The sequence below is a fragment of the Lycium ferocissimum genome, chromosome 9 (assembly GCF_029784015.1).
Source record: "Lycium ferocissimum isolate CSIRO_LF1 chromosome 9, AGI_CSIRO_Lferr_CH_V1, whole genome shotgun sequence".
NCBI classification, from domain to species: Eukaryota; Viridiplantae; Streptophyta; class Magnoliopsida; order Solanales; family Solanaceae; genus Lycium; species Lycium ferocissimum.
Genome location: NC_081350.1, coordinates 61,269,321 through 61,341,409, shown reverse-complemented (window position 1 = coordinate 61,341,409; position 72,089 = coordinate 61,269,321). Strand labels below are relative to the sequence as shown.

The window sequence follows — 72,089 nt, the reverse complement described above, 5'->3', positions numbered from 1 at the left end:
GATATTCGAAGATAACTTTTGGGCAAGATATTGTACATTATGAGTTTCGGTGATGTCATTGGTCACTCAATGCTCCGTACTGCATTCATGACTTTGATGAATGGCATCTTTAGGCCATTCCTTGACTCCTTTGTGATTGTGTTTATCGATGATATCTTGGTGTATTCCAAGAGTGGTAGAAAAGATGCAGAGCTATCTTCTAGCATCTGCTCAAGTCGTTGTTAAGAATCATCGTTGTGAAGTTTTTCAAGTGCTAGTTTTGGTTGGAGTTTGTGGCATTCTTGGGGCCACGTTGTTTAAGGACGGGATCATGGCTGATCCTAAAAGATTGAGGCTGCGAGGGATTGGGCGAGGTCCATTACCGTGATCAAGAGACCGTAGCTCACGGGTTCGCCGCTAGACATGTACTCAAATTGTGAAGGTTTCACTTTTATTGCTTCGTCGTTGACCGTACTGACTGTAAGGATGTTCCTTCCCGTGTTGGTCCGATGGATCAGAGGAGAGCATTCAAAAGCTCAAGACTTTTAACTTCAAATTTTCGATTCTAGCATAACCTCGTGGATGTGAAGCAGCCTCAAAATTTATTCCACGCATCCCGCACAAATTGGGTGTCACGGATGCGAGGGTGATGTTATACCCCGTATTTTATACGCCGAGTTTCGCCCCTTAAGATAATGCATGAAGTTAGTAAGTGAGGTTGTTATCAAGGTTAAAGAGATTCTATATGATTATTCCAATGGGCTGAGTTTAAGTATGTACAAATGGGCATCGGGAAGATTGGGGAGGCGAATAAACTAGAAAATTGTAAAACCGAGTGTGACAGTTTCGAAGCAACTCGACGGCAAGTGTTGATGGACCGTCCACCCGTCCGTTGAAACTCGCAATCAGTGGCTTTCCATAGTTCGACGGTCGCGGAAGCCACGAACCATCGGAACTCACGGCCAACGCATGCATATCAACATGAATACTGAGAGTAACAGCGCAAGCCGATTAGGCCGCTATATATACTGTACAACAAAACAAGCCCCGACGAGGCTGCGTAACATCACAACTACATATCACTGTCTACAGACCTCTATGGAATACAGACTGTAGGAAGGGCAGGACAAGGCCCTACCATACCCATATATGTACATATCAAAATAGCATACCAAAGGGTTGTAGCTCCGGTCCAAATGGAGCTTGCTGGCTGGAACTAGGAAGAGGCTCTACTGGTCTGGCTCACTCGGCTGGCTATCAGAACCTGCGGGCATGAACGCAGCGTCCACAAGAAGGGACTTCAATACGAACAAAGTACAGAGTATGTAAGGCATGAGTAGTAACATGGTAAGAGATACCGAACATGGAAAATAACATAATGAAAAATATGGAGCATAACATGAGATAAGGGAATAACCTGTACATCTGATTGCCTCTTAAGGCGGATACCATGCATGCTTAGCTTTTCATGAAATCTTTCTCATACATATGTGTCATAATAGTGCTGTGGAACGTGCAGCCCGATCCATATATACATATATATAATATTGTTGCTAAACGTGTAGCCCGATCTATATATATATTATACATATAATAGTGCCGAGGAACGAACGACCCGATCCATTTAACCATATATCCAGAGTCCGGGCATCCCGCGTCTGGGACGATGTCATAATATACCAACTGATCAGGTGGCTATGCGTCTATAGCTCCTCACCTTTCCCTATATCCCCTATATACATATACATATATCATATAAGTAGCATGCATGAGAGCCCAAAGAAAGCTATAACTCTATCGGAGTGACGTAAGGTCAGTAACCTCCGATTATATTATGGAATAATCATCATCGCTCTATCTCACCTGGAAGGAACAATTATTATAAGGTGAGACCAACAACAATGAATAAACTTGAGAAAGTCAAGAAGATAGCTCAATATTCTCACATCATCATTGATCTCATAACTTGAGACTTTTAACCATTAAATCACCATCATCATAATCATCATAGAAAGTGTTCTCATCTTTGAGGTCATCATTATCATCGTAAAAACATATTCATCGCTGTTATCATAAGAGCTTACAGAATCGTACATCTCCGTTTCGGAACATACAGACATTTTGGAAAACATTTATGGATCATAAGGAAAGGAATCATGCCTTGGGATCATAAACTTCTAACTTTTGAAAACAAGAAGTTATGGAAACGTTTATGAAATCATGACATAGGAATCATGCCTTTGAAAAAAAGGGGCGAGCCTTAACTTACATGTTCAGCCTTCACTACCTACGCTTATCCGTCCGATCCCGCAAGTCTACCTATAAGACCATTCATGCTATGATTAGGCCCGTCGTTATGTACTTATCCTAAGCCTTCAAATAAATCTTTTTAAAATCTGCCAAAATTTTGGCAGCATCACCTTTGTTTATATGCCTAGCCCGGGATTCCAACTCAGCAACCAACAATAACAACAACAACAACAATACGAACATTAACCATAATATTTCCAATACCAAAATGCTTTATAAACATCCCATATGGTGTTTGTCTCATATTTCCACCACAGAATTATTTTATAACTATTTAATAGCTCCATCTCCATAAATAAACCAAGATTAACGTTAATAACAAGAGATTCATACCTTTCTCTCGATAATATCCCAATATCTTCACTTCTCCACCTTGAGCTTGAGCCACAACGCGCCGCTATATGATTTTGTAGTCGCAACTATACGCCGTCTGGACCAAAATTTGGGAATTATACCTGATTTTGGCTTAAAAGTTGGTGTTGGGGAAATTTCCAGAAGATTGGAGGCAGCTTTGGGGTGTTTGGTTGAAGAAATAAGGGGGGTCTCCCCTTTTTATAAGAACCTAGATCGACTTAAAATTTGCTCAGCGCGATCGCGCTACCACGTGGTGCGTTCGTGCCGAGTCACAGGGTCTTGCCCTGAGCGTTTGCGCCACCTTCTGGCGCGTTCGCACAGGGTTAATTTCCTGCCCTGACAGCCTATCTTAAAACGCGCATACCGTTTGATTTTGATATCGTATGAGAGCCCACGACCTATAGTTAGAAAGCTATTTCAATTATCTATAACTTTAATATTTGGTGTTTTTCCAAATTCCAAACTTATAGTGGCACTTTGGCCTCTTCAAGTAAGATCGCCCGAAAACATCTCCTTAAATCATCCCTTTAAAGGGCTTATGCCCATATTTGGCTTAAGGGTCCTTCTTAAGACTCGCTCAACTTCTCATGTACTACTCATATAATTTTTCATATGTTCTTTATAAAACCCCGACGTGTGGGCCCCACTTAACTTACAATAACGAGGGCTTTTCATCAAGTAACATATGAACCGATTCACCCCATATGGTCTCCAAATGTCATACATATATACATTCTTATACTCATATCATATAATCTTCATCCCTAATCCATATGACTTTACTCTTCTTTGAGCTCATACTAAGCCGTCTACAGTCTTGGTAGCGCGAAATTTTCCGGGGTGTAACATCCTTCCCCTCTTAAAGCATTCATCCTCGAATGTTGCAGTATTGCCAACCCACGACATTATCTTTGATTCCTTAGAACGGTCATTCTTCCTTGAGGGTCTGATTATCATGTACTTGGGTTATACATTGGATTGGTCCCTCCTCGTTCTCTCTCAACTTTTCCATTGGACTTATCTAGGCGTTCCATCACCCCTTTGTTTTTATGTACATTATCGAAATTAACTAGTATCTCGCTCTCGTTTTATTCCTATTATCGTAGTTTTTCTTGACTTGCCACCGCCATAACTATTCATTTTGCAAGTACTCCCTTTTTATCGCCTCTTGTTTCCCTATTTATTGGAAGCTACCTTTTTCAAATACGGCCCTCTTCGAACTCACTCCTTCGATGCCATCTAGGGCTATCCTTTTTGTACCCGTTGATCTTAAATATACACTGTACTGACTCTTTGTCACAATCTCTCTTACCCTTACATTCCAAATATTTATCCAACATTACTTTGTCGCTAGTAGCATAATGGTTATGTTCCCTAAACTATTCTCCCCATTTCCTTTCCGAGACCAGTCATATCAATATCCCAAAATACGTATATATACCATTTACTATCCTTCCACACCTTATGGCAACTCATAATCCGAGTTCAAACTAATTTCATAGTTCACAACATCGTTGAGCTCCTGCCACAACTTTTTCTTTAACTTTCTTCCCTCACATCTCGCGATACAATCCCAGAAGCATAGGATTACGACAATTCTTACTCCATTATGACTCTTTTGCAATGTAGGTATATTTATCTTCAGTTTCCTTGTACCGGCGATCACTTCGACAGTTGTTATTCTTTGTTGGCTTTTTGGTGTGGCCTTCTTGCCATGGTAGTTAGACATAACTTTACGTTGATGGTTCATATAATTCCATAGTATATGCTCTCATGTCCAGTATAATTAGTGATCCGTGAGATGTCTTCCTAATATCCGGTGGTACAACTCTCTTTCCATTCATAAGAGCAGCGTTCTTCCTTTCTTCGAAAATTGCCAAACTACCAATCGTTGTTCATTTTTGCTACAATTCTCATCCCTTCCGGCGCGAAAATTCCCTTTTGTTGTCATCCTAAGTATCCTTTGGGTTCGTCATCCTCTCCATCATCCTTTGTGAATTGGAGACCTTTCTTGCTCTCTTTATCACCCTTTAGGACATGTCGCTGCATACTTAGGTACGGCGAAAATCTTTTCCCGATACGAGGGATTCAAACCATGGTTTAGAAATATCGTAGCTCATGTCGGCGTGAAGTACTCTCTTGAGTTGTTTTCCATACTTTCTTCCTACACCTGCCTCTTGGCACACTTATTTTCAATTTTTTTTTGCTCCTTTCTGGTACCTTCTCGATATGTTAATATGCCTCGAGCTGATAAATTTCTTCTTTTTCTGGAGCTTGAGAACGTCATAACTCCTTTCAAATCTCATATGATCTTCCCCCATTTTTAAGGGTGCTCTTATACAGTAGTAACTCCCAAATATCAGCAACTCTATCTCTTTTGGTCTCTTATAGTACCGGAGTTATCTCATTGTATAGTTTGACTTATTTTCCTTTCTGCTAATCGGGGCTTTGCATTTAAACGTAGCGCTTATACATTACAGATCCATTCTCATTGCCTTCCTTAAGGCCCTTCTACTCCTACCTTTTGTGACTGAACCTTTTTCTCGAATCAATAGATTAATGAGGGCATTGGAATCCATCAAAACATTCTATAGAGACACTTCGTTCTTTTTATCCCTCGTCTTCCTCCACAATTATTATTACTGAAATCCTTCTTATTCTGACTTTTCGATTTCTCTTTACGTCGACAATATATCATTGAATGTTAATATGTTACACTCTTCCACTTCCGCTATCAGTCTTTTTATTCACTTAGCTCACTTATTCGAAATTTTCCTTGTCTATTTAGTTGCATCCCATCTATGCATTGTAGTTCTTCCAGTGTTCTGCCATTTCTTGTTCATGTCATGAAATCCTTACAAATATACTCTTTTCTTCCTTCTCTTTCCCGCCGCCAAGACTAGTCCATACTCATGAATGTTTTCCATATATCCTTCTATGTCCTTTATAATCAAATCTCGCTATTCCTTACCTTCATTCCACGTCATTGATGTACTACCTCCCGGTTAGCTTTGTTAATTCATTATCCTCTCGCTTGTCCTTGGTGATTTGCTCGATTTTCCTTTTCTTCCCTACTCTATTTATAACACCTCTAAAATTCTTGTTACCCCAAGTTCTCCTTCCATTTATGTCTATACTGTACCATCCCGTTACTATTCCATACCCTTCCATCCACTACTAGTCCTTCCACCCGTTTAGCTCATTTACTCATAATTCTTCCTATCTATGCATTTGTGTTGCTGCTGTACATCAAGTTTTCCTAGTGTCCTACTACTTCTTGCTCTTAGCACAAAATTCTTACAACTTACACTCTCTCCATGCTTCATTCATCGAGCCTTTATCCGTCTTTCTGATGCTACGGCCGAGTTGTCTTCCATACACGTTCCTTACATTTCATTCTATTTCCTTTATGACCGAATCTCTCGGTCTTTACAAGAATGCTTGTCCCATGTCATTAATTTTCTAATCATTTGCATCGCCCCATCATCCTCGTTCTTATCTCGATGATTGATCGGTTTCCTACAGCCAAATCGTTAAAGTATCCTGTGTACCCTCGGGGTTAAAGATTTCCTGTTACTTTACTCCTAAATGCTCTCCTCTTCCTTTGATCCGCCCATTAGTATACCTGTCCTACTTCCATCCCTAGCCTTCCTTGGGTTCCTTTCTCGGGTTCCTTCCTCCTCGAACGCCCTTCTCCTCTTTTTATTTTTTTTAACAGTATTGACCCTGAAGTTCGTAAAATATCCCTTTACACGTGCAATCTGTTCTATTCTTAAGTCATCTTTTAGGAAGGCTTCTCCATTTTCGAGGCATCAGTGTCAGTATAACTACACATTTATCCCTTTATATACCTCTCGAGAGCTGAAAATCTCTTAGTTTCGTTGCAAGGCCTAGATCATTCTCTCTCTTACTTCACATCCCTATTTGTGGTTACTTCCCTTCAGTCCCATTTACCAATATTTGTTCTCCTAATCCTTTTTTCTTGTCCGACCATACCCTATTCCTTTCACATACCTACTTTCAAATATCCAAATAGTCCCTTTCTTTCATCTCTCTTGGAAGCTTCACTCACCCTCATTTCTTATAGACATTCTAACTCTTTCTTCCTATATACTCACTTTCTTCCTTTCCCGTGTTATTGCATTAAAAAAAAAAATAACATCAACTTACCTTGTAACATCACCTTTGTCACCTGAACTTCGTTACCCTGTTCGATTAATGCCTTCAGTATATAGCAATATTGGTTGCTGGAACACACATATCGGTTGGCACAGCACAATATGGAATGTCATATATATATATATATATATATATATATATACACATATATATATATACACACACTAACGCCTCGCTTACAAAGTATTTCCTAATACTATTCGAACTTATCGCAATTCTAGAGCTGTGATGCGCCTTCCTTCTCCTTGCCGGTCTAGTCCGCCTCCTTCTTCGCGACCTTTTAGGGTTTCTAACCACTCCGCATACTCCAATTTTCCCTTAAGCTACTCCAGCTTCTCATCTGTCTCTTATGTCCGCATTCGTGGGACTCTTAGTACACTTCCCAGGGGGTCACCCATCCTAATATTTCTCTCACCCCTGCACGCTTAACCTTGAAACTCTGATGAGATCTGGTGCTTTAATGCTGGTATGATCGCATCCACCTCACCACATGACTTTCACTACACAACCTAGAGTAAGTTAAAGTTTTTGACAGATTCTAAAACATTCTCGTAATGCATCTCCCTCTGAATTGGAAAAGATCTCTTATTCTTCCGACTACACAAATACTATTTTGCCTTTTTTTAATCCGCAATATTCACCTGTCACCTGTATGTATGACTACTTTTCATCCCAAATTTCCAAATTTCCCAATGGTGGCAAAAACACCTTGATCGCCGTTACTTATAAATACTTGGTTATCGGTCCCTTTAGGATTTTCGCTCGCCGCTATTAAGTAATAATCTACAGCAAATGCACATACATAGGAAATTCTAATAAAGTCTCATATACCTGTAGTCAATCGGTCCTTGGTTTGATCTGGGGAACTATCAAGTGAAGTGTGCTCTCCGTCATTGTCTACCCACCATCTGCTCGTCTGGCCTTCATCATCTCTCTCATCTGAGTCCGAGGGATATGGATAATCGGGCAACTCCTGGTTTACCGACGGCCAGGATAGAGGGCTAGAGTAATCCGTAACACTCACCGGGGTAGCTGGTCTGACGTAGTGCTCTGCCATAGGAGCAGCTGGTACGGCCTCGGGGATCTCCTCCTCCGGTGTCCCAGACGAATCCTCAGACGGATCCGTGTCATAACTATCCCCTGAGGGGTCCTCCTCCCTGGAAGTCAAAAACTCTAGAGGAATCGTCGCTGGGTCCTCCGAGGGATCAGTCTCAATGGAATAACTGAGGCTCCTCCCCGCTCGGTCCTTTCCTTAGCTTAGCGATAGGGGTCTGGATCTACTCTGGGGGCCTTCTTAGCACCCCTATTGTCCGAGGCTGATCTCTTCATCTTTCGTCAGTCTGTGCTTGCCTGCAGCAAAAGAGGGTCAGAAATAATCTTTCCTAGACTCCGGCTCTATCGCACGATCTAAGACATAACGAAACGTCAATGATTCCTAAATGCCCTGCAGCCTCCTATTTATAAGTGTGGCCAGCTTCACACCCATAAACAGGACTCTACCGGACACGGTCTGTAGACAATCCCTAGGACGAACTACTCTGATACCACTTTTGTCACGACCCAAATCGATGAGCCGCAACGAGTGCCTGACCACTACTGGCCAAGCGCTCCTATGCTTGCAGTTACTGCGCACTGACTATTCTAGGCCCATACACCATTCGTACTGAGCCATACTGTCTCCCGAACAATCAACACAAGAGACACTGTATCGGGAACTCATGGACAACACATACATATAAACATAAATACTGAGAGTAACAGCGCAAGCCGATTAGGCCGCTACATATATTGTACAACAAAATAAGCGCAAACGAGGCTGGATAACATCATGGCTACATATCACTGTCTACAGACCTCTATAAGATACAGACTGTAGAAGAGACAGGACAAGGCCCTACCATACCCAAATATGTACATATCAAAATAGCATACCAAAGGGCTGTAGCTCCAGTCCAAATGGAGCTTGCTGGCTGGAACTGGAAAGAGGCCCTGCTGGTCTGGCTCACTCGGCTGGCTATCTGAACCTGCGGGCATGAACGCAGCGTCCACAAGAAGGGACGTCAGTACGAACAGAGTACTGAGTATGTAAGGCATGAATAGTAACATAGTAAGAGATACGAACATGAAAATAAATATAATGAAAAATATGAGCATGTCATGAGATAAAAGAGTAACTTTTGTACATCCGATTGCCTTTAAGGCGGATACTCATGCATGCTTAGCTTTTCATAAAATCTTTCTTATATATATGTATCATAATAGTCTTGGAACGTGTGGATCCATATATACATATATATATATATATATATATAAATATATATACCCGATCTATATATATATTATACATATAATAGTGCCAAGGAACGAACGACCCGATCCATTTAACCATATATCCAGAGTCCGGGCATCCCGCGTCTGGGACGATGTCATAATATACCAACCGATCGGTATATATTCCACATAGCACCACACACCTTTCCCTATATCATATATATATATATATATATATATACATATACATATATTATATAAGTAGCACGCATGAGAGCCCAAGGAAAGCTATAACTCTATCCGAGTGACGTAAGGTCGGTAACCTCCGATTATATTATGGAATAATCGTCACCGCTCTATCTCACCTTGAAGGAACAATTATTTTAAGGTGAGACCAACAACAACGAATAAGATTGAGAAAGTCAAGAAAATAGCTCAATATTCTCACATCATCATTGATCTCATAACTTGAGACTTTTAACCATAAAATCATCATCATCATAATCATCATAGAAAATATTCTCATCTTTGACGTCATCATTATCATCGTAAAAACATGTTCATCGTTGTTATCATAAGAGCTCACAGAATCATAAATCTCTGGTTTGGAAAATACGGGCATTTTGGAAAACATTTATGGATTATCGAGAAAGGAATCATGCCTTGGACCCATAAACTTCTAACTTTTGAAAACAAAGAAGTTATGGAAACGTTTATGAAATCATGACATAGGAATCATGCCTTTGAAAAAAAGGGGCGAGCCTTAACTTACATGTTCAGCCTTCACTACCTACGCTTATCCGTCCGATCCCGCAAGTCTACCTATAAGACCATTCATGCTATGATTAGGCCCGTCGTTATGTACTTATCCTAAGCCTTCAAATAAATCTTTTTAAAATCTGCAAAATTTCGGTGATCTCCTCTGTTTATATGCCTAGCCCGGAATCCCAACTCAGCAACCAACAACAACAACAACAATACCAACATTAACCATAATATTTCCAATACCAAAATACTTCATAAACATCCCATATGGTGTTTGTCCCATATTTCCACCACAAAATTATTTTATAACTATTTAATAGCTCCATCTCCATAAATAAACCAAGATTAACGTTAATAACAAGAGATTCATACCTTTCTCTCGATAATATTGCTATATCTTCACTTCTCCACCTTGAGCTTAAGCCACAACGCGCCGCTATACGATTTTGTAGTCGCAACTATACGCCGTCTGGATCGAAATTTGGGAATTATACCTGATTTAGGTTAAAAAGTGGGTGTTGGAAGGTTGGGGAAATTTCCAGAATATTAGAGGGAGTTTTGGGTGTGTTTGAGCTGAAAAATGAGGGGGTGTCCCCTTTTTATAACGGTCCAGGTTCTGCCTGGACCGACTTAAAATTTGCTCAGCGCGATCGTGCTGCCACGTGGTGCGTTCGCGCTGAGTTACAGGGTCTTGCCCTGCGCGTTCGCGCCACCTTCTGGCGCGTTCGCGCAGGGTTAATTTCCTGCCCTGACAGCCGATCTTAAAACGCGCATAACGTTTGATTCCGATATCGTATGAGGGCACACAACCTACGATTGGAAAGCTATTTCAATTATCTACAAATTTTATTTTTGGTGTTTTTCCAAATTCCAAACTTATAATGGCGCTTTGGCCTCTTCAAGTCAGATCGTCCGAAAATATCTCCTTAAATCATCCTTTTGGAGGGCTTATGCCCATATTTTGCTTAAGGGTCCTTCTTAAGACTTACTCAACTTCCCATGTACTACTCATATAATTTTTCATATGTCCTTTATAAAACCCCGGCGTGTGGGCCCCACTTAACTTACAGTAACGAGGGCTTTTCATCAAGTAACATATGAACCGATTCACCCCATATGGTCTCCAAATGTCATACATATATATATATATATATATATATATATTCTCGATCATATAATCTTCATCCCTAATCCTTGTATGACTTTTTGAACAAGAGGCTTCTGGCCTACTTCGCTCATCCCATAGACATGACTCGATTTGGGTGATTGTGGACCGACTTACTAAGTCAACGCACTTTTTGCCAATAAAGACCACGATTCAGAAAAAGATTATGCCAAGTTGTACATTCATGATATTGTCAGATTGCATGGGACCCCAGTGTCCATTATTTTAGATTGTGGTGCTCAGTTAACGGTGACCTTTTAAAAATCCTTTCAGAAGGGATTGGGTACCAAGGTGAACCTCAGCATAGCTTTATCTGCGGATAGATGGTCAAGCAGAGCATACTATTCAGACTCTTGAGGACATCTTGAGATAATGTGTCTTAGATTTTAAAGGTAATTGGGATGATCCCTTGCCTCTCATTGAATTTGCTTATAATAACAGCTATCATGCTAGTATCAAGATGGAACCGTTTGAAGCTACGTATGGGCGAAGGTGTAGATCACCCATTGGTTGGTTTGAAGTTGGTGAAGAAGAGTTGTTGGGACCAGATTTAGTCTATCAGGCCATGGAGAAAGTTAAGTTGATTCAAGAGCTTTTAAGAATGACTCAGAGTCGCTAGAAGTCCTACATAGATGTACGGCGAAGAGACTTAGAATTTCATGTTAATGATTGGATGTTCTCAAAGGTTTTACCAATGAAGCGTGTGATGAGATTTGGCAAGAAAGGAAAACTCAGTCCCAGATATATCGGACCTTATAAAATCCTGCGAAGGGTTGGTTAAGTAGCTTATGAGCTTGAGTTTCCACAAGAGTTGATGGCTGTGCACCCAGTGTTCCATGTATCCATGTTGAGAAAGTGTGGGAGACCCGTCATTGGTTGTTCCAGCTGACACTAGAATGGTTAAGGATGGCCTAACCTATGAAAAAATCCCCATAGCCATTCTTGATCGTCAGGTTCGCAAGTTGAGAACCAAGGAAGTAGCCTCAATCAAGGTCCTATGGAAGAGTGAGAAAGTTGAAGAGGCTACTTGGGAAACCGAGGAAGACATGAAATCCAGATATCCTCATTTGTTTCAAGAGCAAGCAGAAAATGTTTAAGGTAAATACCTTCCGAATCCATGTCATGTCCCTTACGTATTCAGGCCTCCCCCAGCATTCGTGTTTTTACGAAACCATGTCATGTCAGTTCAATCCTCATGTTTCATGTCATGTTTTCTTCACGTTCATGTACTCAAGCCACGTCCAATCACGTTCTTAACCACGACCCATCATTAGAGATGAATGATCCCAAGGGGAAGATATTGTAACACCTCGTACCTTTAAATTAAGATGCGTTTATGATTCAGGACTTAGAGACTAATACGGAAGTGTTGGAATTGGGAATTTACCTTGGAACGGTAAAAGTACGTCTTACATCAAAGATGTACGGGCCATACTTCTATGTACGGGCCATACTTATAGGATGTACTTCACCAGGGAGAAAAAAGAACCACTAGAATTTGGCATTCCAGGTACGGCCTGAATGTACGGGCCGTACTTCTTGGCCGTATAATTTATACGGGACGTACTTTAAAGTACAGGCCGCACTTATCATCTCGTACCTCACCAGCGAAAAATCATGGTTTCTGGAATTTGGTACATGAGGTATGCCCAGATTGTACGGGGCGTACAATATTGTACGAGCGTATATGTTGCACGTACATTTGCCCGACTCAGCAAAAGTATAAATACGAGACTTGAGTTCTTTTTCTTACTTTTCATGTTCCTAAGCCCTAGCACTAAGTTCTTCTCCTCCCAGCATTAGAATACAGGTAAGCCTTTTCTAACGATTCCAAGTGAATTCTAACATGTATCCATGATTGCTAAATAAGAATTCATTATTCCTAACCTAGGGTTTTCAAGAAAACCTATCTAAGAGATTCAAGATTAAGGCTTTTGGATTTCTTCTTCAAGTCCAAACCATTGTTACAAGTGTTAGAGCGAATAAGGTATGTAGGGTTCCTATCTACGTGTGGGAACATTATTGTTCTTCTCCATGCCACGCTCTTCCATGATTATACGAAAATTCACCGAAACTAGGGCTCTAGACATGTTTATGATAATTCTAAGTATATGTGCAGTGATATACCATGTTTGTATTAATAGTTCATTATAGTGTTGTTAATATTCCCTTTTGGTTATTGAGAATCTATCTGTAATCCATGAAAACCCATACTTTGTATTCTATGGGTTCTTAAATGCAAGATATGAACTTTTATGTTTATGTCCATGAACTTCTACATGCTTCCATATTTTCATACAAGTTATATTATATATCTATCTTCATGTTATAATACATTCACGAATCATGTTTACAATCATGTTTATATAATTCATGGACTACTAAGCTAATAATATCCATGTTCATGTTATGGGAGTTGCACAGATCACTGAGAAGGTTTAATACCTGAAACAACGTATGTCAGCATAGCATAAGGATCGCTCCACCCAGTTAGGACGATTCCTTCATGTTTACCCGTTGCGGGTTATTGGATTCATTCATGTTCATGTTCATGTCTTGTACCTCGGCAAGGTACAGGATGGCTTAGTTAGTCGGGCAGAGATCAGACGCTACGTACTTACATGGTAGTTAAATGTCGGCTCTACTAAGGCTCTCCCACTTTAAATGTTTTACTCATGTTACATGTATATTCGTGTCAGATATACTCATAACCATGTTCAACTTATAGTTTCAATTCCATTATTTCATGTGCCATGTTATTTCAATTCAATTGTTATATATACCAGTACAATTTGAATGTATTGACATCCTCTTTTATTTGCCCGGGGGCCTGCATTTCACAATGCAGATTTACAGGACGACGAATCAGCTCGTTAGTACTTTGCACGTATCAGCTATTTGTGAGCCCCATCTCATTCGAGATTTTATCTTTATTTATTTCATGTCAGTAATGCAGATTAAGGTGCACCGGGGGCTTTGTCCTGGTAAACAGTTTAGCAGTCAGACTCATGCCAGAGGTTTCATAGACTAGACTAGCTCAATTATGTCATGTCAGATGTTCAATCATATAGGCAATATTGGCTCAATATTTATTATATTTTCAGACTATTTCCGCATCATGTTTAAATAGTATTTTCATTAGTATTATGACTCATGTTATTCAGACTATTCATGTTTTAAAGTGTATTCCGCATTAGTACATGGCCCATGTTGATTCAGCAAGCCATGTAATTCGCTCGGTCACATGCAGTAAGGCACCAAGTGTCGTGTTACGCCCAGGCCATGGTTCGAGGTGTGACAAAATCAATGCCTGAAGAACGATGTTGAAAGGGAATAAATGATAGATAATACATACGCTTCTGTTGTTGGAAGCTTGATGTATGCTCAGGTTTGTGCAAGACCTGACATTGCATTTGTTGTTGGAATGTTAGGAAGATATCAGAGTAACCCAGGTTTTGACCGCTCGAAAGTCTCAAATAGAGTCATAAGATACCTTCAAGGTACAAAAAACAACATGTCAATATACAAACAATCAGATGATTTGAAAGTCATCAGATACTCTGATTTAGACTCAGCTAGCAAAGTTGATTCAAGATACATTTTTAATGTTAGCCATTTTTAATGTTAGCCAGTGGAGTTATATCTTGGAAGAGTACCAAATAGACTTTAATTACGGCTTCCAATTTGGAGGCTGAGTTCGTTTCTTGTTTTGAGGATACCTCACATGGTGTATGGTTGAAGAGTAATTCATTTATGGGCTTAGAATTTTCAACTCTATCTCTAAGCCATTAAGGTTATATTGTGACAATTCAGTTGCTAGTTTTTATGGCTAAGAATAACAAAAGTGATAGTTGAAGCAAGCATATCGACATCAAGTATCTAGCCATAAGAGAACGTGTTAATGATAAGAAAATGGTCATTGAACACGTCAGCACTGAACTAATGTTAGCTGATCCTTTAACTAAAGGCATGCCACCACAAAAATTTAAGGATCATGTAGTCACAAATGAATTTAGTTCCACTATGCAAATTTTTGTTGTAACAACGAATGTGATGAAACTTTATTTTATGATATTTCTCTTATTTATTACTATGTGCACATTCAGTTAACTTGAGAAATATCGCTAAAGTATGAACCTAGAATAAACATTGGGTTTATTCCTTAAGTAATATGGGCTAAGGCTTAGATGCATAATGCATTGTGATATAAGGAAGATACTACTCGCTCTTAGAGGAACTATCGCCATGACTCATGTATTATGATTCTTTTAAATGTATACTTTGCGCTTTGCGTATACGGATCAAGTGGGAGTATGTGAGTTCACGTTCAAAATAGTCCTTATTTTTGGACCAGTTGAAACTCCTTTCAACGTCTCTCCCAAATCTGTGAAAAATTCGAATCATCGTATATCTGAAAATTTGAAGTACCAAATCCAAAATCTAAATTCAAAATTTTTAACAATTACATTCAAATTTCAATCTGTAATCCGAAAATGCACATCAAAAATCAAAATTAAATTTGAATTTCGATTTTGCCCAAACTTTGCCAAGTCCTAATAATCTCCCTGCCCAATTTGGGAGCGTAATGCTTTCGCTTACTGAAGATGAATATCTCAAAATTTTAAACATATTAGTACATTTTATAATACTCTTTCCAGTGAAGTATTATATAGATTCTTCTCAAAAGAATATGGCCTCACATTTGCTCGCTATATCAAAGACTCTACTTGAACTATTTTCTCAAAAATTAAATTAAAACGGCCAGAAAGGAAGTAACAATCTCATTATTAATATTCACATGGCGAATACCTTAAGGTTCTCTATCTCTTTCTTCCTTTTCTCTAGCATTCCTTTACTTCTCTACTTTACTGTTATTAAGTTGATGAGGTAATATAATATCTACTGTTTTAAATAAAACAAAAGTGGCTGTAGTTTAGTAGTGAGAATTCCACGTTGTGGCTGTGGAGACCTGGGCTCGGATCCAAGCAGCCACAGATGTTTTTGCTTTTTATGCATATTCATCGAGCAAAATTTTTGCAGCAACAAAATAAATTTTAGGGAAAACAACACGTACTCAAACTAATTAAGGTTCCTACCCATACGGAACTATATATTTACCCGCATACCCATGATTAATTGTGGGGTGAATTGCGGCTCAAATTGAATTAATTGCCTTCTCTTAGTTGGCTCCATTCTTTAGGAGTTCAGCTCTAAGGTTCCATTCCTTTTTGGTTAGTTATATTCTTCTTGTTTGTCTCTTTCTTTATTTTTGTGTTTTTTCCTTTTAAAGATAAAAATAACATATATAAAAAATATTAACCAATTAATTTAAATTAATAAGAATATAAAAAAGCAAAATTTCAGAAATATACAAGTTGGTTACTTATATTGTAAAAAAACTTACATTACAAAAAATAGCCCAAAATATACAAACATATACATATATATACACACATATACACACATATACAAACACTTATACCAACATATACAAACATATAAGAAGGCAGAGAGAGAGAGAGACATAAAAAAGTTTGGGTCATTTTTTATAAGAATTAAAAAAAAATGGGTCAATTTTGGTAGCATTGTTGCCCCAATTAACATATAATGTAATTTTCTCTATAAAAAAAATGAAATATTAGACTACACAAAAAATAATATAAGAAAATACTAAAGTCACTAGCTTATTTATTAAAACCTAAATTACTAGAAAATATGTTTTTAATTTCTTTTCTCTTTTGCAAATGAAAATAAAATTTAGATTAAAAATATGACTATATTTTTCTAATAATTTTTTTATAAAAGTTAACTTGCAAAAAATGATACAATAATTAAAATATTATCAAAATTAAACTTACACTATATTTGTTATATTTTTATAAAAAAAATTATCTTGAGAGAATGTACATGTCCTTTATGATGCCGTGCCAGTATATGTATACAATGTTGGTATCATAGAGGACATACAAGTGTTTTTTTTGTTTTTTTAATTTTAAGAAATGAGTTGTGTTTTCTTGAAGGAATGAATCAAGCCCTTTATAATATTTTGTTAGTATATGAATATACCATGTGAGTATTATAAAAGACCTAGGAGTGTTTTCTTTTGAAGGAATGAGTAAGTCATTTATAATACTATGTCAGTATATGATATATACCAGGTTAGTATCATAGTGAAATGAGTGTTTTTCTTGCATGAATAAACTGTCAGTCCGTATATGAATATACCGTGTGGGTATCATAAAGGACCGAGGAGTGTTTTTTTTTTCGAAGAAATGAGCCAGTCCTCTATGATACCCTAACAGTATATGAATATACTGTGTGGGTATCTTATCATAGACGACCGAGAAGTGCCTTTTTTTTTTTTTGGAAGAAATGTACCAGCCTACTATGATACCTTGATAGAATATGAATATACCGTGCGGGTATCATAGAGGACAGAAGAGTGTTTTTGTTTTTTAATTTAAAGAAATGAACCAGCTCTCTATGATACCCTGACAGTATATAAATATACCGTGTAAGCATCATAGAGGATTGAACAGTGTTGAAATGACTCTGCTATCTATGCTGCCTTGTTAGTATATGATATATCAGGTTGGTATCATAGAGAACTCAATGTGTTCTTGAGTCAGTGTATAATACCATGTCAGTATCTAATATACCATATGGGTATCACTGAAGATTGAGTAGTATTTTTTTGAATAAATGATCCAACGTTCTATGATACCTTATCTGTTACACCCCGCACTTTCAGAGCATTAGCATGTCACGTACTTCACCGTAGTAATGGAGTATCAGAGACGTCCCATGAATTTTTGAAAGGGACAAGCCACGGGAAGTACGTAATAATAAAGTAAAGGATGAATTACGATTTCGTAAGTCGTAACCGGGAAGGACAATCTTGAAACACAAGGACATGACCATTATCAAGTATGATTAGTGATAAATATCATGTATGGAGAGTTTCGGAAGATTTCGAGATCAAGCAAATCGAAGAAAATAAATTTGACGAAAATTTGAAAAAAAGTTGACAGGATTTTGGGCAGATTTTTAGTCAAATTTGGAGGGGTATACCTCCTAGTGTATTAGGAGTTTTAAGGTGTTTCAAAAGCCTAAAATGAAATTCGTCGAGTCTAGTTTTCAACGCAACGAACCGCTCGTCGATACGACGTCGGAGTAGAGAATTATGGACGTTACAAGTAAGACGGACAGAGTGAGTCGCGCTGCTACAGTAATGCTACAATGATGCCGACTTTGGCACACTATAAGGGGCAAAACCCCATTTTTTTCTTCACAAAAAATTTCCCAAATGCTCTAGAAACTTCATCAAACATATGAGAGCCTATATATCGTATAAAAGTGAGGATTTTGAGTAATTTCAAGTTACGGAGTATTAATTGAGGTCCGAACAACGTATAGTGTGATTATAGTATCGTTTTGCGGCGGATTTCGGCTTGGATTCAAGGTGGATATTGGAAATATTATTGCTCTAAAAAGGACAAGGTATGAATCTCTCTTTATTAGTATCAATTTCGGCTTCTTTACGGAAATAAAGTTATTAAATAGTAGAATCACAAGTTGGTTAGTTGAGAAATTTGAAAAACGCCGTGTGGGATGTTTTAGGAAATATATTGGTATGGATAATGGTGTTGATGATGTTGGTATTGTTGTTGTTGATTGGTTGTTGATATTATGATTTCGGGCTAGGCATATAAACAGGAGAGATGCTGCCCGAATTTCGGCAGATTCTAAACGGATTTAAATTAAGGGCTTAAGACGAGCGTATAACGATGAGCCTAACAATAATATGAATAGTTGTATATGTAGATTACGAGGCTACGAATGATCTTAAGTGAATTGCAAGACAGGAAGTAAGTTGGAAGTCGAGAAATTATCTTCCAGGTATGTTAAGGCTAGTCCCTTTCTTCTAAAGGCATGATTCCTTTCTTATGAATCTAATAGGTGTTTTCCAAATGTCCCATGATCCCTTTCCGTGAATCCATAAATGTTTTCCAAGAATAGTCTTATTCTCAAAAGCTAGAAATTCATGATTCATAGAGTTCTTATGATGCTAAAGATAAACATGTTTTATGATAACGATGATCTTATTTTTAGAAACTCCTATATTATAATTCCCTACATATGTTTCATAGCCTCCTTACTTCCAAAAGTTAGAGTTCATGATTCAGAGGCATGACTTCTTTCTTGATAATCCATAAATGTTTTTCAAAATGTCCCTACTTTCCGAGTCAAAGATTTATGATTCTATAAGCTTTTATGACAACAACAACGGACATGTTTTTACAATGTTAATGACGATGCTAAAGATGAGAATGTTTCTATGATGATTACGACAATGATGATGATTTCATGTTTAAAAGTCCCAAGCTTATGATTTCAATGTGAATATGAGAATGTTGAGTTATTTTCGTGATTTTCTTGATTTTTATTCATTATTGTTGATCTCGCCTTATAATAATTGTTCCTTCAAGGTGAGATAGAGCGATGATGATTATCCATAATATAATCAAAGGTTACCGACCTTACGTCACTCCGATGTATTTATGGCTTTTATTTGGCTCTCATGCATGCTTTATATATATGTATGTATTTTCACACACCGCGCCGCGCTATAGTCGGCCGGGCATGGCACGTAGATGTGCACACCACTGCAGTGGGCATGTTATGATATTTCCCCGGACGCGGGCTAATGATGATAACACCGAGCCTTAATGGCCGGGCATGATACTATATATATGACACCGAGCCTTAATGGCCGAGCACGATACTATACATATGACACCGAGCCTTAATGACCGGGCATGGTACTATGTATATGTATAGAAATATTTTTTTTAAAGGCTAAGCATGCATGGCATCCTCCTTATGAGGCATCCAGATGTACAGGTTATCTCTCTTATTCCATGTTACCTTTCATATCTATGTTATGTTGTTATTCATGTCTTACATACTCAGTACATTATTCGTACTGACGTCCCTTCTTGTGGATGCTGCACTCATATCCGAAGGTAGACAAGGAGACCGATCAGACCCATAGGTGTTCTATCAGCGGATTCTCAGAAGCACTCCACTTACTTCGGAGCTGCAGTCTATTTGGTATTGTCCTTATGATCATTTTTTTCTATGTAGAGGCTCGTAGACGTGTGTGTACAGTTAGATGTTTTATAGCTCCACCGGTTCATATTGTTGTATAATATATTGGTAGCCTTGTCGGCCTTATTTTGAGCTCTTGATACTTTACAGTTAGCCTTGCCGCCTTTGTGATATACGTTATGTTGTGGCGACCTTGTCGGTCCGCACATGTACATATGTGCTGAATGAGCGGATATTCCTATGTTGGGCCTTTTCTGCGTGTAGGTGTTCTTTGAGTTATGATTTATAATGTTCAAAGTGACAGATAAGTCACGTGGTTCCCAGCCTACGGATCGGAGCCCTTCATACTCCTCGTAGGGGTGTGATAAAAGTGGTATCAGAGCAGTTCGTCCTAGGGAATGTCTACGAGCCGTGTCCAGCAAAGTCTTGTTTATGGGTGTGAAGCGTGCCACACTTAAAAACAAGAGGCTGCAGGGCATTTAGGAACCATTGACCTTTCTTTCTTATCTTAGATCGTGCCATATAGCTAAATCATAGGATATGATGTCCCTGATCCTAACTCAAATGTTTTGGTCATGGATAAGCAGTTGATTATGCTGCTACGAGGAAATTGTTGAGAATTGAAGTTGTTCATTCGAAAGGTATGTTTCCTGTTTTATTAATATGGATAGATGTTGATATAAAAATTTGAGCAAGATATTATGGGTATTTGTGATTGCTACGTGGGGCATTGGATGTGTTTGAAATTTGTGTGCGAGGAATGAGGTAGTAAGAATTATAGAGGAAACTTTGCCAAATTTTTTACAAATTGAATTGTTTGCATGTCTATAGAGAAAGAGTAAAGGGAAAATATGACCATCAGCCATTTGGTAAGTCATGATTGAAGGAATAACTATGCAATGTTTTCAAAGAAAAGTTTTAGAATGATCTTAATTTAATTTAAAGGAGGAACCGTAGAGGGAAAAATGATTAGTAGTTAAGAAACTGGGATGAGTTGCATCCGAGATTTCGGAGGATTGGGACCTATTAGAAACATAAAGAAAGTTTACATTAGGAACTCAAATACGGTATTACGATTTATAAATTAGATTGGTTAGTAAGACATAACAAAGAGATATTGATATGGAAAAGGAAGTTAACGAGTACGGGAAAGTTTCACCCTAGAAGTATATGTATATATTTATATATATATATATATATATATATATATATATATATATATATATTCATATATATACGAGTGGAATATTCATAGTGGAATGTTCTGCAAACTTCCAGGTAGATACAATTAAGTGGCAAATGCGAAAGAGCACTTTAAGAGCAAAGGAAATCAAGGAGTACCTTGAGGACAGAAGTACGAGAAAGTGTGATTATAAATTGATTAAAGGAAGTTATGTGATCGGTGACGATAAGAGGAAGCTTAATAAATTAGTAAGGTTAGCCAAAGGTAGACAGTGATGGCATACGACAGTGGACTTGGAATAGAGATGCGATTATAAAGGAAACAAGACGAATATACGAGGAATAGATATACATACGAGCAAGCTATGGTATCGTAAAAGGAATAAGAAATGAACGAAGGAAGAAAGAAAAGGGTGTATTTTACTAAAATTTCATGATGAGAATAATAATCGGGGGGACATTAGAAGGATTATGACGCATGATTATGATACAAACAATTAGTTAAGAGAAACTATGGGACACTATGAGCTAAATTAAGGAAAGGACGAATCGTGAGAATGAATGAGAGAGAGTATCGACTTGTACTGGTATGGTATAAACCCAACTCGGAATCGGGAACCAAGAGTAAGAAGAATCTCAAGGGTACTGGTGAAAGGATGGCTATGAAGGAAAATTGCGGATGAAGGAGCATGGTATAGTCGGGCATTCTATAAGAAGCCTAACGAATTCTAATGTCACCATTGATTCATTAAACTAGGGGACTATTAGGCATGAAGGAAGGAAGTGGTTTGAGTTGTGTCCAATATGTATGGATGACTTGATACAAGAATCCAGTTAGCAAAAGAGAAATAAGTCAACCCATGCGATGGAAGTAACTCCGGCATTATATGGACTAGAGGAGTTGAAGGATCGCTAGGGTCGGCCAAATAACTACCAAAGACGGTCAATACTCGAATGTTACTGGTATATGAGAACATGCTTAGACGAATTAGAATATTCCCAAGTACAAACGAAGGAATTGTACTCGGTTGAAGGAGTCGAAATTCGAGATGAACTAATATAGTAAGGATGTGCTAAAGAAAAGTGGAAATGGACTAAATGCAAGTATATTATGAGATAGACATGGGAAAGGAGGCATGACAAGATAATGAAGGTTTAGCAAATCAAGGAAATAAGTTTTGTCAGTACAATACGTTGTATTCCGGGCTATGATTCGAATTGCTCGTACCAGAGAAATTTTTTATTAGAATTAAACATGCAGCAAACGTACCCCAAAAAAGGTAACAGAAGAAGTGAGAAAGCATAAAAGTGACCAAGGATAAGTATCAGGGACAGTTGGGATTAGTAAAGAGAAAATGTAGCATTGTAAGAGGTGAGAGTTTTAAAAGAGGAATATTTTTAGGAATTTCAATGATCGTCAAAAGAAAGAAAGACAGTATGCCTATGGATAGCATGACAGCAGTACTACCTGAGACTAGAAAATATCTCCTGCGTCATGAAATCATAAGTCATCGTTTATATTAAATCGTGAAAGTATATGTCATAGGACCATATAAATAATCGTCCTGATGAAATGGCTAGTAAAATGGTATGGGGACGACAATGAATATTTGAAGAAGAATGGAAGCTAGTTAAGTCACAATTAGCCGATGGTATAGGAGAGCTTAAAGAGGGAAGCACACTCGTATTGAAAGGAAGTTATGATTAAATAAGATTTTATTTTAGTCTCATGCTTATGAGTTATTTTGTAATGATGTTACGATTGGAGGAGAGGAAGTTGGACGAAAGATTCAACCATGGATTTTAAGATATTTTAAATAGTAAATTAGCTTGAGATATGATCATTAGTATGTTATAAGTATAATCTTGTTATGAGGGATGACAATGATGATAAGAAAATCTTTGCATACAAATGTATAAGGGATGATGCTGAGGTTGTTGTATGGGTCGAATTGAGTCCCATTTGAATATAAATCCCTTGGCTATAGTATTTTTGACGCATTGGATGAGTAATATGAAGTAAAGTAATTAATGAGAATAACAAGCCATTAGCAAGGAAATGCTATTGCAAGCCATCTGGGCGCTACCATAGGTGGAATTATGATGACATTGTAAGGAATTAAGGAATTCGACAAAAGCATTAAAAAGGATATGAAATGATATGTATATAAAATCGATTAGTACTAAGAGGGATAGTTTAAAGTAGCACTAGAGAAGCAAGCAAGGAAAAGTGCCACGACTAATAAGAAAGTTGTCCACTAGTAGAGAAATAGAGGGCTGCGAAACATGAGGGACTAAGCCAACGGAAGGTGAAGTCATGGAAGTAGATGAAGATAAGATCACAAGAAAAGGATTCAAGGATATGAATAAAGGAGATGGACATTTAAGGAAGTAAGAGATCCGCTTGATTGATAAACCGAAATGACAGATAAGTGCGTCAGACTATGGGAAAATACTTATTAAGTGAGAATCGGGCAAAGATTAAAAATAGAAGGAGAACCCCAAAGGAAATGATCAAAGGATATCGCATTTGATTGGAACAAGCGGGTGACAATGAAACCTCGTGGAACAAGCAACATGATGGCTCTTATTGGGAAAAGGGATGAATGAAGGTTACAGATTGGCAGGATTTTGGACAGATTTTTAGTCAAATTTGGAGGGGTATATCTCCTAGTATATTAGGAGTTTTAAGGTGTTTCAAAAGCCTAAAATGAATTTCGTCGAGTCTAGTTTCCAACGCAACAAATCGCTCGTCGATACGACGTCGGAGTAGAGAATTATGGACGTTACAAGTTAGGCGGATTTATGAGTAGTGATCGTATTTTTACGGTCAAATTTGGCGGTGGCCTTCGAGAGATGCCGACTTTGGCACACTATATAAGGGGAAAAACCCCATTTTTTTCTTCACAAAAAATTTCCCAAAAGCTCTAGAAACTTCATCAAACATATGAGAGCCTATATATCATATAAAAGTGAGGATTTTGAGTAATTTCAAGTTACCGAGTATTAATCGAGGTCCGGACAACGTATAGTGTGATTATAGTATCGTTTTACGGCGGATTTCGTCTTGGATTCAAGGTGGATATTGAAGATATTATTGTTCTAACAAGGGAAAGGTATGAATCTCTCTTTATTAGTATCAATTTCGGCTTCTTTACGGAAATAAAGTTATTAAATAGTAGAATCACAAGTTGGTTAGTTGAGAAATTTGAAAAACGTCATGTGGGATGTTTTAGGAAATATATTGGTATGGATAATGGTGTGATGATTTTGGTATTGTCGTTGTTGATTGGTTATTGATATTATGATCTCAGGCTAGGTATATAAACGGGGAAGATCTTTGCTTCGAATTTAATGATTCTAAACGGATTTAAATTAAGGGCTTAAGACGAGCGTATGACGATGAGCCTAACAATAGTATGAATGGTTTTATATGTAGATTACGAGGCTACGAATGATCTTAAGTGAATTGCAAGACAAGAAGTAAGTTGGAAGTCAATAAATTATCTTCTAGATATGTTAAGGCTAGTCCCTTTCTTCTAAAGGCATGATTCCTTTCTTATGAATCCAATAGGTGTTTTACAAATGTCCCATGATCCCTCACTGTGAATCCATAAATGTTTTCCAAGAATAGTCTTATTCTCAAAGCTAGAGATTCATGATTCATAGAGTTCTTATGATGCTAAAGATAAACATATTTTATGATAACGATGATACTATTTTTAGAAACTCCTATATTATAATTCCCTACATATGTTTCATAACCTCCTTACTTCCAAAAGTTAGAGTTCATGATTCAGAGGCATGACTTCTTTCTTGATAATCCGTAATTGTTTTCCAAAATGTCCCTACTTTCCGAGTCAAAAATTTATGATTCTATAAACTTTTATGACAACAACAACAGACATGTTTTTACAATGTTAATGACGATGCTAACGATGAGAATGTTTCTATGATGATTACGACGAGGATGATGATTTCATGTTTAAAAGTCCCAAGCTTATGATTTCAATGTGAATATGAGAATGGTGAGTTATTTTCGTGATTTTCTTGATTTTTATTCATTGTTGTTGATCTCGCCTTATAATAATTGTTCCTTGAAGGTGAGATAGAGCGATGATGATTATTCCATAATATAATCGGAGGATACCGACTTTACGTCACTCCGATGTATTTATGGCTTTTATTTGGCTCTCATGCATGCTTTATATATATGTATGTATTTTCACACACCGCGCCGCGCTATAGTCGACCGGGCATGGCACGTAAATGTGCACACCACTGCAGTGGGCATGTTATGATATTGCCCCGAACGCGAGCTAATGATGATAACACCAAGCCTTAATGGCCGGGCATGATACTATATATATAACACCGAGCCTTAATGGCCGGGCATGATACTATATATATGACACCGAGCCTTAATGTTCGGGCATGGTACTATGTATATATGTAGAAATGTTTTTTTAAAAGGCTAAGCATGCATGGCATCCGCCTTATGAGGCATCCGTTATATGAGTTATCTCTCTTATTCCATGTTACCTTTCATATCTATATTATGTTGTTATTCATGCCTTACATACTCAGTACATTATTCATACTGACGTCCCTTCTTGTGGATGTTGCGCTCATATCCGCAGGTAGACAAGGAGACCATCAGACCCATAGGTGTTCTATCAGCGGATTCTCAAAAGCACTCCACTTACTTTAGAACTGCAGTCTATTTGGTACTGTCCTTATGATCATTTGTATTCTATGTGGAGGCTCGTAAACGTGTGTGCACAGTTAGATGTTTTATAGCTCCACCGGTTCATATTGTTGTATAATATATTAGTGGCCTTGTCGCCTTATTTTGAGCTCTTAATACTTTACTATTAGCCTTGCCGACTTTATGATATACGTTATGCTGTGACGACCTTATCGGTCCGCACATGTACATATGTGCTGAATGAACGGATATTCCTATGTTGAGCCTTTTCTGCGTGCAGGTATTCTTTGAGTTATTTTTATAATGTTCAAAGTGACAGATAAGTCAGGTGGTTCCCGGCCTACTGGTAGGAGCCCGTCATACTCCTCGTAGGGGTGTGACATTATCTGTATATAATATATACCCTGTGGGTAGGATAGAGTATTGAGTGTTTTTCTAACCAACAGTCCCCTACCTTATCATGTTAATATATAATATATACCACGTGGGTATCATAATATACTGTAATAGTATACTTCATCTGCTACTAATTTAGTATACTATATGCTAAAATATGTTGTATTTTGAGATACAAAAAATATATATATATCAGTTATTCCTCTTATTGATATAAAAAATAAAAGATAAAAAATTTAAAAATAAAAAAATAAAAAAAAGAGCCAAACAGTAGAGTAAGAGTATGGAAAAAAAAAACAAGAACTAAAGAAATAAATAATTTGAAAAAATGAAGTTAAAAAAAGAGAAAAAATAAATAAAAATCACCAGAAATAAAAAAGAATAATAAATAAAACTGACAAAAATGGTGAATGAAATTAAATTATGTAGATAGAAAATAAAACGAAAAGAAATAGATGAATTTAAAAAGGAACAAGAAATTAAAAAAATAGAGAAAAAAATAAAAATAAAGGAGCTAGAATTAAATATGAAATCACATTACGATAGTATGATTTGGGAAAGAAATAAACGAACAAAAAGAAGAGGGAAAAAGTTAGAAAAAAAAAAAGAAGCACAAAAGAAAAAAAGATAAAAAGTAGAGAAATAAAAAAGAAACAATTACCTATAGAAACTATAATGAGTAAGAAGGGTAAATAATTTTAGCGGTATGAAAGTAAAAGGGATTACTTATTTTGAGTGTAGTGAACATTGATGTTGTGTAGTGAGCAATAGTGTTCTTTTCCCTAAATTTTGCTGCCTAATAGTGTATGTTACCGTCAATTGTTTTCAAGGTACTTGAAGCAAAAGGTAATAATAATATATACATAATTAAATCATGGCACACACAGATTTGATTAAGAGACCGAGAAGTCCTTTTTAGTACATGTTACACATATATGGTATAAGATCGAATTAATACAACTTAACTTTTGGTGGGATAATTAATTATCTACTGGGCCAATGCACTTGTGTTGTAGACAAGCAGAGCACCTCCTGCAAGAAGTCCAGCCAGCGTTATAGCCCAAATGGCTAAGCCAGTCTTGCCTGCAATTTTCAATATGCTTCAGAGATAAGAGGGGAAAAACACACTTGGCTCAATAACTCTTATCACTAGTTAGGAAAGAAATGAAAGGTCCACCAAATTTTTTCTATCAGAAGTAACATAGAAAGAGTTTAATTTTTTTTTTTTTTTAAATTGAATTCAGGAGGAGACTGCACAATAAGAGTGGCAATGATTTTTTTTTTTTTTTCATTAGAGTTAGCAGAAGAATGTAATTTTTCGAAAGAATGTAGTTTTCTGATTTCAAAAATCAACTTATCAATTCTATCATGTAACAAAATAATCTGTTCACCCAATATATTTCTATAAATATTGGTGTAATTTTGTTGCTTCATCATATTATTAACATGCTTAGTAGTGATTTGTAAAGGATCATTTTCAAATAATTTTGAAAAAGCTGCAAACTGGAGAACTTTGTCATCATCTAACCGTAAAATGGGAAATATTTTTTTGAAAAAAGGTGTTCCCAAAATTATATGGTTTGAAATATTTTTCACAAGTACAAAGCTTGCGGGTATTCAAACCTTTTCTTTGCAAATATAAATTTTTGGTAATTTAAAATTAATTTTCATTTTCTGCCCATTAGCAAAACTGAGACTATGAGTAGTTATATAAAAATATCAGGAGAGAATTAATCCTTCCTGGATGCAATTTAAGTCTGCCCCACTATCAACTAAAGCAGTAAACTCTTTTTTAAAATGGTAATCAATTAAAAGAGCAATTTTTATAAAAAGTGTTTGGAGAAATTCTTTATTCGCCTCATTACCAGTACCTTCAATGGCTGGGGTTTCTATAATTTGTTTGCCTTTATGAAAGCCCTCAATTCTGGAAATTCTTTGATCCAAAATTCTATTATCTTTCTTGAGATTCGATCTCTCTCTTTTTAGATTATCAATCTCTATTTCAAGTCATGTGTTGTGGTAGGAGTGCTTATGATGTTTCTCCTTTGTTCAAGAAGTCTTTTAATTTCAGACATAGTGTATGGGCCTCATGATTCTGGGTTTTGTTTTCACCTTAGATTTCAGGTGCCTCATGAACTTGATCGATCATCTGAGACCTGATATCCGGATCTTTGATTATCTTTAATAATTCAACCAAGTTATTACCATCTAAAATATTGATATTCAAATCTTTGAGCTGAGAGGATATCGTCTTCCTTGTTGCCTTTACTAGAACAAGGCTGTCCCATTTGACAAGGAGCACATTCTTCATCAGAATCCGAAGAAATATAACTTTCATTATCAAGAACTCTGAGATCTTTATTTGAAGCAGAATCCTCTGATGTATCTAAATCAAAACCTGGATCTTCTGGTTCTGAATTCAGTAATAATTTGGACGTCGTGTCCTTTAATTCCTCATCAATGTTAAGACTATTAATGTAACGACTCTTCCGGTCGTTATGAAAATTTTGGACTCCATTGGGAATTCCGAGGCCGCGAGTGAATTTGTAGGGCGTCTTTTTGTATTCTGCATGTTTTGTGTTGTGTTTTTGAGGCCTTGAATGAAATGTGGGGTGATAAGGGAAAAACTGGACAGAAAATCGAGCTCACTGCCCAAAATGCACCATTGTGGCGGTGGGAGTACCGCTTGCGGCGGTACATTGAGAGCCCGGTTATCCCGAACTTTCTCTTGGGGCCGTATGGGCCGGCCATTGCACCACGGCGATGCCGCTATAGCGGGGTGGTGACCGACCGCATAGCGGTGAGGGGAATTATCTTACGTCCGCTATAGCGATGGCTTGACCGCTTTTGCAGCAGCGTAACGACCGCTTGAAGACAGAATCGGGTTTTTTATGCCTTAGTGTTATATTTTCATTCATAACACACAAACATACTTTCCCACAAGTACCTAGAGAGGATTTTCAAGCTAGGGCAAGTTAACCTTGAGAGATAAATCTCTTTGCTTTCCATTCTACCATTCCATTCCCTTCGTTATTTTAATCATCTTCATGGGTCTTTAATGGTGAAAATGAAGTAGGAACCCTAGAATATTAATAAACCTTTTAAACTTGATGGGTTGGGATTATTAACGCGTATTTATCATTTGAATGGATTGATTAGTTGCTATTTGTCATAAATTGAATATTTAGAATAGTAAACTAAGTGAGTTCTCTAAATATGGTGTCTTTGCCATAGAAAACTGCTTATAATGGGAATGTTTGATAGAATGTGCTATAAATTGATGGTTTATGAATATTAAGGGCTTTGATAGGTTGTTTATTACCTAGAAAATCATCCACCCTTAGAATGGGGAGAGGGAAAGGTATTTCTTGCCTTGATATTTGCAAATTGAACAATGTGACTCATTGAGCCTTCTATTTTTAGACCGCGAACGTATTGAGGCTTTGAGGAAAGGAAAGGATGTAGCAGAGTGACGGGCATTGTTCCAGCTCTACTTTGAGGTAGGTTACGATTTACTTGAGTTAAGACTCTAGTTAGTTGATTGTATGTTTGTGATTTCCTTCGAACAAAGCATGTCTAGTTTTCATGCACGACATTGTGCGGCAAAACTCTTATGTGAATGCGAATTGAGTGTTTGTGTAGGCTTCGTGCCATTATTCCTGTGTGAGTGAATCTGCAGTGATGTGTTGTGATAAGACTGCACACTAGGAGTAGCAATGGTTTCCTTCTTTTCCTCAGTAGAGTTAGCAGAAGAATGTAATTTTTCGATTTCAGAAATCAATTTTTTAATTTTATCACGTAATAAAATAATTTGTTCACCCAATATATTCATATAAATATTGGCGTAATTTTGTTGCTTCAGCATATTATTAATATGCTTAGTAGGTACAGGGACCGGGTTAGTTTGAATTTTTTAAACACCAAACCACACCAATTGCGTCGAATTTTAAAATTTATACACCAAACCAAACCAATAAAATTCGAATTTTTCAACCTCGAATTTTCTCTGATTATTCGATTTTCTCAGATTTTTTCGTTTTTTTTTTTTTTGGAATAGTCTTGATACAAAACATATACACTTTTACTTCAAATATTTCTATAATCCTAGTAAAATACAACTATATAATTAAGATGTTTCTTAAGAAAATAACACAAAAGAGTAATGACATTGTATTAAATATTCAGCAAAAAATAATAAAATCGGTTAAAATAAATATTGCTAATTAATAAGCCATAAAGAAAATGACCATAATCTAAAAATACTAATTCATCTAAAATAAGTACAGCTAACAAGTATTAGTTACATGACAAGGAAAAAAACTTAAGCTATGTATTTTCACTCCCTAAACCAATTATACAAAACTAAAGAATAGATATCCAACATTATTGTCATTCTTAGTGGTAGATTGAATTTCTTTTGTTAGCATTAGTGTTTAGTTGATTTTGGTTTGAACTTTATTTGAGTTACTAACATTCATAGGATATAAAACTTATTGACATTCAAAATTCTAAGTTCAAGCTTGAATAATATGATAATAGATAAAAAAACTACGCAAAAATTTAAAAAATATTTATAAATTATATTACATAATATTTTTATGTATAAAATATTTTAAAAACTGAATACATGTAATGTCGGGTTGGTTTGATTCGGTTTAACTTTTTTTAACTAAAACCAAACCAAACCAAACCACCAGTTGGGTTTTTTTTTCGATTTGACTCGATTTATCGATTTAGTGCGGTTTGTTGGTTTACTTTGTATACCCCTAATGCTTATGCTTAGTGGTGATTTGTAAAGTATCATTCTCAAATAATTTTGAGAAAGCAGCAAAATGGAGAACTTTGTCATCCTTTTCAATTTCAAAAGATTGTTGTCGAGGAAAGATAGTATTAATAATTTCTCCATTAGTCAACTGGTATTCCCTTTCTAAAACAGAAATATAATTTTCCACATATTTGCCCATAAACCAAGAACCTAAAGATATAATCTTGTCAAGTTGTGAAACATCTTTATAATATTCTTCTTGGAAATAAGCTCTTTCTTTTGTCTCAAAACTTTCAAAAAAATCATTTACTAAATGATTCCTATCTGGGTTTGAAAAATTCAGCCATTGATCTTTTTTCCTGCGAGTGATCCCAGACTAAAATTAATTTTTTGGACTTTATCCATTAAATACTTGAAAAATCCATTTTTGACTCGGTAATTTTCGGGTCTTGAATACCAATGACAATATTATCTTTGTCGATTCTAATACTATTAATCCTATTATTATTCGTTTATCTTATCTGAGAAGTAGAAGCTCTAGATGAAAATCTAACAATATAATCAATAGGCGAAATATAAGAATGATACAAAGAATTTGATCTAGTCAATCTTGACTTTGTGTTGATACTATTATGTTCAACTTTGTCTATCAAGAATTTGCTTTTGCGAACCTTAACTTGATAGTCCCATACGGGTTTGTTTAATTTCAATAACATCTGTATTCAAATTACGGGCAGCTCCCTTTCTAGACCCATTTTTTGGGAAAATCAATTTCACCCCCATTTAATAAGTCTGCGAGTTGTAACCTTGGATCTACCAAAATTAATTTCTATTAAAGTAGTTTCATTTTTAAAATCCAAAATTTTGCACATAGGATTCATAGAATATAAAGGTTTAAAATATATCCTACAGCAAATGCATATAACTTCAGCTCCAGGCATACAATCATAGCCATGTAACTTGACACTTAATATTAAAGCGTTTAAAGAATATTCATAGGATACCTACAAGTTAGGATAAGCATTAAAATATACAGGACCATATGCCAACCGGGTTTTGGATTGTCCCTATTAGGGATTTTTTCCAGTTTTGGTTCCTGCCATCTCTTAAAGCTACTATAAAGCTTTTAGTTAAGCCTCTTAGAGCCTGTTTGGATTGGCTTATAAGTTGTCTATAAATTTGTTTTCGAGCTTTTTAAGTGTTTTAGGTGGGCTTAAAAGCCATTTGTCTTTAAAATAAGCGAAAATTAATTGGGCCCGCTTTGGCTTGAGCTTATCTAAAGCGACTTATAAGTGCGAAAAAACGGCTTATAAACTAAAAAAAATAAGTTAAACCTTTGTAACTTATTTTTGGTTTAACCTTTAAAATTATAAAGCTGCTTTTTAAAACCCATCCAAACAGGCTCTTAATGTAAGTGGCTTAAATGCAACCTGTGCTAGACCAATGTGCATGAATCTACAAGTTTCCCTATAGTGGGATAAGTCACTATCAGATAATAATCGATTAATAGTTTCTTCGTGATTTTACCACTTATTTGAGACCTAGTTTCTCAAAGGTTCCCATTTGATATATTAATTTGGTACAATTTTTTGGGATTGTCCACTTAGTAGAAAATCTAATTGTTGACGCATATCATATTGCTCTTTTTTTTTACTATTCTTAACAGTATTTTTCCTTCCAATGATGTTCATTTAAACAAGTGTGTTGAACTCTCTATAACCTATATCTACGTCTGCACCATGGCTCTGATACCATAATTTATGCTAGGATCGCACGAAATAGATAATACTACAAAGGTACGTTTATAGGTTAATAACCCAGTCATGGAGGTTGTTCAACTCTAAACAGATCCAAAAACAACCCTTACGCCATCTCGGCTCAGTTGGCAAACAAACAGGACCATCAACTTGACCTTAGTACCATCCTTTATGAACCATAACTGTTTAAAGCATTTTAACCATAATACTTACTAAAATAGTATGATATAGTTCAACACTAAGAGTTTAGCCTATAATTTAGGCTAAATTTGAATAATAAATTTAAAATTTAAAATCAACTAAAAGAAAAATTACCTAAAATCTGAAGGTTGTGTTAAGAAGGAATAGAGATATTATAAGCTGCAAACTTTTATTATAATTGAAAAATATTTTACAAAGAGCACTATAAAAAAATAGATAATTTGTGGAGATTGAAAGTTACAATTCGCAGGAGTTTTAACCTCCTTATGCAATTAGCGGAGCCTAAAACCCCCCACGAATTGCAACTTTCAACCTCCACAAATTACTCATTTTTTTATAGTGGAGAAAGAAGGTGGCTCTGAAAAACTTGCATCCCTTCCTAATCTAAAGATCCACTATATAGAGGATCAAATTAAAAAAACTACTAAATAACCACAGTACAATGGCCAACATTTTTTTTACAATTGACCGACACCTTTACACAATTTCAAAAGAAAAAGGCAATAATACAGATGCCTTTTAAAAAGTAAAAGTAAAAAAGATAAAAACTTTATTAAAGTTTTTCTTTTCCTTTATTAAAGGTTTCAACATTAAAGTTGTTGAGCCTTCGATTATTTCATCTTTTCTTTTCTCTGTGAGAAAGATTCTTCCTGTTGTCTTATTGACTCTTAATTTTTTTCAAAATATTTATCAGTATCATCAATGTGCTTGATATGCTCATATGGCTGAGATTCTCCTGCCAAGTAATTGCTATCATCATCATTGTCCTCAACAGTATTTGCCGATGCCATAGTTACGGCGCTTCTAATTCAAGGTTCTGCATTAATTTTTTATTTTTTTCACTTCTGCCATATAGGAGGCTATAATCTCCTGTTTGGTCATGCATCCTTTTTTCATTTGGATTCTCTTGGCAATATGCTTGAATGGACTACGAGCTTCCTACTGTTGTTTTATTTTAATTAACTCCCGATAACCAGCTATAGCCATGTTAATTTGGTATAATTCTTGGTCATGAATATCACCTTTGACATTTTTCTGGACGAGTTTCTTCCAGAATTTTTTATAAAAAATTCTGTGAAGACAGGGAACATTTTGCGAGGTATTACCCACCTCAACAGACCATTTCATGTTACATGGGATTGAAAACTCAATGAAGAAATGCATATGAGAAATTCCTTCAATAAACATATTACTATTCTCCAATTCTGTTAGTTTATGAGAAACATTGGCCCATTCAGTATATAAACTTTTAAATGGTTCTACAAGAATTTTTACAGATGGACCATTATTCATCCACCATTGGCAGAACCAATTTGGTATACCTTATTTATAAACATTGACACAATTTTTTATGAACCATGAATGCTTTTTAGTAGCATTTTCATATAATAAAGCTTTATTAAAGCGCTCTATATAATCTTAGTAATTGAATTTAACCGGGATTTTTTGCTTAGGATGAAGATATTCTTTTTTGCTGAGTGTACTGATTCCCCATTCTTATAAGGCCCTCTAGGTCCCCATGGTCATGCACAACTTTTTATGTTAATACACATGCCGAATACGAACGAGGAGTTCCTAGATTGTTATAAATTAGGCCAAAGTCATAGATGGACCCACGAACATCACCGATTTTCCATAGAACCCCCAAATTTCGAAATGTTGACCATCTGAACCCCCGAACATAAGATAAAATGTGTCATTTAAACCCCTCGTGCCAGCTGGGCAGACGCGTGAAGCTCACTTGCTGTGACATGAAAAAATAGACCAGTGACATGGAGCTATGTCATGTTACTTTTTTTTTTTTTTTAAAAAGCCATGTCAACAAAAACAATTAATTAAAACTCTATTTTAAAATCTATTTAAATAATTAAAACAAAATTGAAAAACCCAACCCATCCTCTCCGATAGCCCACCTCGCCGCCGCCGCTGCCTCCTCCGCCGCCGCCGCCGCTTTCTTTTTTAAAATTTTTAATCATTAAAAATTAATTTTAATAAAAACTCTATTTTAAAGTCTATTTAAATAATTAAAAAAATTGAAAAACCCAACCCATCCTCTATTTAAATAGCGTTTTTGTTAAAATTAATTTTTAATGATTAAAAATTTTAAAAAAAAAGCGACGACGAAGCAAACGACTTGAGGAACGGTGAAAATGGCTGTCGGAGTATGGGGTTGGGTTTTTTTTAATTTTTTTAAATTATTTAAATAGATTTTAAAACAGTTTTTTGTTAAAATTAATTTTTAATGATTAAAAATTCAAAAAAAAAGAAAAAAATTGATCTCTCACGCTACGATTTTAAAAGCAGTGAGCTTCACGTGTGTGCCAGCTGACACGAGAGGGTTCAAATGGCACAGTTTATCTTATGTTCGGGGGTTGAGATGGTCAACGTTTCAGTTGGGGGTCTAGATGAAAAATCATGACAAATTCAGGAGTCCATCTATGACTTTGGCCTTATAAATTATAAACCTCTTAATAGAGTTTTAAAATGGATTAGATATTGTATTCCAAATAAAAAATATTTATTAGATAGACTTCATAATGCTATCATATATTCAAAATTTGATTTAAAGTCATGATACTAGCAAATAAAAATTGCTGAAGCAGATGTTAAAAAGATGCCAACCAATTGTAAAAAAAATGTCGGCCATTATACTGTAGTTATTTTGGAGTTTTTTGATTTGATCCTCTATATAAAGGATCTTTACATTAGGAAGGGAGACATGTTTTTCAGAACCACCTTCTCTCCCCTTTTAAAATATTTTTCAATTATAATAAAAGTTTACAGCTTACAGCATCTCTACTCTTTCCGAGCACAACCTTCAAATTTTAAGTAATTTTTCTTTATTTTGTTTTACATTTTAAATTTAGTATTCAGATTTAGCCTAAATTATAGGCTAAACTCCTAATGTTGAACTATATCATATTATACTATTAAGTATTATGGTGAAAATGTTTTAAACAGTTACGGTTCACAAAGAATGGTACTAAGGTCAGGACGAACGGATAATAATAGGATTCATAGTATTAAAATCGACAAAGATAATATTGTCGGTGGTATTCAAGACCCGAAAATAACCTAGTAAGAAATGAATATATATATATATATATATATATATATATATAGAGAGAGAGAGAGAGAGAGAGAGAGAGAGAGAGAGAGACTACATTGTATTGCAAGTTTGATATAAAGAGTTGCATGTTGTAATATGCTAATGAACCTACTAATATGAACAAAGGTTGGGTAAATTTCATAAATGATCACATAAGTATGTTTTCTGACAAAAAATAATAATAAAGCTTTCATCCTATACTAATAGGAAAGTCACAATTGCCAGAAAATCCAACCTTCCGATAAGCTTTAATTTTTTATGTTATATATTTTATTTTTATTTTTATAATAAATAAAGACTCTATCAAAAGCGGACCAACCTAACCCAATTTTTAAAATCTTCCCATGAGTTCTCCACCTAATCTTACCACTTTTAATGTATCCAAATGTCGTGTCTTACGTTTCCTTTAAAAATCACCTTCCATATAAACCCTCAATATTGCCTCCTTATTTTCAAGATTTTCATTCAATAAGGATTCTTGTTTACAGAGCTCTCTGATTCCGAGTATATATGATCTCTTTATATATATATATATATTATCTCTCAAAATCTCTCGTAAAATACTCCAAGAAAACAATTCTAATCAATCAGACAACAAAAAAGGTCCATGAATTCAAAATAATTTATCACGAGATTATTACTTTCGACTCGATGCTATCATAATTCCTTCTGATGCACTAATAATAACTAGTATCATAGTAACTATTACCATAAAATGCAATTTCTTAATATCCTAGACAATGTATCAATTTTCAATATATATTAATTTGTACCTTTTAAAAAGTGAGTCGAGTTAGGTCCAGCCAGTCCGCTTTAAATTGGCCGACACTTACAAGAAAAATAAAAGGTTAAAAATATAGAGTAAAGAATAATTGTCACTCATTAGAATGTTGGATTTTCTAATAAATATAACTTTTGTTAGTAGATGAAAGTTTTGTGATTGTTCTGTCAGAAAACACAATTATATCACTTTGATGATTTTTCTTTTGTAACCATTTATAAAATTTACTTAACAAAAGTTTACATCATTACTGCACAGAACATACATAAACTCAAATAATAATTGAAGTCATACCTCCAACATAGACATCGCCACTCGGAGACCATTCATCCGGGTTGTAAATAGGACTGCATTTTAATCCAAGTATTGTATGAGTTAATAATAGATACTGCATCTTTAGAGTAATTAATTCATTTGAGTGTCATTTTCTGTTAAGTGGGAATTAGTCAGAATCACCAACCTGTATCCATCAACATTAGCTCCGTATTTGTTCACGAATTGGTATACACCCTTTCCCTGTGCATGCATGGCAACAATATTTGCCAAATTAATATCACTACAAATTATATCGACAAACTGCTATTAATTAACTTACTTTCTACGTACCGTCATATAAAGTTTTTTCAATTTCTTATTTATTTTCTCGTGTTTGGTACGAAGGAAAACGTTTGTAACAGGAAATGTTGTTATTCCTGTAATCAAACTACAAACGGTAAATTAGAACACGCTAAACAAAAGTTTTAGTTTCAACCCCACAGAAAACTATGTTTCCTTAAGGAATTTAATCCCCTCCTAAGATAGAACGAAACTCTATTCTACAACACTGACAATCAAGATTACAGAACTTCAACGAACTCAACAAACGACATAAAATCACACGAAACTTACTTTTCAACTTTGAAAACGATGCGCAGAAGAAGGGATAAAGAAGAATGATTTTCAAAGAGTATATATTTCTTTATTGGTGATTTCAGTGTCTGAAATAAGGCGAAGCCTCTGAAAATTTATAGTCAACTAACATGTGCCAAAGGTATCTGTTCGAGAATAAGATAACTTTTTATTTAGGCCGCGAATGTTCAAATTCGTAAATAACCGTTGGGAAATAATTCCACGAATTTTGCGGGAATTAATATCAGGAAAAAAAATGAAAATGGAAAATAAATTTTGGTCCAAAAAATTATCAATCCGAAGCAGAGCGGCGACATAGCGAGGGGAGTCCCTCTTCTCAACTCTTTATGAGCTAGAAGATACGCTGCTACATATAAACATATAAATGTTATTTTCCACCACCAATGTGGGAAAAAACTCACTTGAAAAAGTTAATTTTTTCAAATTTCATTTCCCCATAATTTTGTTGCCCTCTATTTTCCAATTCACACTTCACCTTTATAGTCCACCACTTAGTGCCTTTAAAGCCCAACAAATGGTTTCGCAGAAAATATTTTGATAAACAATAAGTGAATGTCTTACTTATTTTCTGATGTATGGTAAATAAGCAGAAAATATTATCTCAAAAGTATTTGTATTTATGTATTGAAGGGTAGAAAGAAGACAATCAGTGTAAAATGCAATTATAGAACTTCATTTTCCAATTTTCACTCGAAAGTCATTTTCTTTATTTTCTAGAAAAAATATTTTTCAAAAATTTAGCCAACCAAACATAAACTAATTGAAAAACATTTTCATAAGTTCTTCTCTTCCAAATACACCCATATTCAAGAAAATTATTTACAGAAAAATAAAAAGTAATGGGCATGACACAGGGTGTCAAGAGGGTCATTTGCACTTCTATACCTATTTTGTGGTGGTATTTGATTTTTGCTCCTCAAGACAAACAATTCGTTTGCGAGGCATAAATATGTAATTTCCCATTATAATATTTTATAAATTATGTCCCCGCACTTAAGAACTTATGCGTTGCTAAGCATAAGTTTGATTTTGAAGGACAAATATTAAAGATCAGCTGTTTGAAGGTCAAACGGTGCAATTTCTTCGTGTTTGTTAAGATTAGAACAAACCTTGGCCGGCCTGCCCGAGGCATCAACACCATCTTCCAATTTCATGCCTCCATTAATTCCTAATTTACACATAAATTTTGTTATCAACGATCAGCAAATAATTTATTGCATGACAATTTGTTTTCATTTACATAGTCTTAGTAATGAAAAAAAAAAAAAAAAAAAAAGCCACATGGAGAGACAGTTAATTTTATCACATGATCACTGAATCTTTATTAAATATAAAAATAAATTAACTAAATTTTATCCACTATAAGACAGTTAATTTTATTATATGATCACTGAATCTTTATTAAATATAAAAATAAATAAATTAACTTTTATCCACTGTAACATTAAAGTAAAAAAAAATATTCTTTGTCTGATAAAAGAAATTAAACCTTAACAATATAATAGCAAACCACTAAATTAATCCATTAATTATAGGCAAACTTACTCAAATGACTACCTTATTGCAGCTTCTTACCATTTGTAACTACCTTTTTAAATATTACAATTTATAGCTATAATTTGGCAAAATAGTGTATGTTTTTGCGTGTATTTGTTGCCAACAAATACATGAGAACGTGGTTAAAAAATAATAAAAAAAAAACAGAATCCTTGATTTTAGCCTTTAACGGTGGAGCTATTAAATTAGATATTAATATATATTTTTTTGATGTATTTCAGTGATTTTTTTTTTTTTTTGCCATAATGTATTTCCGTGTCTTTTTTTTTTTTTTTATGTATTTCAGTGATTTTTTTTTTTTATGTATTTTACTGATTTGTTTTTTGTTTTGATGTATTTCAGTAGCTTTTTTTGATGTATTTCAAATACATTGTGTACATTCCAACTACATATGAAGCCAAATATATTCAAATTTTCGTGTATTTGAATGGATTTCAACAAATACATTCAGATGCAAGACAAAAAAATTCAAATATATGACAAATACATTAAAAAACAGTGTGTTTGGCTATTAACAAAATAGCCTAAAAAATACACTCAAAAAATATGAAGATAACAACATTCAAAAAGAGTGTATTTGTGAGATGTAGATTTTTGAATGTATTTGTATTTGACTTTTAACAAATACACATGGCCAGATCTGAGACACTACTACCACCAAAAACCCTAATCTCTCCACCACCACTAAAATCCTAATCTGAGACATCACCACCACCACCAAAAACCCAAATCTGAGACACTACCACCCCCAAAAAACCTAATCTTTCTACCACCAACAAAACCCTAATCTCTCTACCTCCACGTCATCTTCTCCGCCGCCATCTCAAAATCAATCCATCGCCGCCACCACCAACAATACACACGGCCAGATCTGTGCCATCTCCTCACCGGATAGAGTGAAAGAGAGAGAGAGAGAGAGAGAGAGAGGGTGAGCACGAGAGAGAGGGAGAGAGAGAGAGAGAGAGGCGCGACCATGGTGGTGGTGGTTGAAGAAGGGGAGAGAGATTTTTTAGGGTTTTGAGGAATGAAAAATCTGAAATGGGTAGTGATTGGGAAAAAAGAAAGATATATGTGTTTGGGTATGTATTTTTTGATATAACTACCATTTATAATTTAGAAAAGTTAATTAGCTACTAAATATAATTAAATAAAAGGATAGTTAATATTAATAATTAGGTCTTAAAAGAAACTACAATGAGTAAAAATTCCTTAATTATAACGACAGACCTATCTATCAAGTCGATATTATTATAGTGGATAAAGTTAATTATTTTACTGTGATAAAAATTAGTTTTGCGATTTTAACTGCTATACTCCCTCCGTCCCAATTATTTCACACTCTTTCTTTTTTGGTTAGTACGGAAAAAAAAAATACTAACATCTATCTTTCTATATGTAGTAACAATTTAATTTTAAATTTCTCATTTTACTTTAACGAGATTCTCCATCCAGTCCACTTTACTTTCTATTTTACCATGAGACACACTCTTAATAACAATTTAAGAAACCATGTGTTCTGACTATCATACTCCTTTTTTAATTATCTTTAATCATTTAAAATGTTAATCTCTTCAATAAATATTCTCTTATTAACCTCTCTTCACCTAGGTTAACGTTTATTACTTCCAACGATAAGTATTACTTAGGGAAAAGAAAAAATATACTTAATTATATCTTAATTTTTTAAAATGACAATTATATTGGACGATCTAATTTTAGTAAATACGACAAGTAAGGCGGACCAAAGAGAGAGTAATTTCTAGCCACACAAACACTTATGATTTATTTTAGTCCACAAATTTCAAAAAAAAAATTTCATTCTTAAATTTTATGACCAGCCAAATACCTTAACTTAAATTGAGACGGAGAGAGTAAGCAAGTAAAATTTAGTTACTTTAATGTAAGAGGAAGTTAGAGAAACGGACCATAAGGCTTATCAGTTTTGATCTTCTTGCCACCACTGGCCACTACTCTCAGTCTGGAGGATGAAGGCCTTGCTAGTGATGCCTTTTTCACAGTAGTACTGAAGGGAGAAGGATTAAGGCTAAATGAACTCATCATCACTGCACTTGCCATATTCTAGTACTCTTTTATTTGCCTAGATTGTTTCTTTTTCTTTTTCTAAAACGTTGCTACTATTTTAATTTGCTGCAGGGTATGCTTATATTGGAGTAGTGTTTATAAAGACCATCCATTTGGCCATTTCTTACACGTGGCATATCTCTTGTGGATATGATCATTATCATAATTATCATAAATCCTAATAATTGAAATCTAACATGTTCTACACTTTTCTAGTTTGATCCGTCCTATAATGGTTTGTACACTTGGAACTCACTCATTGGCTGGCCTCAGCTGGGGTAATAGAAATTGACGGACTATCTATGGCTTTCTTCGCCACTCAAACTTTTAAAAATACTCTTTCTGTTTTAATTTAAATGTCTTAATTTAACTAAGCATTAAAATTAAGAAATAAAAGGAATTTTTAAATCTTATGATCCTAAATTAAAGATGTATATAATATACTAAAATGTCCTTTAAATCTTATGATTATAAACTTGTCATGTATGATATCCAAATCGACAATTTACTAAATATAGAAAGAGACCTTTTTTTGAAAACAGACTAAAAAAAATAAAAAATAAGCCACTAAAATTGAGAGGGAGGGAATAAGAAAAAAGAGAGAGGAAAAAAGAAAATCATCGTTGTTACAAAACAATAAAACTAATTCATAGGCTATTATGAGTTCAAGACAGGTCGCTATGGTGGAATTGGTAGACACGCTGCTCTTAGGAAGCAGTGCTAATGCATCTCGGTTCGAGTATTGTAGAGAAAGAGAGAAGAGAGTTCTTATTTCTTTTCAGGGATGAAATACAATGAAGGGAACATCTCTATTTATAGGAGAAAATTGACTTGGTCCCAAAGTTATTAGCCCTAATATTTTTCCTAAAGATAGACATCCACAATATATGATAATATCTATAACACTCCCCCTTGGATGTCTATTTTGATAGATAATATGCCTCATTAAAACTTTACTAGAAAAAATCCAGTGGGAAAAATTCTAGTGAAGGAAAAAGAGTACACATTTCTACTAATACATATTTTGGTTGCCTCATTAAAAACCTTACAAGAAAAACTCAGTGGGACAAAACCTTGTATGGAAAAAAGAATACAACATGTATTAACTTCCCCTGATGAGAACTTTAGTCCAAGTGCTTGAGTCTTCGCATTCCAATCTTGTGCACTATCTTCTCGAAAGTTGTAGTTAGTAGAGACTTAGTGAACAAATCAGCCATATTATCACATGAACGAATCTGTTGCACGTTGATATCACCATTCTTTTGGAGCTCGTGTGTGAAGAACAACTTTAGTGAAATGTGCTTTGTCCTATCTCCTTTTATGAATCCTCCCTTGATTGAAAGCAATAATGCCGTATTATCTTCATATAAGATTGTGGATATTTTGTCACATTTCGAACCACACTTTTTTTGAATGAGATGTCCATTGACCTCAGCCACACAACTTCTCGGCTTGCTTCATGGATTGCTATTAATTTCAGCATGATTTGATGAGATAGCTATGATATACTATTTTGTAGATCGCCATGATATGGCAGCACCCCCACATATAAACATATAGCCTGTTTGGGATCTAGCTTTGTGTGGGTCAGATAAATACCCTGCATCGGTATAACCAACAAGATCGGGACTATAATTATTAGAATAAAATAAGCCCAAATCAATAGTCCCTTTTAGAATATGTGTTTAATTCCATTTCAGTGTCTCCTTGTAGGAGCACAACTATATCTTGCTAACACATTAACTGAAAATGATATGTCAGGCCTTGTTGTATTGGCAAGATACATTAGCGCACTAATTGCACTAAGATATGGTACTTCAGGACCATGATTTCCTCATTCTTTTCTTGAGGTCGGAACGGATCTTTATTCACATCAAGTGATCGAAACAGATCTTTATTCACATCAAGTGATCGGACAACCATCAGGGTACTTAATGGATGTGCTTCATCCATATAAAATCGTTTCAACACTTTCTCTGTATAGGCAGATTGATGGACAAAGACACCATTTTTCAAATGTTCAATTTGCAAACCATGACATAATTTTGTCTTTTCAAGATCTTTCATCTCAAATTCCTTCTTCACATAATCAATTTCCTTTTTGAGCTCTGCAGGAGTTCCAATAAGGTTTATGTCGTCAACATATACAGCAAGTACAACAAACTTCGATGTTGTTTTCTTTATAAAACACATGGGCAAATGTCATCATTTGTATAGCCTTCCTTCAACAAATACTCACTAAGGCGGTTATACCACATGCGTCTGGATTGCTTCAGACCATATAATGATCTTTCCAATCCGATTGAATACATTTCCCGAGACTTTGAACTACATGCTTCAGGCATCTTAAATTCTTCAGAAATTTTCATGTATATTTCATTTTCAAGTAAGGGTGTCAGTGGGGCCGGGTCAGTCCCGATCCCAGTCAAGTGGGGGGAGCGGGCAAAGGGGGTAGGGGAAGGGTAGTGGGACGGACTGGCGGGAAAATCCCGATCAGTCTCGGTCCGGTCCGATCGACATTCTGACCGTTGGGAGGCCCAAAAATTGTGAACGTTGGGACTCCAAACGGTCCGATTTTGCAATAAATCGTTTGAGTCCCCTTCCCCCCCCCCCCCAAAAAAAAATACCCCCAAAGTTTAATAAATTTCATTTTAATCCAAATTCTAAACTATAAATAACTCTTCATTTTTATTCGTTTTCACACAAATCATCCATCAATTATCTCTTTCTAATATTTGTTATCAATTATATCTCTCTCTAATATTTGGTGAAATATTATTATTATTATTATTATTATTATTATTTTGGTGAATTGGACAATATTTGAATTTTGGAGCAACTTTGAAGCTTCAAGTAATAAAATTTCAATTTCAACGTTTACAATTATGTGCCTTTTACACAGACATTTGGTACACTCGTTCCATCCTTTAATTTATTTAATTCTTGCATTTTATTTGCGTCTTTTTTTTCAATTAATTTTCATATTTTATTTTATTATACTTTGATAGTATGCCTAAAAAAATTAAGATCCCGGTCATAGGTAAAACTGTCGATATCCCTAACCCTTTTAGTTGTAGTAGGAAGGGTAAATCTGGTTCTTCTAGTAAATCTAAAATTCAATTTATAAACAATACAGACGATTTCACTCATGTTGATGAAACTGATTTTTTTTCTCCCCTCGGTTTTCCTCCTATTCCAGAAGATTTAGAATTACTAAATGAAGCCTTAGATAAAGCTTATGGTAATTTTTAGATTTTGATGAATTTGAAAATTTAGAAGTAGAAAAAGGAGAGAAATTATATTTAAATGAGACACCTACTAGTCCCCTTACCGAAGCTCCAACTCGGACTACATCTCAGTTTGGAGCTGGTCTTCCCTCTAAACCTTCTACTCGGGTACGACTAAGGCGCAACGTCCTAGAACTAGTCCCGTATGGAAATTCATGACTTTAGATAAAACTAAACAACACGCGGATTGTCACAAATATAAAGAAGTTAAAAAGCACGGAAGAGGTGGAGGGGCAGGTAGGACGGGTGGTTTAGATAGACAACGAGAACATGTGTTGGAAAACCATACTTAGATGCTCGATTAACAGCCGGACTTAAAAACACACCGACCGGCGCTAGTAGTGTCACTCCCGGTGGATCCGATGGGGGATGTAATATGGTCCAACAAACTTTAAATCCTTCTAACCCCGTTGTCACTGAAATTGCTTATAATAAAGATAGAGATCGTGAAGAACTAGCTAAAATGGTTGCGGTTTGTGGCTTGCCTTTTAGTTTTCCTTCTAACCACAATTTTGTGCATTTTATTAGAGCTATGTATAACCCTACTTTTCAAGACATTCCTAGATCCACTGTTAGAGCCTACGTTTTCAAATTTCAAAGTGATTATTGTCAATATATGTGTTGTGTGTTTCATCACTTAGATACTAGAGTGTCTGTCACTTCTGATATAGGTCGCAATGTTAATGGCAATGATTATTTATGTGTTACGGCACATTGAATTAATCATAATTGGAATATGCAAAAGCGTATACTTGGTTATAAATATATTGATGAGAAAAAAAGAGGTTCTTATATTTCTACAAATGTTCTATAGATTTTGAAATTATATGGTCTTCTTGACAAAGTATTAACTGTTACATTTGATAATGCTTCTTCCATGACTAAGAGTGCTGAACTTATGGCTATAAGAATTTGCCCAATTAACCTTGATAATTTTCATGTCCGATGTGCATGCCATATTTTCAATTTAGTTGTAAAAGATGGTCTTGATTTATTTGAGGGTTCTCTACAAAAAATACGATATGCTTGTCAATATGTTTTTAGCGCTCATAAGCAAAGTAGAATTAATTTGTTTAAAAAATATTGTGTTGAGCAAAAATTTGCACATTAGAAAAATTCCAAAAGAAGTTTGTACTAGGTGGAATTCTTTATATGAAATACTACTTGTTGCTCACCAATATCAAAAACTCCTTCAATATGTTTTTAATGCACATCATTATCATCACCATGAACAAATATAAGATAGTGATTGGAATGAAATTGAAGGACTATGTATTTTTTTAGAAAAAATTTATATTGCAACAAAAGCATTTTCCGGTCAATACTATCCTACAATTGCACAAATGTTATTTTATATTTGTGGACTTACAAAACTATTTGCAGAATATAGAGAATCAAATGAACATGAGGAAGCCGTTGATGAAATGATTCTTAAATTTAAAAAGTATTTTTTTCCTATTCCCGATGTTTATTTGATTGCTTGTATACTTGAACTGTCTTTAAAATTAAGAGGTGCTCAGAGACTTGTTGACAAAATTTATTTGCAGTTAAATATTCCTCCTAACGAACATCCAAATGTTGAAGAGTGTAAACGTAGCATAGAATTAAAAGCTAAAATAATGTATAATAATTATAAATCTTTGGAAAGTAGAAGTGGAAATCAACGTCCTTCACAAAAAAATAAGGCTAAATTTGGCAATAGAAAATTTGATAGATCAATGGATGCTGCATGTCTTGGTATTGCTTCTACTCAAAATGAAAGTGATCTTGAATCTTATCTTAATCAGGGATTGGAAAGCATCATTGTGGAAGATGACGACAATGAAGATATTTTAGGATGGTGGAGGGAGCGTGGCAAGGCATTCCATTACTCTAAAAAATGGCTAGAGATATCCTAACTATTCAATCATCATCAGTAGCTTCGGAGGCAGCTTTTAGCTCGGCAAGATTTCAACTCAGAGACCACAGACATTCATTAGCACAAGATAGCTTGGATATTTCTGTCTTATTCCTGGATTGGATCAACGTAAAAAGACGCAATTGTGGGCTACCAAAAGTAACCCGTCAAGAAGAAGAAGAATATGAAGAGATAATCAACACTAATAGCGATGACGGCATGGAACTTATGGACCGTCAAGCAGATATGCTAATTTCAGAATTGGATGCAACGGAAGCGATACGACATTTAGAAAAAATGTACATAGATCCGTACTAGTTTTAGTGTGATAATTTATAATTAACTACTTAGATGCCTAGTTAAAACAGAACCCTTCATAGAAGGTGGCTGTGTAGATTAGGTGATCTTATTGTAACTTAGAGGCCTATTTGAAACAAAACCCTTCTTAGAAGGTGGCTGTGTAGATTAGGTACTTTTCTTGTATTTGAGACTTTGAGTCAAGTTTTATGAAATTTAAAAGATCTATTTTGAATAAATAAACATAAAATTCTTACTTGAAATTATTTTTCTTTACATAATTACAAAAAAGAATGCAATTCTTAATAAAGATTATAAAGACTTGAAAGTATGTTTAATATTATGTAATAAATTAAAAATAATAGCCATAGTTCTTACTTGAAATTATTTTCTCCTTTTATAAATACCTAAAAATAAATTCAACTCTTTAAATTTTTTATAAAGACTTGAAAATTTAATATTAACTAATAAGTCAAAAAACTAGCGGTTATAAGTTCCAAAAAATAACCATTGTAAAATAAGCATTAATAATTTAAAGTTAAAATTATAAAAACTCAACTATAACTACCCCTCCATCCTACTTCATTCTTCACACAATTATCTCTCTACCTCAATTTTAAAACTCAACTATTCTACTTCAAAGTTCAAACTTTCATGAAAAATCCTCCTCCTCCACCTCCTCCTCAAAGAAGAATTTCTTGGGTATGGAATTTTTATGAGCGGGTAGATGAAGAATATGTGCATTGTAACAAGTGTCAAAAGTTGTATCGTTATGCGCTTAATCCCGCCATATCCCCCCATGGAGGTACCAGACCGTTAAGAAAACACATGAAGAAGTGACACAAAATAAAAGATGAACTTTGAAGTTTATCTATATCAATGTTAAGTTAACCATTTAATTTGTATGTTTTGAAGTTTTATGATTTGCAATATGTTTACGTTTCGTTTCTATGTTTTGAATTTTAAATTTGCAATGTATTAGCCGTTTGTATGTTTGAATTTGTAATGTTATCAATTTAAATGTTAAGTTTGAAGTTTTATATTAAATTTGTGTCTATTTAGTACTTTAAAATTAAATATTTAAATAAATTAAAAAAAGCTCCCCCCCCGTCCCGTCCCGTCCTCCCTTAGAGTGGGACGGGACGGGCCCCCTAAAAAATCCCCTATAATCCCGTCCCCCCCAAGTCCCCATCCCCCTAAATCCCCCTTTAAAAAGTCCCCCGTCCTGTCTCGTTCCCCCAGAAAGTCCCCATCCCGTCCCCTTCGCCACCCTTATTTTCAAGTGATCCATAGAGATACGCTGTAACCACATCCATTAAATGCATCTCAAGTCTTTCATGGACAGCGAAACTAATGAGATAACGTAACGTTATTGCATCCATAACGGGTGAGTACGTTTCTTCATAATCGACACCAGGCCTTTGTGAAAATCCTTGTGCAACAAGGCGTGCCTTATATCTTTGTATCTCATTTTTCTCATTTCTTTTTTGCCCAAAAACCCATTTATAACCAACATATTTAATACCCTTGGGTGTTTGAACTACAGGTCCAAAAACTTCCCGTTTGGTAAGTGAGTTTAACTCTGACTGAATTGCCTCTTGCCACTTTGGACAATCACATCTTTCTCGGCATTCTTTAACAGATTGGAGTTCAAGATCCTCACTATCTTGCATGATTCTTGTTGCAACATTATAAGCAAAGACGTAATACACATTTATTTCCAATCGATTCAAATTAGTCCAAACATTAATTGGATTAATTAATATTTCCTTATTTTCTTGAGTCTCAGGCTCATTGATTTCTTCAAGAATATCCATATTGTTCAAATCTTGAATTTCTTTATGAGGTTCATTTGTAGTGTCATCTTGACCATTTATTTTTCTTTTTCTAGGATTTCGATCCTTAGAACCCAATGGTCTACCACGCTTCAGTCGTGCTTTGGCCTCATTTGCTATGGCACTAATAGATGGTCCTACAGGGACATCAATCCAAATTAGGACATTCCCTGCAGGGATATGTGATTTGGTAATCCTTTTCAAATCCGTAAATGCATCTGGCATTTGATTTGCTATTTTCTGCAAGTGAATAATCTTTTGGACTTCTTGCTCAAAAATAGAAGCACGTGGATCAAGATGAGATAATGATGGATTATTCCACAAAATTTCCCGTTTTATTTCATTATTCTCCCATTAATTTTGGGAAAATTGTCTCATCAAATCGACAATCTGCAAATCGAGCAGTGAACATATCTCCTGTTAGTGGTTCAAGGTAGCGAATAATGGAGGCGATTCAAACCCAACATATTGTCACGCCCCAAAACCCACCCTAGACGTGACCGGCATCCGACGTCATGAACAATATCGGAAGAACCTAAAAGATGCAATAACAATACTTGAACCCGCCAGGTTCAATATTCGCCTCCAACAGTTTATAAAATAAATGTAAACAAATCATGAATATATGAATTAAATCAGCGGAAGTCTTTATTAATCAAATACATAGTCAAACGTAATAACGTGCCCGAGAGTTAATCAATAACTCAACAACTGCCCACAAGAATGTATACTATGGAGCTTCTAAGATAAAGGAATAATAGTTTGACTCATCGGGACACAGACCGGAAGACTAATATAATGAATAAACAAATAAATAGGGTGTCCCACGAATGAACGTGTGGGCTCACCAAATCAGCAGCAACAACAAGTCCTTCCTAAACACCCGGAGTATGAAGAACCAGCTCTTCTCCGTAACCTAACATACCATCAAAAACAACAATGGTATGCCTGAGTACTTCGTACTCAGTGAGTGCCTCGGGGACAATAAGTAATAAGAAAATAGAGTACAATAATATATAAAGAAATCAGTCCTGAAAATCATGTGAAACCAATGTAAGAACAGTTATTCAGTTTGTGTATCTCAATAAGAATTATCAAAACCGATTATATGGCCTCTTGTCAAGGTACAACTTTAAATATGCCTTTCAATTGATCATAATTAACAACAACAATTCCATGAGAAAATAAGAATATCACACATGCCAATACAGGCCCAAGAATCAAGCACATCGAAGGGATGACCGTAGAGTTTCCCTTGTCACAGCGCAGCACCACACCCGAATATGTACTTCTCGGTGGCTATCCTTCCTCCCGAATAGCTAGGCATAATCACACCCCAGGTAGCGAATCCCGAAGTGGCCACTCTTCCTCCCGAATGGCTAGGCCTTATCAAACAAGGATCCATAGTAGCTACCCTTCCTCCCGAGTAGCTAGGCCAAACACAACAACAAAGTTCATAGCATAGAAGCCTATTCACAATTTGCCTCATAGTAGTCACACCATCAATTAATATTAAAGTTCACTATGTCATTACGAAAGTGCATAGTCTCATAGATAATCTTGAAGATATTTCTACTTCTTTCAACAAGATTCCATTGTCATAGTTCCTTTTTAAAATATCCATGCCAACAATTTACCCTCATTAATGACCATCTCTTATGGAAGAAAACGGTCATGATTTCATGTAAGTATATAGAGGGTAATACAATTATGGTTTAGTGTGGGCTTGCCCCTTAAGCACACCAACCACAATCAAAACATGAATTAGGGTTTTGTATGAAAAGTTCACATTTTTATTCAATAAAGAACTTTTGAGAAGAAGACATGCATCCATAATAAGGTTTTTAAAAGAGAGACATACGTCAAAGAAGGTTTTAAAAAGAGACATACCTTAATTAAGCCTTAAGTAACTCAACAATTTACTTTTACAACGAAGAGCACCCAAAACCCTAGCTTGAGTCACCTTGAGAAGGATTACTTTGCAAACCCTAGGTTTTTCATTCAAGAATCATGTTAAGAGTCATGGGTTTAATGCTAGGATTCATTAATAATGTTAAAGATGTTCTTACTTTTATGTTTGGAGATGTGGAGAAAAGATTTTCGTCCTTAGGGTTTATGAGAATAAGAATAAGTCATAAAATTAACTGAATCCTGCTATTTATATACACAGTTGGCGGCTGGTGAAATACGGCCAGAGTTTACGGACCGTATTCTGTGACCCTATTTAACGATTAGCAAAACAATGGGCAGTCTAGGGAACAAGTGAAATACGTCCAGAAATACGGACCGTATTTCAACATACGGGCCTTAAACTCTGGCCGTATTTTATGATAGCAAAATATGAGCACCCTAGGAAGGCAGTGAAATACGCACAAGGAAATACGGACCGTATTTCAAATTACGGGCCATAAACTATGGCCGTATTTTACATTTAACGAAAACAGTGAAGTACAATCCTCCAAGACACTTTCACACTTAACTCGGATTTTGCGGAGTGTCACATTATCCCCCCCTTAAGATCATTCGTCCTCAAATGAGAATCATAGCCTAGATAGAATTCACTAAACCACAAGTTACTTAGAACAAACATAACAATTCATCTATGAATAATTTAAAACGCTAGCTCATACCTGCCATACGGAACAAGTGAGGATATCTCTTCTTCATGTCCTCCTCTGCTTCCCAATGAGCTTCCTCAGTATTATGGTTTCGCCACAACACCTTGACCGATGCCAGATCCTTCGTCCTTAACCTTCTAACTTGACGATCTAGAATTTGAACCGGTTTTTCTTCATAGGTTAAACCTTCGTTAATTTTAATCTCTTCAGGGTTCAACACATGGGAAGGATCAGGTTTGTACAACCTCAACATCGAAATGTGAAACACCGGATGCACCATAGCCATATCGGATGGCAACTTCAATTCATAACCCACCGTCCTAATTTTCCTAACAATCTCATAAGGGCCAATGAAACGGGGACTAAGTTTCCCTTTCCTACCAAACTGCATTACTCCCTTCATCGGCGGTACTTTCAAGAACACCTTGTCACCAACAAAAAATTCTAGCTCCCCCACCTCATATCCGCATAGGATTTCTGTCTACTCTGGGCTATCTTGAGTCGTTGCATAATAAGATTAACCTTTTTAATTGCTTCATGAACTGAATCCGGACCCAACAATTCCACTTCAGTTGGTTCAAACCAACCAATTGGAGACCGACAACGCCTCCCACAAAGAGCCTCATAGGGATCCGTTTGAATACTCGCTTGGTAACTACTGTTGTACGCGAAATCCACAAGAGGTAAATGTTCATCCCAATTTCCTCCGAAATCTATAGCACAAGCTCGCAACATATCTTCCAGAGTCTGAATAGTTTTCTTTGCCTGCCCGTCGGTTTGAGGATGAAAGGCAGTGCACATTTTCACTCTAGTCCCCAAACCTTCTTGAAAGGATGTCCAAAAATGAGCAGTGAATTGCGTACCTCTGTCGGATATGATGGATGTCGGAATCCCATGCAATCTAACTATCTCCTTTAGGTATAGCTCGGTGTACTTCGCCGCGGTATATGACATCTTCACAGGGAGAAAATGGGCAGACTTCGTGAGTCTATCCATTATTACCCAAATCGAATCAAACTTGTCCTTTGTGAGGGGTGAACCCACAATGAAATCCATATTGATCTCCTCCCACTTCCACTGCGGAATTTCGATATTCTGAGCCAGGCCTCCAGGCCTTTGATGTTCGGCTTTCACCTGTTGACAGTTCAAACACTTAGCCACAAAGTTAGAAATATCAACCTTCATGCTCTTCCACCAATAGTGTTGTTTCAAATCCTTATACATCTTGATGGATCCCGGATGAACCGAATACTTGGAATTATGAGCTTCCATCATCAATTCTTGTCAAAGACCATCAACATCAGGAACACACAATCGTCCTTACAACCGCAGAACACTGTCGCCAGTCCCAACAGTAAATGAAGTGTACTCACCCCTTTCCACTCCATCTCTTAGCTTTGCCAGAAGCTCATCATCATATTGCTTGGATTTAATCCTTTCCACAATGTCAGACCGTGATGGCGTGATTCCCACCAACTCTCCATCTTCAGTTTCATCAAGTCTGACCCCGAGACTAGCAAGTCTTTGAATTTCCTTCCCCATGGGCACGTCATGTGTACGCAAATAAGCCAAGGTGCCCATAGATTTTCTATTCAAAGCATCAGCAACCACATTAGCCTTACCAGGATGATAGAAAATGTTCAAGTCATAATCCTTTAACAACTCCAACCACCTCCTCTGTCTGAGATTCAGCTCTCGCTGCTTAAAGATATATTGCAAGCTTTTATGGTTAGTAAAAACATCGCAATGCTCACCATACAAATAATGATGCCAAATTTTCAAGGCAAAAACCACGGCAGCCTACCTCCAAGTCATGAGTCGGGTAATTCTTCTCATGCTTCTTCAATTGTCGCGAAGCATAAGCAATCACCTTACCGTTCTGCATTAATACACAACCCAAACCAATTCTGGAAGCATCACAATACACCACATATCCACCAAACCCAGAAGGTAAAGTCAAAATAGGAGCCAAAGTCAACCTTGTCTTAAGCTCTTGGAAACTCCTTTCACAAGCTTCGGACCACTGAAACTTAGCAGTCTTCTGTGTCAATTTAGAGAATAGAGAGGCTATAGACGAAAAACCTTCCACAAACTTTTTGTAATAATTTTCCAAACCCAAGAAACTACTAATTTCAGTCACCACATGACCCAAGAAAGACACAGACTCAAGCCAGAATTCACACTTAGAGAATTTTGCATAAAGCTCGTTCTCCTCAAGTGTTGTCAAAGTTATCCTCAAATGATTTGCATGATCCTCACGACTTTTAGAGTACACCAAAATATCATTAATAAACATTATAATGAAGTGGTCTAGATAAGGCTTAAACATATGGTTCATCAAATCCATGAATGGAGCAGGTGCATTAGTCAACCCAAAAGACATGACTAGAAACTCAAAGTGCCCATAACGAGTACGGAAAGCGGTTTTCGGGATATCCTTTTCCTTTATCTTCAATTGGTGATACCCAGACCTCAGGTCAATCTTTGAAAAGAACTTAGCACCCTGAAGTTGGTCAAATAGATCATCTATCCTAGGCAAAGGATATTTATTCTTAAATGGTCACTTTATTAAGTTGACGATAATCAACACACATCCTAAGGGAACCATATTTATTTCTAACAAACAAGACTGGAGCACCCCAAGGTGAGGAGCTTGGTCGGATGAAACCTTTATCCAACAAGTCGTTCAACTGATCCCTTAACCCCCTTAGCTCCGCTGGAGCCATACGATAAGGTGGAATAGAAATAGGTTGCATGTCGGGAATAACATCAATCCCAAAATCAATAACCCTATCAGGAGGGATACCAGGGAGATCTTCGGGAAACACTTTGGGATAATCACTAACTATGGGAACATATGCAAATTCAGGTACTACGACTTTTGTATCATTAACAGCAACCAAATGGTACATACACCCCTTAGTAATCATCTTATGAGCCTTAAGATAAGAAATAAATCTACCCTTTGGCTTAGCGATTTTACCCTCCCACACGATAACAAGCTCATCGGGAAAGGCGAAACGAACTAGCTTATGGAGACAATCCACATTAGCATAACACGCGGACAACCAGTCCATCCCCATAATTACATCAAAATCCACCATTTCAAGTTCATACAAATCAGCCACGGTCTCAAGTCCCTTAATCAGAATAACACAATTTCCATACACTCTATAAACAATAACAGGAACACCAGAAGGTGTATCAACAGAAAAAGGTTCCAACAAAGGTTCGGGTTTCATACCCATATCAAGAGCAAAATAAGGCGTCACATAGGATAAATTTGAACCAATCAATGATTAAGCATCATGAGAACAAACGGTAAGGATACCTGTAACCACAGCGTCAGAAGCCTCAGCTGCCTCCCTACGAGTCAGCCCATAAAGTTGAGCTGTCCCTCCACCAGAAGTATTAGCAACTTCCTTTCCTTTGCCGTTATTACGAGCATTCTGATTATTATTGTTAGCATTACCAGCAGGCGAATTTTTAGCAGATGCAGTGCGAATCATTCTTTTGGTTATTCATAGCAGCCATCTCACGTAGCCACTTTCTGCATTCCCTCTTAATGTGGCCTCTAATCCCACAATGATGACAGATACGTTCTTCCCACACTGGCGGACGACTACTTCCCTGCGAAAACTTACTATTATTATTATTATTATTATTATTATTATTATTATTATTATTATTATTATTATTATTATTATTATCATTATCATTATCATTTAATGATTATTATTATTATTATTATTATTATTATTATTATTATTATTATTATTATTATTTTTCTAGCCTTGCCTACAAAAGGCACACTAGCATGATACCCTCTCTTCTGCCCTCCATTATAGCTGTTACCACCGAAACCACCCGCAGATCGGGGCCTTCTTGTTTTGATCTCGATCCACCCTCTCTTCATTTTTTCAACTCTCTTGTTGTTCAGCAAACCCAACCAGAGATGAGAAAGTACAAGTAGGAGACATAGCAACAACAAAGACATGCAGACTTGATACATGGTACCAAACGTTTCACAAAACGATTCAACTTATGCTTTTCAGTCAAAATCATGTATAAGGTGTAGCGTGTTATATTTTTTCCAATTTGTATTTGCACTTGCCTCATTTAAAAAAGAAAATGTCCCGGGAAAGTAAGGTTGTCAATCGTACCGGGAAAAAGGAAAAAATATACTTCTACGTGGATGGTGCTCTAAATGAACCTATTTTAGAGTCGGCATCTAATTTTTAGGAAATTAGGAAAACCAATTCGAAAAGGGTTCATTTAAAGCAGTTAAGTTTTAAAAGAATCCTAATCTAACCAAAGTATGGGTAAGGGTTCTGGTGATCCCCCGGGGAAGGTGTTAGGCACCCCGGTATTAAGGATGAGCACAATTGCGGTTTACCTACGGGTTCTAATAGTGTGCCTTAATGTTATGAATTGTTTTTGATAAAAATTTCTTAGGTTTATATTTCCGCAATAAGGAATGTCATTTACGCAAAGTATCACATCTTGGATGATGGGTTTCGGGCTTGGACACTTAGGACCCGAGGGCGCCTAACTTAAGTAGAACACCACATAAGCCTACCCTTTAAAAGTCCTTTAAGAATCTCCTGTTTTTCAACTAAAGTTCTCCCTTTTATTAGGGCATACCATTATAATCCTCGTAGGTTCACCTTATTTGTTTCTAATCTCTCATCCTTCCTTAAATTCAATTTAGTTCTTAAATCGAAGTCATTTATGTTCAAACTGTCAAAGTTAATACATCAATCCTGTTTTAGAGTCAAATTATGAAAAGCAAGCTTATATTAAGAGTAATTCATATTTCTCGTCTGGTTTATACATGGCTTTGAAAATCAGTTTTGGCAACTCTAAATCTTAAGTTCTAACCTATAAAGGTTCCAACAATACTTAAATAAAACAAATAAACAGAATATTTTCAAAATAACTAAAGAGAGGGAGAGAATGAAGGTGGAGAAATGTTAATCGGATAAGCCTATCTCCTCGCCTTCTTGGACCTTTTGTTGCAATTCCGTTCTTCCTTTATTCTTCGTCTGAAAGCTCCAAATGTCCAAGTCTTTGCCTTGTCTCCTACTACTTCTCTTCTTGTCATTTCCATATTGCTTGGATTCCATATGTATGCTCCAATTGTGCAATATTCATCCTTGTAGTATTCCCCGAACTTGTTTATTCATACCTCGCAAGAATAGAAAAGAGAATGATTAGTAAAAAGAATACGCCACCCCACGGGGTGACGTTTATGAATATAAATATAATATCCCTCGGTTTTGCATCAAACTATAGGAGCTTTGATTACTAAAGGCTCAAAATCATGCTTCTTTCAAATATAGAAAAAAGGACCCCTGAACATGTCATGGCTGCGTAATAGCGACCCGTCTGTCATTCTATTGCCTCGCCAAGCGCATGTTGGTTCCTATTTTATAACTAGACTATGATCATCATTGCCCATTGAGAGATAAAACCTTTCCGGACTAGGCATCATCAAGTTAAGTACCTTTCCGGACTAGGCATCATCAAGTTAAGTATCTATTCAAATCAGTAAATGAAAATCGAGTATAGAAATCTGTTCTTTCGAAATGTGGCCTCAAGTTAAGCAACTCTTCATCGGCCTCAAGTGTAGCGACGTGTTTCAAGTCAGTGGGATTTTATCAAGTCTAGCAATCTGTGCAGCACACCAAAACATATACCAGCAGCTATTTTCAATTAAATGTAGCATTTTTCCTTTAGAAATGTAACAATTGTTTTCCCAGAAAAATGTAACAGGAGCGCCATCAAAATGTAGACAAACTGGCCCGAATATGCTACGGCGGCTGCCTTAAGTACAACAACGATAATTTACTCAAATGCGGCAATAAAGGGCCTAAGGAAGGGCCAAAATACAGCAACAAATGGCCTAAGGACACAGTAGAAAATGGCCAAAAACGCAGCAACTATTAAGTAACATACGAGCTTCAAATGGAAATCCCAAATTTTATTGAGATCTACTGCAATATGCAGCAGTTGGATGTCAACTATAATCAGCCATTCGGCCTCGAAGTATAACAATACGAACCAGCAGCTAAGTGGAGCATCTACTCGTGTTTGGCGGAAAGTTTATAGCGAAAATTATAGCACCTTGAAATTTAAACACATTAGTCGATTTTTCCCAAAATACACCAGCGAGCTTTGGCTAAGTACATCAGTCATTAGGCTTAAAATGGTCACCAACAGGGCAGCCCAACAACAACAAATAGCAACAACATGGAAGTGGAAAGCTTATCCCAAAATGGGCAGCAACACAGGGCAAACATCGATAACAACAGCCGATGAGGCGAAGTAATAACGATCAACAAACCACAGCCGGCAAGGCTCAAATAAATACATTAACAAGGCAAGGCAAACAATGATATGTTTAAAGAAAGGAAAGAAACAACCTGTGGGTGTCAAATAGCCAAGCCGAGCCTGAAACAGCAGCGATCAATGTATTGAGGCTCAGAAATATTATTTGCGGCCTTTACCAGGGAAATGGAGGTGTCGCCATGGCTGCGGACTGGTTGCGCGATTATCTATGCCCATCCAAAGTCGCCTCGCCAAGATACAATTTCCTTCATTCCCTTATCTTGATGAATTTATACACTTTTCATCATCGCCTTTAACAAACAGCAACATTGAATCCTAAGAGCTGCCCAAGATTTAGTTCAACATTGCAACCACATACTTTAAGTTTCAATATGACAGCATTTCTTCGAAAGTCCAGCAGAAGGCAACCAACATGCCAAACAGCAGCAGCTATATACAGTTGCCAGCATCCAGATTCTCGAAGTGCCGCACCCATTTTGTTGGAGAAGGACAACAACTCAAAAGGATTTAGAAATCCCCAAGTCATGCAAAAGAAAAGGGGGTGAAGAGTAAGTATCCCAAACACATAGTAGTTTCAATAAAATAATACATAGGATAGAAGACATCTGTATTAACATCTTAACTTGCCCAAGTTGAAAAATAGGTTGTTATATCAAATAAAGGTTAGGGTGGCTAAAGTGTTGGTTTTAAGACTTTAAGAAGAAAACAGTCCAAAATATTCAAAATCACAATTTTGGAAAGAGTATCAATATTGATTCTTAAAGTTGAAATCTGACACTTAATTTATTCAAAGAACACTTGGTTAAGACAAAACTATTGTAAGTAACATGTCTAGTAGATAAGTAAAATAGTTCTTTCCAAGTCTTCACTTTTAGGGGGATTCAAACACATCATAGATAAACTTCATAGAATAAAAATAAAGTGGGAACAAAAAAAGAAGCTCAGTTTTTTCTTTGGATCTTTATTTATCATTTAAAACCCCAATTCTAATGTTCAAGCTTAGAGGTTATTTGATTTTCCCATAGTCATGACCTTCTTAAACAAGACTTTGGACCAAAAATAATAACTAGTCCCACAGTATATTTCAAAATTTAAAATATGCAGGCAGACCATTTAGTTAGGCAAATGAATCGGGGGACTTAAAAGTACTTTTAAAGAAAACAAAAGTGATTTAAAATAAAATGATCATCATCCTTGACATACTATGAACCAGATTCATAATATTAAATCACGCTTATAATCACAAAAGGGGAACAAGCTGATACTCTTTTTGTTCACATACTATTACAAAAGAAATGAAAAGGGGAATGCAAAACTTATACTCTGCTTAAACAAAAAGGAACATTCAACCACAGATTGGATTAAAGTCAATCAAGCCGGGCTCTGGGAAAAACATAGCCTCAGTGAATCAAACAAAAAGCAAGGAAATGCATTACTTTAAGGACCCAGGCAGAAAGCTAATTACTTCAACCCAAACAAGACTGATTAGTTAGATGTTTTAGCTCAAACAAGCCATATACTTTGTTCCAAGATTCAAAAGGGATTTGGCAATGCTGGAATGAGCAGTAAATTATTCACCTAACCTACAAAACTAAAACAAAACCAAACTAATCTGATTACCAACTTTTGCATAGAACAGAGCTGACACAACAAGGAAAGGAGATAAAACCTGTTCTGAGTGTTTGGGAGACTTTGAAAGATCTTTTGGGTTTGAAATATCGTTAGGGAAAGACAGCCAGTTGTTTAAAGCATTTGATCAAAACAAGCAAGTTTTAGCTTAAAACAAATCTGTGTGGAAGTCTTTAAAAATGATGAGCTGCTTAAGCACTTCAACTAGACAAAGGTGAACTTTTGGACTCTTGAAATACCTTAGGACAGTATAGAACCTGAAAATCAATTGCATCATGGAGAGCCAGCATAGAAGAGGCTAATGAGAAAGGAAGACTAAAAAGGAAACTAAGTAGGACCAACATTAGCTATTGGAAACAAAATCTATTGACTCAAACTCATTAATGAAAACAGATTGGTTTCTCATGTGTAAATCCCTCAAACAGACCAAGTTCCTGGAGCTAATATGAGCATACAAATCCAGACCAACCTAAGTCCCAACATGGTTTTAAGCCTAGGACCTAAGTGACAAATTCTTAAAATACATTTCTTCATTACCTAGGACCGGGGGGGGGCTAGCATGGGGGTTCGGCCGAACCCAGTAACTTTGGTCTAAACCCTGTATTTGTCTTGAAAAATTCATTGAATATGTATAAATTGTTAATTTAGAACCCAGTAACTTAAACGAATTAGAATTCCGAACCCACAAGCTTCAAATCCTAGCTCCGCCTCTGCCTAGGACCATATACCAACAGGGATTCAAGGATGTTTAGGCTGATTTAGACAAAACACCAATACTGAACAAGTACTAAACTATCTCCCTGAATAATCACACATAGAGGAGGATACTAGTTAGGACATGTGATCAGTGGCGGACCTAGAATTTTGTGTTAGTGGGTTCACCTAGAATTTTGTGTTATAGTGGGTTCAAACTTTTCTTCTTTTTTTAGCCAAAATAAAGTCCGAGAACGGTGATTTTTAACACGGTAAAATTAAAAATCTAAAATTTATCTTTAAAATTATTTGAGTTGTTTTAAGAATTTAAAGCATAGCAAGCAAAATTTAAAAATGTATTAAACTCGATTATACAAAGATATAAATTCCTTTCCCTGTTTATTTTCTTCTTTTTTTATTTAAAGAGAGCTACCTCAAAATAAAGTCATCATTTTTAAAAAAAGCTATTTCAACATAGACCGTATTAACTTTAAAATTATTTTTCAAAATATAACATTTTTACGTAGGGAGAAAAACAAATTATTTTTTATGTTTTGACATTAAATAAAATCTATTTAAATTTATCTTTAAAATTATTTGTCTACTTAATTTATCAAATGTTGTTTTAAGAATTTAAAGATTGGTTAACAAGTCATGACCAATTTAAAAATATATTAAACTCTATAACATATACAAAGATATAAATTCCTTTCCCTGTTTATATATTACAAAAACAAAGTTATTGCTTACAAAAAAAAAAAAAAAAAAAAAAGCATCAAACACAAGAGTCGTGCTTAAACTAACTTAGACAAATATCTAAATAAAGAGAGCTTATAAGCCAAATACAAAAATACAGCTTAGATCAAATAAGCAATTTCAACATAAAAAAAAGCTATTTCAACATAGACCAGATTAACTTAAACTAAAAATTATAAATCATTTCAAAATATATCCTTACATATTTTACTGTAAATTATAAGATAGAAAAACAAATTATAACTTTGAATAAAGTTTTAAGTGTTTTGAAGTTAAATAAATAAGGTGAGCATCATTAAAGTATAACAAAACTGTAAAAAAGGTAAGGAAAACTGCTGCCCAAAAGGCTCGAACAGTGGACCTTCAAGCCTCCCTCGTAGATCTGAACCCGCACAACCACTTCGTCACAAAAACACTTAACAGCTAGTGGGTTCAATTTATTTACTTATACAAAGGTTTCTTCTATTATAGATCGCATTTATATCTATACGCAGTATTAATTTCCGACGAAGTGGGTTCATATGAACCCTCTTGGAACCACGTAGGTCCGCCCCTGCATGTGATAGTTTCGATTTCAGGACAGTGTACTTAATTTTGACAGGTCTGCACTTCCATGAAGAACACATTTAATCAAATAGAACATGTTTGCAACAAGATACGAGTGATAACTAGCCTGGTGGCTTAAACACATAGGCTTATAGATCATTTTAATACACATACCAATACTTGATGATTTTGAACCTATATGATAAACAGAGGTGCTAATCACACCATAAGATTCTGCTACTCAAACTATTCAGGCAAAAGCACCATCTAAAATGATACTCATTTCTATAGCCTAATCAGTTCAAGCTTTCCCAAATCCAGATTAGATTTAACTTCTAAATAGGATACGTATTATTTTTTAGCAAAGCTAAAACCTATTAACCTTCATATTCAAATGTTAGTATCAGACATCGCATAGTATATAATCACTAAACATATTCAACCCACATATAATTAGATTTGAACAAGCTAAACAGATCAGCATCCCTCTGAGCTAATCTACCACTACTGGCATTTAAATAAAAACTACATAACTAAGGGTGTGTTCGGTATGAAGGAAAATGTTTTCCTGGAAAATGTGTTCTTGGAAAATAAGTGAATTTCTATTTATTTTCTCATGTTCGTTTGGGTAGCGGAAAATAAGTGAATTTCTTACTTATGTTCTCACGTTCGTTTGGTTGGTAGAAAACATTTTCAGGAAAATACCGACCCAAGCCCCACAACTCCACCCCAACCCCACCCTCACCCCCAACCCCACCCTCACTCCCAACCCCCAATTTTTTTTGTTTGAAGTATTTAATTTTTTTCTGAATTTTCTAAACCACTACATCCCCCCTCCCCCCCCCCCCCCGGGTGTGGACCCATACGACACCAACCCCCACAACCACCCTCAATTTTTTTTTGAAGGGGGTGGTGGGGTGGGGCAAAAAAACCAAAAAAAAAAAAAATTCAGTACTTTTTTTTCAAAATAATTTTTTTGGGGGGGGGGGGGTGGGGGTGAGGGTGAGGCAGCGGTGGGACAGGAGGTTGGGTGGTGCAAAAAACCAAAAAAAAAAAAATCAAAATTATTTTTTTGCGCCGGGGGTGGGGGGGGTAAATAAAAGCAAGTGCGGTGTGGGGTGGGGCAAAAAACAAAAAAAAAAATCAAAACTTTTTTTTGCAAAACAAAATTAATTTTTTTTGGGAGGGGGGAGGGGGGGGTGGGGAGCAGGGTGGTGCAAAAAACCAAAAAAAAAAAAAAAAATCAAAACTTTTTTTTCAAAACAAAATTAATTTGGTGGGGGGCGTGGGGTGAGGATGGGGTTTGATTGCCGGTGGGGGTGGGCTAGGGTGGTGCAAAAAATTAAAAAAAAATATTCAAAACTTTTTTTTCAAAACAAAATTAATTGTTTTTTGCTAGGGGATGAGGTGGGGCAGGGGTGGGTGGGTGGGGTAGGCGTGGGGTGGGGTGGTGGGAGTGGTTGGAAGTGGGTTGGGTGATTGGTGGAATGCACTTATAGACTTGTTTTTCCTACTTTTATTAGGGAAGTTATTTTCCCCATTTTCGAGGAACTTGTTTTCCTAAAAAAAATGTTTTCTAAAATTTTTAACCAAACGAACATGGGAAAATTGGAAAACATTTTCCGGAAAATATTTTCCTCCATACCGAACACGCCCTAAAGCACGACTAGGCTAAATAAGTAGATAAACAATGAAATAAAACGATAATTAAGGGAAGAAAGGGAATTTACCCTTTTGTCGAGCAACGACGGGGTCGACGAGAATCAACAAACAACCTTTCCACCCAAATCGATTCCGACAAGCGGAAACGACTTCCAAAAATTATACTTGAGTGAGAACGTCCTCGAAACTCGCGACTTCGCCGGGTTTCTGAGTGTTCTTACTCTTAGGGTTATAAAAACCCATTTAATGGTATGAGAATCAGGATTTTTGGTCCCAAAGCCATTGTTGCTCCTTCAAAATGGAAGGGATATGGTTTGTATTTATAGAACCAAAAGAATGACTCAAAAATTTTCCCCCAACGCGGTGGGACTTTCCGTTTTCCAATTCTCCCCCCCCCCCCCCCCGCCGCCCCAACCCCCAAATTCCCCACCTTATCCAAATTTCGAATTCAAAATGAATAAAAACAAAAGATTCCAACAAAACGTACTGAATCGTACCCATTGTAACCATAATTCCCTGCAAAAATAGTACACAATGACCGCAAGAACTTTCCAGCTGGAGTATATGTTGGGGGAATTCGTACGTTTGAAAATGGAATCAAATCGATTGGGTTCGCTGTTATACTCTCTTTTTCTTCAATTCAGAAGGGTTGTTTGGTGTTTTTGTTGTAGAAGATGAAGGTCGTTTGGTGGGTAAGTGTTAAGGGCCTATTTGGCTATGCTTTTGTTTGTGAAGAGAAGGGTTTGGGGGTTTTAAGTGAGATATTAGAACTTAAACTCCCCCTTCTTAAAATGCAGTACTCTCTTTAAAATAATTCATAGTTTCAAACCGTCGTATTAACTTAAGACACCCTCGTGAAATGCTATTTGTATGAAATAAAATTCGTAATATGCAGTTTAAAGATACGAGCTTTAAAACGAGCTCAATATTGACATAGTTTTGGATAATACTTAAAAATGTGAAAAAAAATGTTGCCAAAATGAGCCGCAATTCATACATCATTTTTAATTAATAATTTTCCCGAGTTAGACGGAGCGGGATATGTATCTTCTTTTCAAATCACGTTTGTGAAAGTAAATAACTCGTAATTTCTTGTAATTGTTAATTTTTAATTTTTATGAAAATAATAATTAAACGTCAATTTTTGCAATTTTCTCTGGATTTTTAAATTTTTAATTTTTTAAGGGCATCCTTACTCCGTCTTGGACTCGGAAAATTTGAAAATTAAAATACGCGTTTTATGAGGTGAAAATTAGGTGTCAACATAAGGCATACTTTGACAAACAGGTGAACTCCAAACTATACTCACGAACCGACTTGTTACCCTGTCCCAGCTTTTCGAACTTCGTAGCCATAACAAATCTTTCTTCATCAGACAAGAACCTTTCCATGAATGCCTCTTCAAATTCAGCCCACATCGGAGCTAAAGCAGCGTCACCCCTTTCAGATTCCCACATCTCAAACCATGCGTGAGCAACATCCTTCAACTGATAAAAAGCGAGTCTCACAGCTTCGGAATCCTGGGCATCCATTGCCCTCAATGCCTTGAAGGTCTCATCTAAAAAGTGTTGGGGGTCATCCACGTCTCGTGACCCAAAGAACTCTGGTGACTTTAAGTCTAGGAATTGCTTAAGTCTGCCTCCACCATGAGGTCCCACACCTCCACGCTGCTGCTGAGCCGCAACCAATGCAGTCAACATTTGAATAGCCATTTGCATAGTACCAATCGCACTTACACCCGCAACAGGGACAGCAGGAGCAGGCGGTGCTTGAGGTGGTGCTGGATTTCTAACATCATTTCCATTACCAGCATTCACGCCCCCAAGATTTCGGTTAGATCTCATGGGTTGTGCTCGGTTACCGTTTTTGGATCGCGTCAGATCCATTTCTGCAAGGCACGAATTATCGAGCGAATTAGAACGATCCTAAAAGGACTTTGAGCTCTACAGCACAATCTAGAATCAAGAAGAATAGGAAACACCTATAAATGTCTTGGGAGTTTCTCGGTCATGCAGGTGATCAGGCTGTACAAGGAAAACTCCACTAGACACAGCTCCACAGACACTGACAACAATCCTACGACGTACTTAAACCTAGGCTTTGATACCAAGCTTGTCATGCCCCAAAACCCACCCTAGATGTGACCAGCATCCGACGTTATGAACAACATGGGAAGAACCTAAAAGATGCAATAACAATACTTGAACCCACCAGGTTCAATATTCGCCTCTAACAGTTTATAAAATAAATGTAAACAAATCATGAATATATGAATTAAATCAGCGGAAGTCTTTATTAATCAAATACATAGTCAAACGTAATAACGTGCCGAGAGTTAATCAATAACTCAACAACTGCCCACAAGAATGTATACTATGGAGCTTCTAAGATAAAGGAATAATAGTTTGACTCATCGGGACGCAGCCTGGAAAACTAATATAATGAATAAACAAATAAATAGGGTGTCCCATAAATGAACGTGTGGGCTCACCAAATCAGCAGCACAGCAAGTCCTTCCTAAACGCCCGGAGTATTAAGAACCTGCTCTTCTCCGTTACCTAACATACCATCAAAAACAACAATAGTATGCCTGAGTACTTCGTACTCAGTGAGCGCCTCGGGAACAATAAGTAATAAAAAAAAATAGAGTACAATAATATATAAAGAAATCAGTCCTGAAAATCATGTGAAACCAATGTAAGAACAATTATTCAGTTTGTGTATCTCAATAAGAATTATCAAAACCGATTATAAGGCCTCTTGTCAAGGTACAACTTCAAATATGTCTTTCAATTGATCATAATTAACAACAACAATTCCATGAGAAAATAAGAATATCACACATGCCAATATAGGCCCAAGAATCAGGCACATCGTAGGGATGACCGTAGAGGTTCCCTTGTCACAGCGCACCACATCGGAATATGTACTTCTCGGTAGCTATCCTTCCTCCCAAATAGCTAGGCATAATCACGCCCCAGGTAGCGAACCTGGAAGTGGCCACTCTTCCTCCCAAATGGCTAGGCATTATCAAACAAGGATCCATAGTGGCTACCCTTCCTCCCGAGTAGCTTGGCCAAACACAAGAACAAAATTCATAGCATAGAAGCCAATTCACAATTTATCTCATAGTAGTCACAGCAGCAATTAACATTAAAGTTCATTATGTCATTATGAAAATCCATAGTCTCATAGATAATCTTGAAGATGTTTCTACTTCTTTCAACAAGATTCCATTGTCATAGTTCCTTTTTAAAACATCTACGCCAACAATTAACCCTCTTAATGACCATCTCTTATAGAAGAAAATGGTCATGATTTCATGTACGTATATATAGGATAATACAATCAAGGTTTAGTGTGGGCTTGCCCCCTCACACACACCAACCACAATCAAAACATGAATTACGGTTTTGTATGAAAAGTTCACATTTTTATTCAATAAAGAACTTTCGAGAAGAAGACATGCATCCATAATAAGGTTTTTAAAAGAGAGACATATGTCAAAGAAGGTTTTAAAAAGAGACATACCTTAATTAAGCCTTACGTAACTCAATAATTTACTCTTACAACGAAGAGCACCCAAAACCCTAGTTTGAGTCACCTTGAGAAGGATTACTTTGTAAACTCTGGATTTTCATTCAAGAATCATGTTAAGAGTCATGGGTTTAATGCTAGGATTGATTAATAATGTTAAAGATGTTCTTACTTTTATGTTAGGAGACGTGGAGAAAAGATTTTCATCCTTAGAGTTTATGAGAATAAGAATAAGCCAAAAAATTAAATGAATCCTGCTATTTATATACACAGTTGGCGGCTGGTGAAATATGGCCAAAGTTTACGGACCGTATTCTGCGACCGTATTTAACGATTAAAAAAACAGTGGGTAGTCTAGGGAACGAGTGAAATACGGACCGTATTTCAAAATACGGGCCGTATTTTATGATAGCAAAACAGTGAGCACCCTAGGAAGGCAGTGCAATACGCCCAAGGAAATACGGGCCGTATTTCAAATTACGGGCTGTAAACTATGGCCGTATTTTACATTTAACGAAAACAATGAAGTACAATCCTCCAAGACACTTTCACACTTAACTCGAATTTTACGAAGTGTCACACATATATTCCTAATATTCTTGGGGACCCATCTTGATGCGATGTGGTGGTGCTACAGGCACATATACGGCACATCCAAAAATTCTTAGATGGGATATACTAGGTTCTTGACCCAAAATCAATTGCAACAGAGAAAATTTATGATAATTTGTCGGTCTGAGACGAACAAGTGTTGCTGCATGCAAAATAGTGTGACCCTAAACGGACGTGGGCAACCTCGTTTTCATAAGTAATGGTCTTGTAATCAACTGCAGACGTTTAATTAATGACTCTGCAAGGCCATTTTGAGTGTGAACATGAGCTACATGATGCTCAACTTTTATCCCAATTGATAAACAATAATCATTAAATGCTTGAGATGAAAACTCTGTAGCATTATCAAGGCGAATAGACTTTATCGGATGATCGGGAAATTGTGCCCGTAATCGAATTATTTGTGCCAATAATTTTGCAAACGCCAGGTTGCGAGATGACAATAGGCACACGTGAGGCCATCTAGAAGAAACATCTACTAGGACCATAAAATATCTAAATGACCCACTAGGTGGGTGAATAGGTCCACAAATATCCCCATGTATACGTTCCAAAAATTGAGGGGATTCATACTCAACCTTTGTAGGTGATGGCCTAATAATTAACTTGCCTTGACAACAAGAAGGGCAAGAAAATTTATTATTTAAAAGAATCTTCAAGTTCTTTAATTGATGCCCATTTGAATTTTCTATAATTCGTCTCATCATTATAGATCCAGGGTGTCCCAGTCGATCATGTCAAAGTACAAACGTATTGGAGTCAGTAAACTTCTGGTTTACGACAGAATGTGCCTCAATTACACCAATTTTTGTCCAATATAAGATAGAAGACAAAGCAGGAAACTTTTCTATAACTACTTTCTGGTCAAAGATATCCTTGGTGATACCAATATATTCAAGATTCATCTCATCCATTGTTTTAATATGGTATCTGTTTTAACGGACATCTTTAAAACTTAATAAGTTCCTTCGGGATTTAGGAGAGAACATGGCGTCACTTATAATGAGTTTTGTTCCCTTAGGCAAAATTATTGTGGCTCTTCCGGAGCCTTCAATCAAACTAGTACTACCAGAAATGGTATTAACATTTGCCTTACCTATAAGTAAATGAGAAAAATATTTCTTGTCTTTGAATATTGTATGTGTAGTGGCAGAATCAATCAAACAAATATCTTCATAATTGGATTTTAATCCAAACTTGCTTTGAGAGTTATCCATATCTTCAAATGGAATTACATACACACAATAAAATAAATACACATTAAATACTAGTACTGTTAGAACGTACAAAGGGTAAACTAAGTAATATAACAAACTAATGCTTACATTCTGCTGAGGACTAATATTTGATATTAAATGCACTGTGAAGATAGTACAAATTATACACACATGCGCATATATACCATAAACACGTATTGAAAAATATAAAGTTACCCTACCTTGAGTCACTAATTAGCCGAATAGCACAAAATGTTGTTGATAAAAATTTATCCAGATGTATACAATACTATTGATGATAAGAAACACTAAATAATTCCCATTAGGATACAACACAAGAGTATTGGTCTAATTAAACTACCATTTAATTTCTTAAACTATGTATTTAAAACACTACTAATTGTAGTAATATACGAAATCTAGAAGCAATAAAAATAATAGTAATAAATGTTTCTTGTTAAAAACAAAACTAACATTTCAACATACATGTGACCAGAGGATTAGAAATAATAGAAGGTCCCTTTGGCCAAGGGAAAAAAAACTCTCTCTGCTCTTAGCAAAATATGCAATAATATTATTGGCTTGTATGTATGCATGAGGGAACAACGAATTAAAATATTTGGTGAAAACATAATTGACTTTGAATCCAACTCTAATCACTTTTGCTTACCCTAAAAAATGGAAAACAATTAAATTTATAAGTGGTTGATAGGATACGTGGTTAGATTAATTTATAGTATAAGATAATAGCAAGTAAATGGCAATATATTGATAAATAATAGTAAAGAAAACTTAAGAAAACAAGTTTGTAAGCTCTGAGAACTGGTCCAGTTTGGATGTTGCTTTCTTTAACCGAGCCAAAACACTTGAGAAGATTTCACTGCCACTTTTCTGATTACACATGTGAAGAATGATGAAAAAGCTAACATAAAAAAGAAGGGGGGATACCCCTATTTATAGCTAAAAATAAATGGGCCTTAGTACATTCTAGAAAGGCCTTTCTAGAAAAAACCTTAAAAGGGATAAGGCGGCGTCCATACGGTCTGACACCAATATTATTGTCAGCGCAAACGGCGGAATGGTCAGATGACGCGTGTCCTGTCCCATAATGGATTCTCTGAGCCTATGTTGGGTGTGTTCGCCTCAGGCTTGGGATTTCTGTGCCCATCAAAATACCTTCGGTTTTGACACTGAGTTGAATGAAGTCACAACCTCTCGGTCCTCATTCCCATCGGTGGCCAACGACCTTATTCTTCCTCAATCGTATACCAGACAGCTGTAACATTTACCCCGATTCTTGCCGAGTACAAATTGATCCAGTTTTTACTGTATACAGATAGTCCCCGCACTTCTCGGATCGAAGTTTCACCGAAGTGACGGGAAGTAGAAAGATTGCCTCGGTGATTTCTCTAGTAATCTTTTACTTTGAAAACAGGCAGGAAATAAAATGTCCTTTCATGTCACGTCCCTCGGACTTTGGACACGTGTCTTCTTTCAGTTGGATGGCTTCGGCAACCGCTCCAGGTTCACGTCCCTTCATGTCACGTCTCTCTGACTTCGGACACGTGTCCCCCCTTGGTTGGATGACTTCGGTAACCGCCTCAAAATTTTCTCTATATAAAGAGTCACAGTGATTTCAACTTTTACTTTTCACCATTCACTTTTCATCTTTTGATTATCTCGTTCGCCTCATTTTGTTCTTGCTCCCTTTTGAATTTTTGTTTCGAAAATTTGTTGAGCAAACCCACTTGTGGTCCCAGGATCTTCTCTATTTTCTGGTAAATCCTTCTTAACTTCATTTGTCCACCACCAAATCTTCATATCTTCATATTTTTAGCCTTCAAATCTTCAGATCTTCATCCCTAGATCTTCAAATCTTCATATCCTTATACCCCGATCTTCAAATCTTCATATCTGCATATCGTCATTATCCAAACTCAAGAAATGGCAATGGATACCGACTCTACTTCCCAAAATTTTCCTTCGTTTTCTTCTCTGGCTACCGAGCCTATCGCCAGTCTTGGCGACAAAACACAAACCATTTCCTTCGAACCCACGGCCAAAGATATAATCCCCTTGAAATACAATTTCAACCACGAATTCGCCGTTGAAAAGGCCGTAGAGAAATTTGATCGGGGTTTTGATGTGAGACATTACTCATCCTCGATCAAAGAGAAGCACCTTCCCCGAGTCCGGACTGAATGTGGCTGAGATAACCCCCGCATAGACATTTTTGCTCCCGGTGATGACGAGTCAGTCACCGACTTCAAGGAGGAGTTTTTATATGTTTATACATACCCATTCACCCTCAAGCTCAACCCTCCAATAGATCCGGTTATCCTAGAAATGTGCCGGACATATAAATTATGCCTTGCTCAAATAGGCCCGAACATTTGGAGGATCATGGCCTGACTCTGTCTTTTGGATAATAATGCCAAAATCAACTTTACCTTGCACCATTTGATCCGGTTATATTGCCCGAGGATCTTCCGCGGTGGTGTTATAAAAGTCTCCAAACGAGGAAGAAACCCCATTCTTTCCCGTGTCGATGAGAACAGGGACCGGGCTGGCACGAGTGTTTTGTCCGAGTTAAGACCAAGGACATCATACCAGTGGATCACATGCCTTTCCCCGAAAGGTGGAATGACAAACGTAAGTTTTATGGGTTTATCTCCCTTTTACGTGTCTTCTAGCACTCCTTCTAACTTTTTCCAATGTTTCAGCTGAGGCATGGATTCCGAAGGCGATTCCCAGATTCGCCAGATGGATTGAAAAAATTATTAGCCAACACCCGCATGAAGAGCGGACATGGAGAGATTTGTCTCGTGACCAATGGTTAGCATAGAATCACGGTATCTTTTTCTTCCCTTAATTCTTGTCATTCTTTTTCGTTCAACTTTACTCCAATTTAATCCTTCAATATCCAGGTTTGGGCAAAGGCTTTCCGACCCCACGGCCCGTACCAGCGAACGAGCCCGACACATCGGGTTCGGATTTCAATATATCAGGATCATCACGGCTCATTGCCGAGCCTGAAAAGAAAAAGAAAAAAACCAAGTCTAGGGGCAGAAAAGAAAGAAGAGCTCGAAGGATGCCGCAGGTTCATCCGAAACTCGAGGTCTGAGATATGACCCCGAAGACGATATTTGGATTGCAAACTTCGCCACTAGCCCTGCTGCCACAGGGGTCAAGATAGCTTCTGTGGAGGTCCCGGAAGAAAACGTTGCAGCTGATCTGTCGAGCCCAGTTACAGGTGGGGAGGCTGAGGTTCTTTTCTCCTAATAGCCAAATATATCCAAGCCTCGATTCCAATAAGAGTTGATTTTATTGACTTACAGGTGACACTTCACCCGAGGTGGTGCCTTTGGTGAAAAGGGCTAGAAGGATCGAAACAACTTCAAGGGCCGCGACACCACCAAGGGCCAAAACAACTACAACTGCCGATATGCCTCCAAAGGCCGAAATAGTTACAATGGCTGAGATACCATCAAGGGCCAAGACAACTTCAACTCCTCCTTCTACTCCGTCTTTGAAACAGGAGAATATTGATGACATATTTACCAACACTCCT

General features: G+C 36.2%; 1 protein-coding gene and 2 long non-coding RNA genes across 3 annotated transcripts; 1 reads left to right on the top strand and 2 right to left on the bottom strand.

Moving 5' to 3' along the window:
- Positions 1–27,269: 27,269 nt before the first annotated feature.
- LOC132031438 (photosystem II 10 kDa polypeptide, chloroplastic-like) lies at positions 27,270–41,673 on the bottom strand. Its single transcript, XM_059421403.1, has 5 exons — positions 41,425–41,673; positions 39,052–39,110; positions 37,494–37,549; positions 37,328–37,380; positions 27,270–27,503 (listed from the first exon to the last, which is right to left on the bottom strand). Exons 1-5 carry the CDS (start codon positions 41,573–41,575, stop codon positions 27,409–27,411), a joined length of 414 nt encoding a protein of 137 aa, XP_059277386.1. The 5' UTR covers positions 41,576–41,673; the 3' UTR covers positions 27,270–27,408.
- Positions 41,674–56,176: 14,503 nt separating this feature from the next.
- LOC132031436 (uncharacterized) lies at positions 56,177–56,493 on the top strand. The gene is made up of 2 exons (XR_009408267.1): positions 56,177–56,257; positions 56,288–56,493. It is a non-coding gene; the product is annotated as an uncharacterized LOC132031436 (long non-coding RNA).
- Positions 56,295–60,032, bottom strand: LOC132031435 (uncharacterized). Its single transcript, XR_009408266.1, has 2 exons — positions 57,022–60,032; positions 56,295–56,989 (listed from the first exon to the last, which is right to left on the bottom strand). It is a non-coding gene; the product is annotated as an uncharacterized LOC132031435 (long non-coding RNA).
- Between the last annotated feature and the right edge of the window lie 12,057 nt (positions 60,033–72,089).

Excerpts from the sequence above, each read along its gene's own strand:
- LOC132031438 (XM_059421403.1), bottom strand. The coding sequence starts at position 41,575 with ATGGCAAGTGCAGTGATGATGAGTTCATTTAGCCTTAATCCTTCTCCC. Across the intron at positions 37,550-39,051 it reads CCTCGGGCAGGCCGGCCAAG|GGAAAGGGTGTATACCAATT; the intron begins GTTTGTTCTAAT and ends ATGCATGCACAG. Across the intron at positions 37,381-37,493 it reads GCTAATGTTGATGGATACAG|TCCTATTTACAACCCGGATG; the intron begins GTTGGTGATTCT and ends ATTAAAATGCAG.